Raw genomic sequence first — 65,359 nt, forward strand, 5'->3', positions numbered from 1 at the left:
CGACATACAATGTGTGTTTCTCAGTGATACCATCAAAGAGCAAAAAACTCTGCAGCTATGCAGTGCCCTGAAGGCACTGCAAACCCACATCAACTCGCTTAGAGGAAGCACCAGGCTGTCAGAGGCAGTGTATGTGACGTCCAATAGAAAGTCACAACAAAAGCTCAGAAATGAAGAGAGGTGAGGAGAAGGAAGATGAAGACGAGTGTCGGAAATTTTTAATAAGTGAGTGGGACAAAGCTTAGTGGGCTGGAGATGCTTTAGAGGACATTGATAGAAAAGTAGCAATAGAGATTAATAATAATCATATCTGGAAGGGAGAGACAGATAGAGTGTGTGCCTTCCAGAGATACTGTAGCTGCAGATAGAAAAATGATAAAGAGGGAGGGAAAGACGTGTTTGTGTGTTTATGTGTGTGTGAAAATGAAAACAACCCTGCAAAGTGGAAAGAGATGCAGTGTGTGCGAATTAAGAGATATGGAGATATGACAGGAGAGGCCTTGTAGAAATCAATACAGCTATGACTGGAGAGTGATAAAGTGGATTTAGGAGAATTGGGGCAGAGGGGGAGGGAGAGCGGGGACAATAAAGCTGAAAAAAGGGCAAAGGAGGGAAGGGTTGAGAGAGGGAATGAGAGTGAGAAGGAGGGAGAAAGAGAGAGGGTGTGATGGATATAAGAGAGAGCAAGATGATATGAGAGGAGCTGTTGTTTGTCCTCAGGCTGCTCTCTTCGAGGAAGGACAAGAATGTGGGGGTGGTTAGCAACATTTACTGACACAAACTGAGTGTGTGTGTGTGTGTGTGTGTGTGTGTGTGTGTGTGTGTGTGTGTGTGTGTGTGTGTGTTCATTTTTCACAGCAACCAGTCACCGATAACATTACATAAGAATGATCAAAACAGAAGAAACCATGGCAACTATAATCCACTAGTAACAGCCACTTGCTCCACACACATAAAAAGAAGACACAATATCAGGTGTGGCAGTGCAATTACAGATGCTAAAAATCCTTTCAAAATGCCAAAAATTCAGGGTTTAGTAATCTACGCCTGATGTTATTTTTTTACCCTGAGAGGAGAGAAGAGCTCGCAGCCTAACGGGGAAGAGATGTTTTTGTTATCGTGCCACTGCAGAGCGCAGGGCTCTTAGTCAGAAAATTCCTGACGGGAGCCCAGACAGTGACGGGCATAGCTTCTGGGAGATGAGCGTATTTCAGGCATGAAACAGAGGCTTGATGGACAGAAGATCAGGGGCATCTGGGTCACCGTCCCAAATGACTCTCTCGCTTCCATAAACTCAGGCACGAGCCTCCAACGGCTGTCTGGATCCCCGGCTTAGGCGAGGATAAGGGGGATAAATGAGGGAGCTCCAGAGAATGCCGTTTCACTAGCTTGCGCTTAAAAGCTCATTTACATCTGTTTCACCCTCACATAGGGATAAACTGGGCCTTGAGTGGCCTAAATACCAGTTACCCCACCTGTCTTTGCTCTTCGACCTACTGGCCCTTACATTACTGAGCAGAATCTGCATTGAGGCCGACACGTATAGATACACATGACGTTTCTGTGTGCTTTAAAGCTGTTGATGGGCCTTGTCTGTGGCCAGCTACATGACTAGATGCTGATTTTACTAAATGCGATGGATGTGCAGATTCTGTATGTAAATTTAAGTGCTTTATTCTATGTTTTCAAGTTGTATCAAATTCGGCACGAGCCACTTGGACTCAAAGATAAGATGATTAGAATTAAGTGGTAGAAGGTCAAAGGTCACTGTGACTTTACAAAACATGTTTGTGGCCATATCTCGAGAATTCAAAATTTACACAATAATAGATAGGATAGGATAAAATGATGAAGGGATGACATTTTATATCAAACATTTCAAAGGTCAACTTCATTGTGACATCATAATGCTCTGCAAAAACAATTTTCTAAACATTATTTATGGCTATAATTCAAGAACAGAAGAGGAGATTATGACCATATTTCACATTTGGTCTGATACTGACATGGTGACACTAATCTAGGTTGTCTCCCTTCAAACCGCAGGGATTGTTTAGATCCTCTGTGCTGTCAGGTTTAAGACGTATGTGAAACATCCACGTTTTAGAATTTGTAGCTTCTTTGCAGCAACATACATATTTGAAGTATAGTCTTTGTGTCATGGCTACAACTATATTTTCTATCAGAATTATCTTTAATAGTCAAATTCCTTGAGAGTCATTACCGCATATATCTGGACAGGATGTAAAAATGGTTTGCAGGCATACAATCGCGAGGTGGTAATTCTGGTAAGGAATATTACACTTTGGTCATTTAGTCATTTCACTGCCACCATGTATAAATAGTTTCCACTTGTTGGATATCTTATGTGTATGGTTTATGGAATTTTGGTGCTTTGTGTAAATAACAAGGCTAAAACAAGAACAAAGATAGTACATTTAAATGTAACTAGATGTACATTAAATGTGAAATCTCTTGCAGAATGTGTTAACAGCTCTGTCCCTAAAATGACATCATAGATGTATAGTTTAGAACAAATCCAAAACCTTTAGACTCAGGACTGTGTTTGATCTACTTCCGTCTCACTTTCCTGTTGGTTTGGTTGAACTTGCTCAGCAATGATGACATATAGATCACAGAAGAACTCCATCAGCTACAATTGAAAACAAGTGTTCATTGAATTATGGTTTCATTACTGTCAAGCTGTTAAATTTTATATTCTGCTTATAAAGTTCAGTGCATACCTGTATTTGATGTCAAATGATGTCCTGAAAAACATCTTGTATGAATATTGTCTGAAATTGCCAACAGTCTGCCACAAATTATTGTCACATCACACAGTAATATACTGGGATATTTCATGTGTCTCTGGCTTGTTCTCTAATTTATATGCTGGTGTGAGATTACTCTGCGATTCAACAAGGTCATGTTGCCTCTAACACAGCAAGTAATGTGGAAGCTATGTTAGTTTCAGAATGAAGTAGAAAAGCCTGGCTGCTTTTTGATTTTAATGTCGACACTAATGGTTGGGACTCCTGCAGGACCCTGAGGGCCCTTTCACTGAAATAAGGAAACAGCAGCGCAAAAATGGAGACAGCTAGTAGGCCCACTGAGGTCTTTTATGCAATAATTAAAACTTTACTATCGGATCAAAAAATCTCTTGAGGCCACTGCAGAGAGGAGTGCTATCTGATGTGTGTTTAGATTTCATTAGCAGGAGACATGTGGAGCCCAAGGACAGTGAATGTAGAGTGTGCACCACCTTTCACATCTTCTCCAGCTTGAAATATGTAATACCCCACTGACTCCAAAAAATGTTGGCGTACATGGAGGTGGGTGAGTGTCGGCAGGTCAGGGGTGGGGTTGTGGCTGACTGCCCCACATCACCTGCTGGTGTAATAGAGTTATAAAAAAAATGTGTGAGAAATAAACAGAAGGCATCCTCCCCGTGAATCAAGACTTTCCATTCAGAGCCAATAACGGGGCATCTGTTACAGTTGGTCATGCAATAATCCATCACATAGTTGCTCCAGACCATATGGGTTTTCGGCAAATTATGGGTGTCTTACCAAGCATTTCATTAGAATGTGTTGTGTTTGGATAGCAACAGAGGTAATGTTGCTGTGGATCTGCCACATCACTTCTCTGTGTTAAACCTTTATTTTTCAGTGAGGCGTAAATTATAAATATGCAGAGTTAATTCACACGTAAATTATACATTACCTGTTTGTCCTGTGCGGGGACACCGAGGGCTGGAGCCTATCCCAGCTCGTAGTGAGTGAGAAGCAGGGTACAACCTCAACAGGTTGCTGTCTGTCACAAAGCATAAACAGTCATTAATGCACAAATCCACACTTACTGGCAAATATTATGATTTTTAGCCATCCAGCAGCTTGTCTCTCTGGGCAGACTGTGTCAGTCAACCTTATTGGTCTAAACTGAAATATATCTCAACAGCTATTGGATGGACTGCCCTGACATTTGGTGCAGACATTTATCATTGCCGGAGGAGGAATCCTACTGATCTGGGTGATGTCCTGACTTTTCCATTACAGCACCACCATGAGGTTCACCTTTATGGTTTTGAAAGAAATGTCCCATCAACTTCTACCAGACACTAAAGTCCTCATCAGGATGAACCGAAATCACAGTCATGGTCACCTGGCTTCTATTTTGCACCATCATTGAGTAAGATTTTTATTTTGTCCATTACTTTAAGGACTAAGTACCTACAAATGGAATGACATTCCCATCTGACTGAGCTATACTTTGAGTTTAGTGGTAATTAGCAAATGTTAGCGTGCATATTTTATGTGCATAAAATTAGCTTAAAGCACTGCTATACACAAGTACAGCCCCACAGCGCTGCAAGCATGGCTGAAGACTTGTTAATAAGAATGTATTCAAATAATCCTGGGGGCCGTAAAATGCAGAGTTAATCATTGGTTCACAGAGAGATTAATGATACAGGTGGTCCTTATAAATCTGTTCATTCATACAAACAAAGAATAATGAAAGAGAGACCCACGACCACGACAATAACGTAGATGAAAGAAAGCAACTGCATAATGAATATGCAAAAATGTAATGTGAGAAGAACTTTTCTGCGATTCTTTCTGTTTGCAAGGTGAAGTGAAGAAGTTTAAGTCCCATGTCATCACACTCTACCATTACTCCTTCTACAATAGGTCTGATTGTGCTCTGTGAGACTGATTGTGTGTCTATTGTTTCTGGTGCTGAATTGTATTTATGAATATCATCATACTGGGAAGACAACGTAGTGATTGTTGAACAGTCGCCCTCTCTCCTCTCTTATAAGGGCCATTCTCATATTTAATAATAATGTGCCACCTTCACTGAATTATAAGCTGCTGGCACACAGAGATAGTCTTAGCTTTTTCTCCAACACACATTAAACTTTCTATTAATTAAAAGATGCACATAAAGAACAATAATTTATGCAAAAAAAAAAATTCTCCATTACCTTCTTTTTTCTGTTCCTCATAATGTCCCCAATAGATGGGAGCGGAGCCTGGAGATGAGTCCTTGTACACGCTGGCTGGAGATGAAATGAAAGAAAGATGAGTCAATTAATGGGAAGCAACAAGAATAATGTCTTTTGACATGTGGAATGAAGTGTGAGGATCACATATTGTCACTGCAGATGCGCAAAAGCAAAAACACAATTACTATGGTCGTGCGTCTCTCGCAGTTTGTTACACACTGAGTGTGTGTGTGTGTGTGTGTGTGTGTGTGTGTGTGTGTGTGTGTGTGTGTGTTTGCGGCTTGCATCTGATGATCTTTGAAAAGGGTTTGTGACATGTGGAAGGCCAGAGGACACAACACCCAATCATATTGGTTGCTCCTCATATTAGGTTCTCTTGTCTTCCTTTTTTCACGTGACAAGACACATATTGTACCTGAGGCTGCTCCCCCCTTCCTGTTATTTTAGAGTTTCATTTTCTCTCAGTATCGATCTGATTTGGACTGCAGATGAGAAGGAGAGAAGGAGAGGAAGAGAGAGTGAGGGAGGCAGAGTCGTTCATTTTCTCTGAGCCTGTGAGTGTCGAAACATTATCTCCTTTTTAGAGCGTGTTGTTGTTCAGAAGCAGCCGGCTGGAGAGCCCTGCCTGCTGTACCTAATCGGAACCGAGAGCGTGACGCCCTGATTAAAAACCCAATGAAAGCACTCACACTCACACTCACTCACACACACACACACACACACACACACACACACACACACACACACACACACACACACACACACACACACACACACACACACACCAACCATCCATGTCTGTGTTGAAAACACCAACTCTTTCAAATTCTGTATCATTTCTGTGCTTCATTATCACACCTAAAAAAAGGCACATTATAAAGGAAGTTGTTCAGAAAAAGATACAACAATATTGCAAATAGTAGCAATATATGACATTTTTATCAAAAGTGTATATTTGACAGGTGTATACAATAAAGAATATGGTACAATCTGTTGCTTTGAAGGGTAACGCAGACACATATTAGCACATGCTGTAGCTGTAAGCCTGACATTTGCTGGTATGAATCCCACAGCTGCTGGGCTATAACTACATAGCCTGTTGGCCAAGGACAAGGTGGTTATTAATCTTTCACCTTCATCACGCTGCTACCTCTCCACCTCTCTCTCTGTTTCAGTAATCTCCCAATCTAACCTTTCATTCTCTGCCCTCCTCCTAGTTTTGTGGCTCTCAATCCTGTGGTCATGAGCAGCGAGTGGTTATGTATGCATAAAAAGAGAAAAGGAAGAGAGGGAGAATTTTAATTAATTTTTGTGCCTATATCTTCCTCCTTCCACCTGCTCTATAGTCCTTGCAGGCAGACTGTAACCTGGAGTCAAGTCCAAACCTCCATGATGGGAGAATTGCAATTATTTCTTCAACACCCTTATGACACCACATAAGCACATCCATCCAACCAGGTTCTCTCTTTTAAAGTCTTCATCCAGAAATGGGACGGTGAGCACACATACTCATTCTTTGTCAACGCCTCAGCTTCAACTTCCATTAGTAAATGTGCAGTATTCACACACCTCATCATTATCCTGTGTCACAAAATTCACCATTTCCTCCTAGCACATTTGTTAACTCAACAACAAACTCAAGCTGTGCTACATAAAATCTATTTATATATACATAAAATCTATTTATGTAGCCTACTATGAATCATTTGGCCGTGTCATAGACTGTATATGAAAACATACATAGCTTCTAGGTCTAAAAAGTGAAGCCAGTGTGGAGGCGCCATAAAGTGCATAGCCTGCTATCAAAGCCTGTAATACACACCCTAATCCACTAAAAGGAAAGCATGTATTTGATTTTAGAACACGTATGTAAATAGAGGCAGGTAACGTGACGGAGTTAAAAAGACAAAGTACAGAAGCTGCTGAAGTTCAAGTAAGGATGTACGAGGGGTGGCTTGATGGTGGAAGTCACAGACACTGATACATCTCAGAAGGCAAAGACGTGACACTGATTTGTTTGCCATGAAACCAGGTTGAAGTGCAGTAACACTGAGGGCCACTGGGGGTTGGTTTCAGAAAGCCTCTGTCTCCATTGACTCTCATTTGACTTCTCACATGAAATAAAGTCATGACATTTTTTCCACAAGTCGTTATGGTGTCATCTGCTAAATTCGCTCCTGTTGATTATTTTTCTGTTGAACAATCTAAAAAATAATCCCCTAATTATTTAGATAATCGTCCTCAAAGAGAGGTGTGTTTGGGGGCATGTCTTGTTTGATTGACAGGCCTATGGTGCAATCAGGTTTCTATAGGTGGGTGGACGGTAATGTCCTAGGTTCACAGTCAGATGGAGTCCGCTCGGTCACGATATGTGTTGTGAGCGGACCCAAATGCAGCACGGGCAACAGCAGGATTTTCAGGGAAGAATATTTCTTTCCAAAACAACAAGATATCCGGCAGGATGGGTGTATGGTTCCCTTGGACCGATACAACACGTCAGGAAGGATCAACTGTGTGGCACCCGTGGTCCGGCACAGGAGAGCAACAGGATCGACTGCGTGGCAACCGTGGTGCGACACAGGATAGCAGGGAGGATCACAGGATTACAGACAGGCAGGCACGCTGGTAGGAACTGCGGCAGGCAGGAGACAGACAGGAGGGTCAGAACTTGAATTGCAAACATATGCAAACTGACTTACAGAACCACAGCGTAGTAGTGAGGGTATTGTACGGACTGACGCAGATGGAGTGCAGGACCGGGGTTCATATACTGCCGGGTGATGATTACTGGAACGTGAGACAGCTGTGTCCACCTGATAAGGAGTGAAGAGTGGGAGGTGTCTGGAGGTGAGCAATGAAAGAGTCCACGCCCCCCCCCCCAGACACAGACCAAAACAAAAACACATGACAGACAAAACAGAGACAGACAGGAAATCTTAACACAATGTTTTTCGCATAACCTTTCCCTAACCAATCTTTTTTGAAATTTAATTATACTGCCATGTGCAGATATTGTGGAAAGCGAGGATAATGTAATCTGCGATTCTGCAGGGTGGTCCGATATTGACAATCTAAAACTGATGGATTAAAATGGTGTTAAGTAAATGGCATTTAATTTACCACTAAGACTTGTGGCTTTGTGAAAAATGCCTCCCCAGCCTCTAGTCGTTCCCTGCAGTGTCACTCACACATTATGATCCCGTCTCTTCTCCACAGCCGTGCATAGAGTTCAGTGTTGGTTTCAGTTCATCTCGGTCAACAAATAGATGCAAAAGTTAACCAAAATGCATCAGCAATGAGGGCTATCGTTCATTGTCTGTCTTAATATCAACAAAACGTAGCACTCTCTACAATAGGCTTCCTCCTCCCTTCTTCTGCAACTCTTGCTCTCTCACTTCTTTGGTGTCTCTAGCAGGCTTATATCAGATAAGATTAGCCCTCTCGGAGCAAATCTCTCTTTTCTGCAAATTCAGCACATAGTAACAATGTTTTGTAAAGGTTTGGAAAGAGACTGGGGAGTAATCTTTTTTTTAAGGTGGGGTTAGGCAGAAAACACCCAACCAATAACTACTGTAACATCCATGTCATGATTTTACTCACTTCCAACATGCACTTGATTTTGAGGAATAATGTTGTTAGCTGAGTGGAAACTGACTATTCTGATGGAGAGGAAATCCGGTCTTGATAACTGATCATCGGTAATTTCACAGTACATTACATTGAGTTTTAGAGTACTGACCTGTACCCGAGCTGCTGTCTCGGTGTCTGTCAGCTCACAAGATCTCAGACTCATTCCATGATGTTTCAGGAATCCTTGTTCTTCTTGTTACTAAAGATACATCTTTATGACTTTTTACAGGATACATTTGGGCTTGTTGTCATGCTGCACAACAAATTTGGGACCATTCAGATGCTTCTCTGATTGTTTTGTGTGATGAATAAGAATTTGAAGTGCTTGAAATGCTTGCACAATACTGTATCAGCATATTTTCACTCTAAAATAAGTTTAAAAATATTCTTTCATTAGCTGACTTCCTTTTTCAGCTGCCCCACTTCCTGTCCTTGTGCTGCCTTTCTCCCCCCAGGATGTCCGATCTGCATGGGGGGAGAAAGAACAGCATATTAATCACGACTAGTACTACTCACCCCCCGACAGTCTCTGAAACACACACACATACAACAACAAAAATTCAGATACTAAACCTGACACACCCTTGAGCTCTAACAGCCGTCTGAAAAGTGGTGCAGTCCCATGCTGTTTAAGCATAGGGGGCAATTCACAGGGTTTAGTGAAGGAAGGCAGGTTCGACGAGGTCAGGGAGAAGGGCGCGGAGGGATGAAGGAGAGAATGAGGAAAAGCTCCTTGAAAGGAGGAAAGTAAAAGGTGTGGACTGGAGCAGCAGAGGCAGAGATTAACCGGCTTGAAAGAGGGAGGTCTAAATGAGAATATATAAAGCGTGAAGTAGAGTAGGATTGACAAGTGAGTGGGTAGAAGTGAAGGGAAAATGGGGGCTTTGGCAGAAATACAGTATGAAATTGGTTGCAGAATTATAGTGCATTTGGAGACACGATGTTGGAGAGGCCAGAAAATGAAAGGATTGTGCAAAGAGGATAAGGGAGAGGGAAGGTGGAAGACTGTTCAGGCTTTTGGTGGTTACCTCCCTTCACCTCAGACTGAAAAATATATCCTTGGCTATAGGAAAACCAATACACCCACAAACATGTTCTCTCTTTCTCTCTTGCTCTTTCACACACACTTAGTCACACACATACACACACGAGGTAGGATGCTGATCCCTGGACCCTTTGACTCCAGCATGAAGATGGAGCCCGTGTCACCACACTTTCCTTTTGACTATATGTCCTCCCTCTGTAGCTGTGGTGAAATCAAGCCTGAAACATACAGAGATTATTCCAGCACACTGCAGTTTATTACACCAGAGCCATGCTCTGCTGCAGATACATCCTGTGAAAAACTCAGCCAATACACCGCGCAGGCCCTCACCGCTTGTCTCATTGTTTAGTAATGATTTTATATAAACATTTTGGACTAGAAGACAAATCTTAGATGGCTTTGGCCCTCGGCCAAGGGAATTGCCAGTAAGCCTATGGGCAGCATATTTTTCCATAAACAGACAGGTAGTAACAGCTGGCACATTGTACATTTGACTGCACTGTGAACTCACTGACATGATATAATGTGGCAATATAGTTTCTATGTACTTTAAATAGCCTGCTGCAGCAATGCAGGATACAGTAATGCCATGTATAATGTTCCATAAGAACATGTGCTGAACCATAAAGTGGCACTTAGACGATTTAGTACTGCACTTCCATAATGTCTGAGGAGACAGCTAAATTAAAGTTATAATAAAACTCAAGCAACAGATGCCAACATATCCTGACTTTTACTCCCAGCTACACAACAAGCGACAAAAACATCCTTGTGACAACACTTTTGGGTGGTGTTCAAATGTGATGCCCCAAGTTTGTAATTTGCAGATTTTTAGTTACAAATGTGAAACAAAAAATTGCTGAGATAACCCTGTTAACATCATCACGGTTATTTTTTCACTTTTAGAAAACTTCTACCACAGCTGCAAACAACGTTATATGACTGCCCAGAGGGTGATTAGTGCAAACAATGCCATGTAATATTAGTGGATTGCCCCATTCACATGATTTTCTGTCAAGGTCAATCTAACTATGACAATAGTTAGAGTAGTTCTAAGTTCTTCAATAGTTCTTGCTATAGCATCAGTACAGGTATAGTTACCTTCAGTGTGTGTGAGATTCTCATGCTTTCTCCAGTATGTGTGCATCAGCATGTATTCACATTCAAGTGTGTCCCGTCAGGCTCTTACAACTGACAGATACAAAAAAAAAGGTGTTATCCTTTTAGGCTCCTTGATGTTTGTGTAGCCAGTGTGAGGGATTCACAAGTCTTTGTGGAGGCAGCAATATGTGCATTGATGCATGGCTCATTCTTCCCCTGTGCAGGACATCTGATAATAAGCCAATCACTGGGGCTGATGGAGAGTAGTGAGTGATGAGAGCTCTATCTCTCGGCGGAGAACGTGGCTGAGAGGGGTAGATGATGTGTGTTGATGCAGACTGGGCTGCTTTCTGCCCAGCATGACCGCCTAACACCTGAGACCGGGGCCAAGGCAGCACAGTCACAACTGATTCAAGCCTCATTGTTATAGAGAGCACATATACAGTGAATTATTGCCTCAGCCCAGGTCTGGGCAAAGTAATGGCGGAAAAATGCACAGTTTGATTTTGTTTTGTAATGCATTGCAGAGAGATTGATAGTTCTGGCACGAGGTGTGCTAAATTCAGGGCTCCGTTTCACATTGGGCACCAATTATCTTATGATATATTTACAAATTAGCAAATGCTTGTCAAGCTTCATGGCATTTTATGCATACAGAAAATAAACATTGATAAATGAGGCTCAGATTCGCATTTGTTACTGCACTCTAACTGCACTCAGAAAATAAATGGTATATCTTATTTTATTTTGGTACTTGGCATGGGACTCCTACCCTCCGCTGAAATGGAAACAGTCTTGGACTGTTATTGCGACGCATGCATTGATCACCCTCTTATCACCGGCTGCAGGTTCACAGACATGCACACAGAAATATATAAACAAGCAGACAGCCCATTATACATACTGTATGCAGGCAGCTTTGCACATATGTCCACTAGTATTGATCTCCTATTAATAGTTATTTTTCACTGCTGTTATATATTAAACTGAGCTGTATGTCTGGTTCTCTGGAATACTGTAAATGTCAGATAAGCATAATTGCTCCACAGCCGCAAAGCAAAAAAAGACATGAATAATCACCAAAATTTCTAGATAATCTGTGATGGCATTACAGAGTCACAATCATGCAGATAGCCCGGGGGGGAATTAATCAAAGGAGGCGGCAGCAAATCCTGCTCATCTGCGCAACCATTCACACATGCAAAAGATATAGGGCATAAAATTTGGCTTAAAGTATCTTTGTTGCCTGTACGTTCAAAAATCCCTGCTGGCTGCTGTGTTTTCAGTGCTTGCGGTGGTTACATACACTCGACATCCAGGCAATATGAAATCTGTTGTCAGGTGCCAGCAACCACTCAGTGGGCATAACAATTACATAGGCAAGCCTGCATGTGAAATCAGAGGGGTTTGTCTGAGTGCCTGCAGTGTCGAGATAAACAAAAACCAAAAAACAAGGCTTGCACATTTGTCAGTGTGTGCGATTATGTGTGTGTGTGTGTGTGTGTGTGTGTGTGTGTGTGTGTGTGTGTGTGTGTGTGTGCGCATCTGAACCTCCAGCTTCCAGGACAATACAAGCCTAAAGGAAACCAGGGCCATATTTCAGTTCAATAATCATAAACTTAGCACCTTCCTTCTGTCTGCAGTTCTTCTATCCTCTGCTTTTCCTCTGGTTGCCTCATTTCACAGCCCTTAAATACAAACTGAGCCCAGTGACAGAGGAGCAAGAGGGGAAAAAAAAACATCTTATCAGGGTACAACAAAAGCATCTATTTTGTATTCCTGTTAGCCTGTCATAACATGAACACTGTTGCTTAACAACTAAATATCTGACAGGGTGGTAGTGCAGCGCCAGCGTGCAGCTGTTTTTTTTTTGCTTACTTACATCTTATTGATTTTCATAAGGATAATACTAAAGGAACCATATTATTGTGTCAGTGAAAGAGAAATACTGTGGATTTAATCAAGCCCGTCTTAAAAAAGCTATTTTCACACACTATACATGTCCAAAACATTGGTGGCTGCTCTAATTATTTGTTCTTTTCACACTGGCCAGAAGAGATCGATGGAATTTGTCCCACATTAGATACTTTGGAGTGGGATTAGGAAATAATGTCTTCACTGCCAGAATGGACAAGATGACAGATTACAGCAATAAATCTTTAAATATAGGCATGAGAGAATCACATTAAGATAGACAAATAAAAATGTAAACGTAGTGGAGCATCTAGCAGCTAAGGAGCCAAATATTTCCGTCAGAAGATGGCAGAGAACAAAAACAGAGCAAAGAACAAGTGAATATTGGCCATAATCGAGCAGACAGAAGCATGACTCCAGATGAAAGACAACGCTGCTCTGTAGCTGCTGGATGTGCAAATAATCTGTTTGCAAACATGTTCAGCATATCCAATTTAAAAAGTAATGCCCCAAGTGCCAAAGAAGTTTCTCAAATCTTCTTTTTGTGAACACAAGACTCCAGTGCAACCGCTGCCCTCTTCTTTCTCCGGTATTGCTGTACTGCTGCTGCTCAAATAAAGGTTCTGACGAACCTGAGACAAAATTGTTGTTATGAGACTACACTAAAGCAACAATGTTTGTGGTGAGTTTTAAACCAATCCTTTTACATTTTTCTTCAGACTGTTAAATTCACAGAGGAGTTTGGAGTCCCTCTTTTTCTTCTCTGCATCTGCTTTCATCACCAGGACAATGTCTGACAGCTTAATAAATTATACATTGAATAAAATCAAAAACACAAAAAAACCTGCAGGTTTTTGCTTTGTACTTTTGGTTCCACTTTGAAAATAATGTACCTCATGTGTGTCAAGTCAGAGAGAAGGAGTGTATGTGGGAGAGAGATAGAAAGCTGGAGAAAGTGCATGTGTCTGTTATCTTTATCAGCTTTGATCTCTCCTGCTATTATCTACTTTTGCCCGCGGTCAAGTGTGCAGCTGTCATGGCTCCCCCTGAAACAAGGAGGCAGACAGAAGGGGTGTTCCTGTTGAGTGAGGACTGTGATGAGTTCTCAAGTCTCCGCTGTCACTGCTTTCAATGCAGCTTATGTAAGCAGGAGAAGAAGAAGGAGGGAGGGAGGGGGGGAGGATGCAGAAGACAACGAGCAGAGACGAAAAAGAACGGGAGGAAAAAAAAAGTGTCAGGCGGTGCAGTGAGAGAAAGAGAGGGAGAAAGAGCATGACGGGGAGAGTTGTCATCATAAAGAGTCTGACTCATTCCTACTGTGCTGGATATAGCACTGAGCTGAGAGGCATGTAGCTAATGTACGACAGCTCGAGAACAATTACATTCCTTCAAACCAGGATTAGGTTCATAATGTGGGAGAGAACGGGACTAAGAAGGAACTCAATTTGTCCTCAAACTATGAAAGATACTTTACTCCTCAATATTGAAAAATATTCATTTTAAGTATGAATTATTTAACTAATTTTAAATGCTTTAAACAGGCATTTTATGTCATTTCTGTGTAAAATATGCTTGAAACTTGAAAGAGGGGAATGATTTTAGAATTTGTTACTGTACTGAGTTACATCACTTAATATTGCCTTTTCAATGTAAACCTTTGTTGTTTAAATACTGAGGTTTTCACTAGCTCAGTCAGTTATAGGATGGCTTTATGTGTGAATACCTGATAGCATAAGCATCGGTCAGATGTATGGTTTTTATTGTCATATTCACTGTGCCATTGTGTGCGTAGTTATCTCCAGAGGCAGTTAAGGGCCTCTGCTTGGCATGTTCTCCTTCTCTAAGTGCCTCCAGAAAGGACTGGCTGTGAAAGCTGCAGTCAAATAGCCGTAATTATCCGCAATCAGTTGACAACCAGGGGCCGGCTGAAAGGCTGCTCACGCACAAACATAGTGGAGGGAAAGAGGCATCAAGGGGTGAAATATCTCAAAAAAAGGAAAAGAAAAACTGGAGCAATGTTGGTTTCGAAATCAAGCGGCGAGGTTATGAAAAACACGTTATAATTGAGATCACAAATGAAGTTGCAGCAGATGTGAATACAAATCAAGCAGGGAAAAGACAACAAGGAGACTTGTCTCTGAAGACTTCTGTCTCCTACACGAGCTCATGTTTACCTCCAAAAGGGATTATTTTATTTTCCAGAAGTTGCTGTTTAAAGGAGTAGCAAGTTACATAGCTGCACACATCATTGTTTCTGTCTCAGCGTGTTCGCTTTTCTGGTAGCAAGTACATTTTCTGTACATGGCACCTCTCTGGATTAGATGTCATGAGGACTTCACAATAAAAGACAAAAGAAAGACATAAGATAAAGACACAAAGTATAAAGTTATGTAGGAATACTAATAAAGAGATAAAACTAAGTTACGTGGGTTTAGGTCAAAATGCTTTTAGATATGGTTGGTTTTTCAATACTGGTTTTATAATGTGGACAAAAAGAATGTGATTATTGTTACAACTAAAGAAACACAACTTGATTATGAACTGAGGCTTTATAAATTTATTTCAGCACTCTAATGATTGTGACTTATTTGACTGAAGCTCTATGCTTTGTTGCAATCCAAATGTTTACATAATTATGAATATAAAAACAGTAAGCCCCTGTATTAGTTCATACTTTAATGTACATTGTATCTGCAGAAATCCTGCTAAACAGCAATACAGTAACGTCAATGTAACTTTAATATTACACGTCTATCTGTAATGTCTGTCTTTACAAGGCTTGAAACAAAAAGTCAGTTAAAAACAGTCAATTCTCCCCAAAGAGAAACAAGTCCATAAATGGCTGCTCTGAGCCTCCAATCACATCCCATGATCTTCATCAGGAGGTGGAGTTTGCCCACTTGTCATGGAATCATAGATGCTCAAACTCCCATTTTATTCTGATCTGAAACTGACAACTGAGCAAGCGCCACGTCAATTGAAGAACATGCGATATCGCTGAAAACTCCAGAACAGTTACTAATTGGACCTTGGCATGAAATTGTTTTCTCAGCAGCTATTTGAATCTCATGTTTATATCATGAAAAGTCATGTGCCTTTTCGGATTTGTCGAGAATCAAATTTATTAACCTGTTTTTCACATTTACTTGAGCGAGTTTCTAAACTGCATTTTACTTTTGCTTTATTAAAACATTTAAGTAGAGCAACAAGCTTGCTACTTCTGCAAGATGTATTGCCACACTCGCCAACCCTGCAACTTAACAAAATCTTGTCCAAAAAGCCTGAGAAGATTAGATTTCTAATAGCGCAGGCTGAACACCGCTACTAATTGCTAAGACGGGCAGACAGAAACTAAGTAGATGTGTTGGCTCTTTGATTAGGCTGAGAAGAAGGTTGATGGATGAGTAAGAGGAGGGCTGAGGATGTCGTCAGGCAGTACTCATGTCAGCTGTAATACAAGATTTAAATTGCAATGGAGGATTTCAGGCAACATTTTTGTAAGACGGAACCTGCGATGAACCTTGAGCTAGTCTTTTTTATGAAATATACACACTTAACAGCTCCTGCCAGCAAACAGTAGACAGACAGGTGGTGGTATTGGACTGAAATTCAGAGTGCAAATGCTTCTCTTTTAGCATTAACATAAAATAGTCTAACTGATAACAGAATTATCATCAATCAGTCCAGATCTCCCCCCCCCCCCACACACACACATTCTCTCATGTATTTTTTTTTTGCAAAAACAAAAATACTCCCTCCAATCATTTTCTCTCTCACTGTGAAATGAAAGCTGTACTTGGAATTGATTAGCAATTTCACACATTTCTGATGAGTTTAAGACAATGAAATGAGTTATTGATTAAAAGCATGCATGCACAGCAACAAATATGCACAGGGAACGACACAAAATACTGCGTAATTCACTTATTTGATCAAAAATCCAAAATCTTGCAGCTCCAGATTTGTGTTTGTGCTGCATCTCTTCTAGACGTCAACTACGTGGTCATCGCTGAGCTGTGGTAATAAATCACACGCTTCCTCAGTGCATGAGGTTTCGCATTACTCGTCTCCCACAGGCACACACACTTCTGCCAGAGCATTAGGGCTGTGACAGAAGCTGTGAAGCACTGGCCTGGAACTACTGCTTTAGAGCATGCTGAAAGGCTAAACAGCCTCAGATGAATAGATGGTAATTAATACACACAGCACCCGCGAGACACAGCACAATCTCAGGGCAAATTACTCCATCAATAAAATAGCCTACAGACACAATGAGAAACGGAGAGGAGGATGGGAGGGCTGTACATATTAGGGCCAAATAACTTTCAGGTGTTTGACTGAATAGGGGCCCATCACTCAGGCATGCCTCCCCAGAGAAACATAGTGAAAAGAGTAAGTGCCAAACCAATTTTAAAAGGTAAAACTGAGAGAAACGTCAGACAAAAGCAGACTAAAACAAAAGGTGTCAGTTATTATAACACCTCAGTATCAAAGCTACACAACAAGGACTTCTGTAGCAGGGAGATGATAACGCTGAACTTTCATGATCACACACTGCAAATTACATTTCCATTTCCTTTAAAGAAATCCAATAACTAGTTTCTCTTTTCTCATCTTCTCTCGATCTCCTGTGTTCATCCCATAACGATGAAACGGCTTCAAGATATATATATTTTTTTTTTTGGGGGGGGGGGGGATGTCAATGGGAGGAAACCCATAGCCTGCGCATGATGAAAATCTTTCAACTTGTCTTCTACTCAAATCACCCTATTCCCTGAGCCGGGCTCCTCCACCAATAAATCCCAGCATTCCTCTTGGTCGTTCCAGCTCCTTCCTCAGAATTATCTCTGTGGATCTTCCACCTTTGCTTCCCTACTCCCGCAAGGGGAAAGTGATCGGCAGATTATTACATTGTTTGGACATTCAAACATTTATCTGCCTGAGGGCACGGTCCGGATTACAGAACAGCGCGCCCGTGTGAGCCCAGCAGGACTCGCACTCATGATCCGGGCAGTTACATGTTGGGGTCTCTGACAGATCAAAGGCTGAGCGAGCTGCCTGAAGAGATACAGAGTGGCAGAGAAACACACAGAGTCCCATAGTCGCTCCAGGAGAACATGAAGGCTTTGGTTTGAGATTCAAAGTGAAAGGCGAGCAGCACTGAGACATATGACTGAATCCTTGTGGATCCAGTGTCATTCCTCTTCAGATGCAAGTTTTACACTGTCAGCGAATCTGAGGAGGAGGTTGTTTAACACGCAGGCCGATATCTGTGCTGGAAGGCAGGCAGGTCGTCCTGTGAGGCTGTCTGGTAAATGAGGGTTGCTGGTGCAGTCCTGTTGCTTTGCTCTCCAGATGGCAGCTGCTGGTTTTGTGTTTAATAATAACTTTAAAAAAAAATAATTAACTGTTGTATATAAAACCACACACAGAGACAAAGGTAATGACTCAATAAAAAGGCCAGATTAAATGCAAATTTTGAGTTTCATAAGAGAATACATCATGGATTAATTATTTTCTACTCATACATCATAAAGTCTCTAAAGGTGAAGTTGCAGTACTGCCTCAGCAACATAACAAGTACAGAAGTTATTGTTAGTGCAAGTAAACACAATATGATTTAGCCTCATAATACTTACAGACAAAGCAACATCAGTTATGCAACAAACCTTTTTACCAATATATATTGTGCATACATACTGTATATTTGAACATGCAACCATGAAGAGTTGAATGGAACAGCTTGGTTATGCAATCGATCACAAGATTTCTGGGAAACACAGAAAGATCCAGACAGGATCAATCATTCTCTACTTCTGTGAGGTAGCCTTGCAGTCCCGTCTGTAGCTCTACTATTACCTCTTTATTCAATAAACAGTCCCAATGCCTTTATTTCTTGCACAGCGTTTATCTCCTGTGTGAAACAGCTTTTGAACCACGAGTCCAAGTCTAGCCTCAGGGCCAAATTGCAAGTCATATTTAATTTTTTTCAGGACAAGTCAATTCACAAGTCAAATTTCAAGTCACAAGACACAAGTCTTTTAAGTCTGAATGCCTGCCATAAAAAAAAGTTTTTACGTTTTTCTGTGTTAACAAAAATCTGAATTACTACTACTACTAGCTTTTTCTGGAGGCTACGTGTTTTTCAAGCAAAATGTCCAATACTCAAACGATTCTGAGACATGTTTTAAGAAAAAAAAGAAAAGATAAAGAAAATATTTTTGATTGGAGGAGTTCTTTGCCGATATCATTTTCCCACACAAATCCTCTTTAACAACCCCACAAGAGGTTAAAAGCCTGGGGCTCACCACCAGTCAGTCAAGACTGAGGAAGGTTTTTGGATCAGAGATGAAATGTGTTTAAGAATTCAAGTAAATCCAGTTGCTTTCAGGTAAAAAAAATGGGTAAAAACCAGGCAAAAACTTAAGACTTGAGTGTGTTTATGTTGTTATGTTTCAAGTCAGGTCTTTGTAGTGTCAAGACTGGATTATATTGAGTTTCAGAACAGCTAAGTGCAAGTCACGAATTCTCTTTCACAAATTAAGCCAAAATCTTCAGCTCTGTAAAGGTATCTTTTTAAAGACACGTCAGTGCTTCTTTCTCGACTACAAACCAAACCAAAATACTTAACATCAATAAAACACAACATTTAACTCCACTATTTAAATTCCCGACCCTGTAAGCCAGTAAGTTCCAGAGAGAATACAGCTGATGTCACTTCATACTCCACCATACTATTCAGAGAGGGAGGTCATAGAGCAGCTCCCACTGGGTGTTGGACAGTCAGTTTGTCCGCTGAGCACAGTCCCCGTTATGTAAGGACAAAAAGGGACAGGAAGCTTCACCCAGCTCGGATCTCTCTGGTGCCTGAATCTAGAACGTATGTGTCCGCAAGCAATGTTTGCTCACTTTATTGGGCACGATGTGTCCACAGGGGACTTAAGTTGCCCTTGAAACATTTTTTAAAGACTTTGGCCCCAAACCTGTTACAGATTCACTTTTTTAACTCGACCTGAGAACGAGATACAAAGAGGAGCCGAGATTACCGAACGATAAGGAGGAAATCTGCAGGTTCACTTTGGTACTTGGAAGAATTAATTTATCCAAATCAAAAGCACTTTTCAATCAGTGATAATTGAAAGAAGTGCTCACACAGATGATGCACTCTAACTAGCGAAGAAGCAGTATCCTTGGGACTAATAAGCCCTGACAAATCAACGGGGTGAGAGTGTGCATTTGGTCAATTAAGTCTGCAGACAAACTCATTACAAGTGAGAATAAAGCTAAAACAGCACACAAAGCCACTGAATGTGTTCTTAGTACCGGACTATGAGTTCCCGCAACACATCCACACATTATATACTGGACACTTTGTGCCATAAAAGAACACAATGAGCAGCTAAAGCCTGGTTCGTGTCCTCCAGACTAAACTGATATTTTTGGAGAACAATATGAACATCAGTTAAAGGAGGGACTTCTTGAGGTCGACTGCAGTCTGACTTAGAAATTAGTTGAGGTATTCATGAATATTACAGTATTATAGGGAAGAAATATGAATAGCCTACATTGTTTGGGAAATGACCTTGACCAGACTCGCCGTTTTGTATTGAAAATGGAAAAATGGAGATTCAACCTCTTCAACTGACGGGTTGTGATGCAAATATTTTCTGTATTAGGTATTTTGAAAAAGCTGTTTGTGATACTGTTTTGCATTTAATTATTTTATTTAGGCCTATATACAATTATTTATCAATGAAGAGTAAACATTTTGTAATAATACTAAGAATGAGTCTGGGCTTTGAGCTAAATACTAACATTAGCATGCTGACATATACACAGCGACAATGATAATAGAAAGCTGGTAACTCGCGTTAACTGTAGCTGAAACCGTTTCTTGGAACAACTTACTTTTGGGCTTGGGGGTTAAGAGAAGCACAGGAATGTCTACCTCTTCCGCTTCCTTTAATCTCCGTCCTTACAACGGACAACTGAACTCTTATTCAACCGAAGTAATGCAAGACCTCATCACCTTACACCATATCACTCCGCCCAATGCCAATCAATATCAACACTCCAGGTAAGGTGCACCCCATCATGTAGTTCCCAATTATGAGAAACAGAACAATCGCAATAAAAATCCCCACAAAAACAAATCTAATCTTACACTGCCATGTTGCTCATTAGCAGGTATAATGTTAACCATTGTTTGCCAAATAACATTAAACATAAATTAGAGCTTATTCTAGTGCTATTTGGTCAAAAGTATTGAACAAATTTAAATTTTGCCCTAACGCTAAAAGGAAATTGCCACTGCAGACACAAATTGGTTGTGTCGGGTTCTTTTGATCAGTCTACTCTTTTATATGCAGTCTATGGTTTACTCACATCAAAGGTTACAGAGTCAATGTCCAATTCTGATTTCTGATGGGTATTACAATGTGTGATTCAGCTGCAAATGTGCAGTGCCACCAAAGGTGTGAGTCATCAACACTTTCTCTTATCTACCACAGAAAGGTGGCCTGCAAACATAAAACCCTGATATAACCAAACGATTTTTACATCTGTTTCTGTTGCCTCTTGTTTAGCAGCCTCCATATCACGTAAAGAGGTGAGTTTGCCTCAGAGCCACACAAATCACAGTATGACAGCCCACTTCAACTAATGAAAAAAAGGAGGGAAGATGCACCAAAGCATCTACAGACATATAATCTGATGAGACAAAATGGCCATATGTGTGTAAAGTGCTTGATATAGCATCTGTGGGTGAGCTCATGGAGGAAACATGTCTGCCCCTCTGTTAATCTGTGACAGTTATTCTGTCTGACAGCCTACAGACTTCATCTGTAGAGCAGAGTACAAGTACGGCAGCGCTCTCTACTGGTAAATTATCCACATGATGTCCAAATCACTTCCCTGACAAACGGTGACAAAGCATCCAAAGAATTGTTATTATATCACTATTTTTAAAGAAAAGTTTCATCTTTCGTTTGAGGCATTTTTGGCCATTTGTTTAATAAATGTAAAAACTACATTTTAGTTTATAGGGGTATTGTCAAAGTTGCTTAAATTCCTTCAGGATAGGTGCATTCTAACTCCGTTGATAGTAAATAAGATAAATCAGTTTAAACTTATATTTTTTTTACCCGCTCAGCACTCTGGGATCAGACAGTATTATCAGACATGGTAATGTCAACTCTGCCACAGTCATTGCCTCTCACTGACACTCAAAGGCTTTTTGTTTTTTTTTATTCTCCAGCACCTGTGCTTGGCTGTCAGACAGTTCAGAGCCGGACACTGTTGCCATCTGATCAGAGGAACAACGGCTGTGTGACAAAGGTTCCCACGACACTGCCCAGGGGACCCCAAATGTCGAGGCAGGTAGGTCCTTATTCCGATCAGGGTCAAAGGTTAGTCATCACTGAAGAAGACAGTCATATGTACAATAGTATCAACATGTCTTTTCTTTTTCTGTATTTGTATAACATGTATCTGTCTCCCCAGAAGCATTGCTTTTTCTATTTATAGGGCTACAAGGACATTAGGTCAATGTCCGTTTAGAAATGTCATCGAAGACATGAGGGCCTCACAGAATTCATCTGTAAATGTAAAGGTCAGGAAACTGATATAATATCATTCATAAACTGCAGAAGCTGACCTTTTACTTGTATAATTTCGTGCAGCCAAAACTGAATGCTGATGAGACATTGGAACATTGTTTTTTAATGGCACAAAGTGAAAAGAATATTGATACAGTAGGAACAACTGTAATGACATTTGCAGCCAGTGAATCATTTGTTTTCAGAAGTTAACATCCGGCAAGAATAAAACTGTTTCCAAAAAATGCCAACAAGCCACAGGCTGAACTGGCCTCTGACTCGTTTTGTACAATACGAACATGTCTGAATCTACCAAAAATATTTGAAAAGAGTCCTAGTTTTGAGCTAATTCCATCTTCCTCCTTCTTTCTCTCTCAGGGAAGGAATGGAAGAAAGCTATGAGACATTTGAGGAAGAGTTCGGGCCACCAAGAGCAGATCCTCCTCCACAGAAGCCTGTTCGACAGATTCGCAGACCAGGTGGGGACACACACAGACACACTCCCACTGAACTGTAACGGCTGAGCATGAATACTTTCACCCATTGTAAATATACCGTATATATATTTTGTCAAAGTCTATAAATACTTGGGAGCAGCAACACAGGAAGCCACTGAAATATGACTCCTGGTCAAAGGCAGCACAGTGATAATGAAGCTCAGCCATGCTGGATGGATCATTTCACTACGAAAAAGGCCATGTGGGAAAAGTGGTTTTATTTGCCACCAGATTGAAATATTTTATACAGTCCTGTTTTGTGGTCCTCAGAGGGTAAAGATAAAGATTGTGGTGATCCCTGACTTTTCATCTCATTTATTACGTATAATGACCATAATGACATTAGTAGGTGGATTGCTTTAAAATATTGTACATTCAAGATGTATTTAGGTTGAATTGCAGTAATTTAGGGGACCCACTGACTTTTCCTCTAGCACCACCATCAGGGCGACACTTTTATTTGTCCAATATTTTGGTTAATGTGTGACCAAACACTTGTCATTAGCTTCAAGCTGTGCTTTGTGTTAAGTGTTATTTTGCAAATATAGCATGCAAACAAGCTTAAATAAGGTGGAAAACATGGTAAACATTAATAAACTACCTGCTAAACATCAGGATGTTGTCTTCTTGCTCGTATAAGCACATAGCTCAAAGCTGTAGCCTTACTGGAACTGAACGTTGTTCAGACATTTGTATTTCTTCAGTATAAATTTTGTCATAGCAGACTTTTATTTTGTGTCAATAGGGGATAATGAAATAAAACATACATACAACCGACATTTATTCATGAATTTTACATGAATATATGTGGGTGCGTGAATTCCAGATTGAAGGCATGGTTGTTTGGTTTTTCGTTATTAATGATTATTGTTATCGCTCTTCAGTAAACCTCCATCCATCTGTTCCAGAAACATTCACTACCAGGAAAATCAGAGAGGTTAGTCAGAATACAACCAACATGAACACATTTTCACTGCACTCACATCCCTAACATCGTTTTCTATTAAGCTACATGTTGTCCCCAAACAGGAAATGGCGCCAGCGCCACAACAACCAAGAGCAGAACCCAAGCCGTTACCCAGAGATCCCAGCTTCCCCAGAGCAAGTGAGACATCTTTCTCCTCAACCCTGGTCAGCTTTGAACACTTAAGTACGATACCTGATTGTCACAAGTGTCCCCTTCAATTCTTGCCTTTCCTTCAGCATCTTTGCACAAAGCCATGTCCATGCAGAACCTGACTGAGATGGAAAGACCGTGGGAGAATGTCACTCTAAACCGCTGCCTGTTTGTGGCCATTACCATCCTGGTGCTCACCTCTGGCTTTCAGAGACTTCATGGCAAGTAAACTAGAAAACAAACATAAGATCTCAGGTACAGAAATAACATGCCTGCTGTGACTGAGTGATCTCTTCTTAAAAAAAAAAAACAACTAAAAACAACAACAACACAGAAACCTTACGTGGTCGGGGGGCAGTAGAGGACGAGGAAGAAGCGGCTGGACTGACAATGAGACGTTCAGGAACATTACAACACAGACGGCAAACACCAGAGGTAATTTGGTTTCGGTTACTAGTTTTGTCTGAACACTTATGACTGGTTTATTTAAAGATTAAGTTATTATTTGAATCATCCTATTATGAGATAAACAGCTGGAAACGTTCTACGACTGTTCTGCTCCCTTTAGCCTGAGACGTCTTTGTGGGAGGTCCTGCTTTGGTGGCTGCCTGACCTTGATGATGAAGACGACGAAGAGGAAGAGGATGAAGGTGATGGTGACGGAAAGGTCAAAAGAGGAAAATCAAAGAGTGGCGTATCAGCACGGGCATCCCGAGGTCTCAGAAACAAGCGACTGCCAGACAAAAAACTCGTGAAGCAGAGAGACGGGAAATCAAAGGACAGGAGAGCCAAGAAAGTCACTGATGATGAAATCAAAGACAAGACAGAGAGAGCTAAAAAGGAAGACCCTGAAGAAGTGGCAGATGAAGAAGATGAGAATGAAGGAGACGAGGAGACAGTTGTCAAGAAAAATAAGAAGTTGGAGGAAAAGAAGGAAAAGCAAAAGAAGCAAAAAGGATGAGTTGAGAATTCTCATCTAAATTGATTTGGTAACATCTATTAAAAGTTGGTCATTTTGACTCTAAAATAACAACAACAAAAAGTCCAACACTGAGTCTCAACAAGGTGTGCTTAAAATTAAATGGCAGGCATGGTCATCAACATTGTGTTCCAGCATTTTGATGCTTTCCTGAACAGATGTGACTTTTGTGTGTTAAAGCTTTTGGTTACCCGTGAAGACAACTGCAGTTTTGTGGATGTTTATGCCTTATTTGAAATGCCAATGTGATCACTTGGTTACTTTGATTCTTTTTGGTGTTGAAAGATGTGATGATGTCTAATAAATCATGCCCAATCAAGCTCTACTAAATGTTAACAGAAAAACTGAACATGACAAACTTAAGATCAAGATTGAGTGTTACCAACAATTTGCCCAATTTAGCCTGTTTTGTTGCCCGATACTTGCCTCAGAGAGCCGAATTTACAACGTGGTGAATTGAAGCGTTTATCCTGATCAGCAAACTAGAGTTGACGTAGTTCAGGAGCTGTAAATAAATGTTTTAGTGTGTTGTTTTTGAAGAAGTAGACTCCGAGAAGCAAATGTCTTCTTTTTCTCTACAGTGTTTAATTACAAAAACAAAATCACAAAAGTGGAGTTACCAATCATAGCGCCATATCTGGAATCTAAATATTAATAGAAAAAAAATTTGTGGTCATATTCATACTGCTGCAATAACAGATGGCCCTGCACATTTACATAAATCCAACAAATGTTTAAAAAATCTCAAAAATGTGAACTTTAGACATTTGTGAAGATAATAAAACTGAATATACCTGCAGTATCTAAGGGAGAAGGGCACTGCAGACAGGCAGGGCGTTGTGACTGCACATCATGACAGTACACATTTATAAATCACTGGTAGGGGGTCAATTATTAGATATTGTCAGGCCGTCTGGAGGGGGTGGTCTCATTGGCATGGGGGGCATGGGCATCTGAGGGGGCATGTGGGGGGCACCTGGAGCACCAGGTGGAAGAGGAGGGACCGGCATCCCTCCCGGTGGGGGCGGGGGCATAGTCTCATTTGGTGGGCGAGGCCCAACGCCACTCATGAGGGGAGGGGGGCGCTTCACACTGGCAGGTGGTGGTGGACCGCTGGGCTGGGGAACAGCTTTCTCCATTTTGAAGTGGAACTGCAGGAAGAACTGGAAGGAAAAATAACAAAGAAAAACGTAGTAAAACACATTTCCTTTGTTGTAAAATACGCATATTGGCTTTGTGATAAACTACGACGTGACAGCTGATAACTACCTGTTTAGTTTCTCTATTCCAGTGGGTCCAGAAGCGGTTTTCTGCTTTATCAATTTCTCTACTGGGGACCTGGAAGAGCAAACATCTTGATGTTATATTACACCAAGACAAATCCATTATAAGGGCAAGAGACAAGAGCAGGTCCTACTCACCTTGAAGGCAATAGTCTCATATGGTTCAGCAGCCAACAGCAGGTACTGCCAGCGACGATCAGGGGGCTCGATGCGCTGTTCATAAGCAGACATGAAACGATGCCGGGGTCCAATTCCTTCAGCGATTTCTGGATAGTCAATCTGATGGACAGAGAAAATAAAACAACAAGTTAACAGTGATTTTCTTTGTCAGTCACATGCCAATGGCTACAAATAACATTTAGTCATTACTGCTGCAGGAAGGAACTTTATAGGTTGGAGCATGAGATGATGGTTTGTGTCTGTGACCCAATTTCAGTCTACATCTGTTTCTTCATTTGACTAACAAGATCAAATCTGTCCCATTAATGCAAGGGGGGGGGGGGAAATCACAGGACTGTAACTGAAATAAAAGTGGCATCTGTAGGTTTTGTTTGATACCAACTGTGTAGCATAGAAAGCCAAACTTATCAACAACATCTGCTCTGCTGTAATTAACAACCTTGGCAGCTCCTCCATAAAGAATAGATGCCCATAATTAAACAATGAGTACTGGATTTAGCATGCAGCGTTGTATCAGGCAGCAGTTTAAGAACCTGTTAGAAGTATATTACCGGGCTTGGCTCAGTGGGGATGGAGACAATGGAGAAACTACACAGCAACTATACACTGAACATACTAACCTGGAAAAGTAAAGACTGTTGTCCGGTCTCTGGGTCCCTCTGTTTGGTTACTATAAAGAAGAGAAAGACATGGACCATCCAAATTAAATGAAAAAGATTTGTCATGAAACTACTATCATCATAAGGTAAATAATGACTGCACTGATATATAACCAAACAGCTTGCCTACCTTTGTATCCTGGACGACCAATTTTGACAAACTTCTTGACCTCAACTTTCACTTTCGCTGGAGCTGGTTGAGCAGGAGCTTCTTTTGCCTCTTTAGCTGCTCTCCGCGCTCTGCGCCACACAAACACAATATTGTTTTTACTGGTAATAAACACATTGGACAACATGGGTTGATGGTTGCATACTTGAGTGGGAAACCCTCTGCTGTTACTGGGGCAAACAAAACTAAAACTCCTAAAACGACATTTTCAGTACTAGCTAAAGAAAACCATTTGCATTGCATTACAGACATTTGGTAAAACACAGTCCTGTATAGAGAGCAGGCGAGACCCCCCACCCAGAATAAAAATCTCGCATGTCCCACTTTTCATTCAAAATGACAAGTGTCCCTGAAAGGCATTATATGAAGGCACATGACAGCAAACCGGACTGCAGTTATGTTAAAACACCAGTTTAATGGAGCCAAAACAGTCAAACATATTGGAGTAAGGTACGAACTTACAGGTTGGTCTGATGTTTCTTTCCTTGTGTGTGAGCCAAGTAGCTGCCCTGTAATGCAAAAGAGGGTAGTTTGTACATTTGATCTTTTTCAAACAAGACAGCAAATTCGCAAGAAATAACACCAAGGTCAGATCACAAAATCTAGGGAAATTTTCATCATGTGCGTCCTCACCTCATTGTTGTGAAGTGTCAGACAAAGTTTGCACTCGTATGATCCTAAATGATTCTTCATAAAGTAGGGGTCTTTATTGATGTCAATGGTCTCCAGGGCAAGCTGACGTAGCCGTTCTCGCCTGTCACGGTTGCTCTCGGAGGCCGACGCCACCCCACCGCTCCCCGTCTTCCCTCCAGCTCGATGCTGGAAATCCATCTTTGCAAGGTGGTGGATTCAACCACGCAGACAAACCTAAACACGAGCAGCCAGTCAAGACCAAAGTTTCTCCAAATAGTTCCCTCCCAATTATCTGGGACAAAATAAAACACAATCTGTGTTTTTAAATTCAAATATAGAATAACAATTACTAATATTATTGCAGGGGTTTTCCTACCCTTATAAAGGATTACATGCAGCACCCAAGCCATTTCTATAGTAAAAACTTTTTTCACAAAAGTTGTGGTTAAGATAATATTATAAAGTTAAGCTATTGAATTGTTACTTATTTAGTAGTAGTCAAATTTTGGGAAACTTTTACACCGACGGAGCCAAAAATACTGATCAAAACCTGTAAAAATGCACTCATAATCAAACCTAATGTAATATTTTGTTGGTGGAAGACTACCAGAGCCCCCCAACACCAAATACATGAACACAAGTCGTCCACAACCTTGAGGAAAACACTGTACAATGTACTCCTGGATTCATATACACAGTACCACTTGTGTGTATACAACCCTTCTTACTTCAGTCAGTACTTGCTGAATTCATTTACTTGTTCAGATAACACAGTCCGTGTTTTGCACGTCTCGTATACCCTGAGGATATAAGAATTCATTGTAACCAGTCTGGGTCGCATTTCACGAGCTTTAAAGTCAATGCATCCTCAAACTCTTGTTCAACTATGATCATTTACTTTAACTTCTCTCGCAAAGGATGTTTGTAAAAGAAATGATAAGTCGAGATTAAATGTAACAGCACAGTTATTTCGTCAAAGTAATTGGGAATTACTTGAGATACGTCACGTAGGCAAAGTGGGCAATTTGATCGCTTTATAATACAAATGCAATATGTTGAATGATCCCGAAAACGTCCGGTTAGCTGCAGTATGTGAGCGCACCGTGACGCCAGCTACTGAGTGCATTGTGACAATGCTAATGCCAAGCTAGTTGTGTTACCGGCTAGTAGTGAATGGCTTTTAACGAATACTAGTGCTAAACGTAGCTATTCAGTGTATGTAATAACTAGTTGGTTAGTTACACGACAAAACACAAACTATATATGACAAGACACTACTATCAGCTTTACTTTGTCCAAAAACACTCACCAACTCCACAACGACGGGAACGACAGGCTCACGCTTACGTAGGTTTGTGGTGCGCATGCGTTCTTTGCATCTTTTTTTTTTTTTTTTCCTTTTGGCGGTTGACAAACAGCTTCAGGCGCGTTACCGCCACCTGTCGGACTGGAGCAGAGGGGGCGGACTGGCTTTCTCGGTGCATTTTACTCAAATAAACTCCACGTTTTTATTATTATTTTTCTTTCTTTCTTCGGAATAATTCTTTAAAAAAACATTTTTTTATTACATGACGCACATGTGGTGGACTAGCTTTGGCAGTACTGCTCGCCTTGTTTGACCCTCACCGATTACCGTACAAGTGAGGCGTACCAACAACTCCGGAGTAGTGTTTGTTTTTGTGTGCGTGTGTGTGTGTGTATGTGTGCGTGTGTCCAAGTCCGGTCTGTAGCATTAAGTCCAACACCGCTGAATCTACCCGACCGTAGAAATGACCAAACACACTCGGTCACATTTGGAGGACATCAGATAACGAATCAGCGACGTGAACGTGACGGTATATAAACACAACACTTCTCGTACCGCTGTTCGCTCAAGTCCATTATAATGTTTCCGGTTGGGGAAACGGGTGAGCAGTAACCACACAGTCTCTGCGCCTGGTGTGTCTTAACCTGAGTTTATCTGCGTCAGTAACCGTGATGCGTTTCAACGAGAAGGAGCTGATGTCTCTGAGCCGCCAGCCCTCAGAGATGGCAGCTGAACTGGGGATGCGAGGTCCCAAGAAAGGAGATGGTAATAATTTCACATTGATGCAGCTCTTATCACACACACACACACACACACACACACACACACACACACACACACACACACACTTCCGTTTAATGTCAAGATCAGCAAAAAAGAGATAGATCATGTTAATGTCACTCATCAACTGTGGCAACTGTGTTGTAGACATCAGCTTGATCTCAGTTCCCTTTTGTTATGATACAGTTGTAAAGAAGAGGCTGGTGAAACTTGTCGTCAACTTCCTCTTTTATTTCCGGACTGATGAAGAGGAGGTCAGTTGATTTGAACACCTGTCCATACTGCATTTATTGACTAACATCATTGTTTTGTTTTTATTTTTTATTTATTCCATCGTCTTTCCTGTGTGTTATAATAAAGTGAAATAATTTCTTGCCAAATGCAACAAAATGCAGAATCCAAATTAAGCTGGTATTTATTTTTCAGCCAATTGGCGCCTTACTGTTGGAGCAGTGCCGGGTGGAGAGAGAGGACAGCCAGACCTTCTCCATTGGTAAGCCACAGCATCCTCACTGTTACCTTCCCCATTTCGCAGTGACTAAAACCCACTTCTTCTCCAATTGTCTGGTTTCAAGTTCTGTCAGTCAGTGAAGATGAGTTAGTTTGCATGTTTGTGTTCATACTATTTTAACTGCATTGTTAATATGTCACTGAACAACAGGACTTGATATTACAGTTTATTGTTGTGTATTAGTAGGCATTACCGCCATGTGTTTCTTTTTATAGCATTTCTGGATGAAGCAGAGAGGAAGTATCTGTTTGAGTGCGACACTGAGGGCCAGTGTGGGGAGTGGGTAGACTCCATTATCAAAGCCAGGTAGGACCGACTCTTTTCCTTCTAGCATCCGACGCAAAGGGTCACATTTGCATGGAGATCTGTTTAGAAAAATGTATTTGTTTACATTTTGAATTAGATTTGACTTTTTTTCTCGTTTTGTAGAGAGAAGGAAAATCCAATGAAATGCAGTTAGCATCTAACAATCGCAAAAGAATAATAATACCTACAGAAAAGTGCAGGTATAAGTAAATACACATGTCCAAGGATGCATTATTAAGAAATTAAAATGATCTTTCTTTGCAAACAAAAACGTAATTTTTTTTTCATACATTGTGAAAAATGTGAACAAATATGCTTTGGGTCTCGTGTTTGCCGTGAGTACTGCATCTGGTTATTAAGTCTAAAAGAGACATGATATCAGTTTTGTTCAATGGCTGCTGGAAGAACTGTGTTCTCTAAAGCTGAATATGATCACATATCTGCAGCGTTTGGTTTTGTTTGTGCCTCCGCTGTGAGATGCTATTTGAACACTGTGTGTAGGACAACCAGCACCTCAGGTTGTATTTTAGCCACCAATAACAGACTCACGAGTGAAACCATCACAAATGAATGATTCTGCTGTTTCCAGCTGCGCAGAGTCAGCAATGTGACTCCTGTTGAATGACTTTTAACTGATCCATCACTACTCTCTCCCTTGTCTTGTGTTCAAGTTGACTGGGAAATCATAATGCTCCCAAACATTAGACAAAATGGGCGGATCTTTAGAGCATGGTACAGCTTACAGTCAAAACCCAAAACTTCCTTTGTTGGTTATTGGGTGGAACTGACACTTATAGTTTCTACATATGTTAAAATATTCTGCATTAAGACAGTATTCAACAAATAAAGCTGCAGTGATTCGGTTTGTAGGACGTCTACTGAAGTACAAAAATGGTTCATCATGAATATGTTTACCGTTACACGCCTTAGTGCAGCCCTAATCTTTACTGTGTTTGCTGGAAAATTACTTATCCCTCAAATGTCAAATTAATTTGTTGTCTCATCTCTTGCAGTTATGAGTTCATGAGGAAGAACCTTATATTCTATCGAACTGAAATCCACAGGCTCACTGGGAAGGTGAGCCCCCTCGCAGCAGCATGTCTGCACTAAATGCCACACAGATGGTGCTTCTAATCAGCAGTGCTGTAGGATGGGAAGGGTTACAGTGTGGATTACGGTTTTATGGGCATAAAATCATTATCAGGAGAGGATAGATGGGCAGATCAGTGAAGGCTGATAGTTTGGGTTTTATGCTGTGGGATCTCCGCTGATGAGATTCATGCAATCTCCACAGTTAAATTAGATTTGTGACTCAAAGCACAGGACAAAGTTTGCAAGAACATGTTTAAATAGTGCAGTGTCCTATTTAAACAATTTTTCTGGTTAATCGGGATGATCCGAAGGTTTTTAAACAAACAGCCTTTTTTTTTTTTACATTTCTGAACTAAATTCTGTCTTAAGACCTTGAAAAAGGTGACGCTAGATGTAATTGTTTACTGCAATTAGAATGAAAAATGAATCCCCATTCACATCTGTTGCGTTGGAGTGATGAGATCTAAAACCTCACTGAGTAAAAGCCCAGATTTTCTGCATGACTCCACCGAGGTTAAGACACAAACTACTTTTGGTGTTTGTTTCTGTCTTTGTGTGTGATTTTGGTAAACAAACCATTTCATATAAAGTTTGATTCTGCTTCAATAACGGGGAATTTACTCAAGTTTATTGTTTACTTTCAGTCTGTACTCACCGCCTGCTTTACCCACAGGACCCCTTGGAGCAATATGGTATATCAGATGAAACCCGCTTCCAGGTCAGCAATGGTCTGCAACTCATCCCCAGAGACACCTCCTCCCTGTAGACCAGTGGCCTGTGTCCAGATATACTTTACTTTCATTTGTACTTCACTCTGCCATTCCAACTTTCACTTCATACCGGTTCACCATCTACACTCTTGCTTTTTAGATCTTTACTGCTCCACATGAAATGTATTCAGTGTTGCCGAGACGTATGTAGATGTTATTGAAAAATTACAACTCAGACTATTCCTGCTATGTCGTTATGAGTGATTACAGATAATGCAGGGCTTTGGAAAAGTCAACGTTTTATTTTTGATTGAGGCGATGCCATTGTCATTATTTAGATCTCTGCCTTAGTTACGTAATCAAATGTCTGTATGTTTCATGGTATGTTTTCTGATATACAATGCTGTACATGCAGACAATGTGACTTTTAGAGCCTCTGATTGTATTTAAGCTGGAGTTGTGACTGTCATACAGGACTATCTGCAATGTGAGCATGACTGCGTTTAACAAGAGTCAATCCAGGACAGATGAACATTTGGTGTAAACCATTGTTCATCTAGTAAATGCACCATGTTAAGAAGCTTACCATTAATAACCTGCCTAATTTAGAAAACATTTGGCAGTATTACTGTCCTGATTTTATTTGTGTTCCTTTGATCTGCTGAGTTGAGCCACTTATTTTGCTCAATATTTGTGAAAAAACAAAAACATTTTCAGCTGTATGGATATGTATTTACCATGTAGCCCTTTAAAACTGTTTAGCTATACATTTGCACATATTTCTTGGTGTTGAGGGTCTTTTTCTTTATTAGAATTTCAGTCATTTACTTGAACCTACTGTACCTTTTCTTTGGCACTTTGAATCAGATTCCTTAAGGTAAGCTCTTGGACCATGTTGGGAAACCAGGTTCTTGACATGACTCTGAAAGTATCACACCAACACCTGCAGAGTTTCAGCAAATCATGAGATCAAATCTCGCTGTCGACAGCCTTTCACTGTAAGGCTGTGTTGTGTCCTGCATATTGGTGAAATATTTGTTTCATTAGTCAAGAGTCTATCCACAGAGAGCACATGTCATTGAATGTGTCTTCATGTTATAACCATTGCACATAGTATGTGTTTAGTCTGTCTTTAGTTATATTACACTTGTCCCACTGTCATTTATTTTTATACTAATAAAGCCATTTGACGGATACTGTAAATCAATGCAGTGTCATCTGTAAACCAAAACATTTAAAAACACTGAAACGTTACTTCATTCTACAAACATGGTCAGGTCAGCGATACTGTTCAAAGTATTTCAATATTAATGCTTAAAGGGGGAACGAGCAAACAATAAATCACTTTTACCTTTTTAACGTATCAGTTGCATTTTCGTACCTTTTGAGATGTGACGTGTCACTCATTTTTTTTTTTTTTAGGATTTTTTTTTTTTTTTTTTTTTTTTTTTTTTTTTTTTTTTTTTTTTTTTTTTTTTTTTTTTTGGTGCCACTTCGGTTTAGTTCGCTTGTTGACCATCGTGCTCACAATGCAGCGCATCGTCGGTAAACGCATTTAGCATCAATTCACAGGCCTGTGCGAACAGCGGGGATCCGAAGAGCAGCTGTGTGACACGTTTCCGTAGCAACGCAAAATGTGTGATTCAAAAACAGCGACGTCACAGCCTTCCCGTGGTGCTTTGCGAACCCAAACTGAACCTCTGGTGAAGGAAAAACATTTGTGTTTTATGTTTTGTTTTTAAGCCTTTTCAAAACGTAAAACAATAAATTCCCACTGGAATCGTCATCGCAAAAGAAGAAGAATTTAACAGCGCTTAAAAGGGGGGAGGGGGAAGCGTTTATTGGGGAACGGTAGGTGTTAACACAAGGGTACAAAAAAAATAAAAAATTATGTTGCTAAGGCTTTAGCCGGACAGCTAGCCTGTCTTACGATAGGTCAGCGTTAGCATTAGCATAGCGCTGTGTGCTGAGTGTTTGGATCATTTGTGGGTTTTTATTCCTTTCAGTGCAACGATAAACATCTGTGGTAACAATAAATGTTGTTGTTTTTTCTTTCGTATATCGTACAATCAAATGCATGCTGTTTGAATCATTTTCAAAGTTGTACGCTACTAGTTTTGAGAAAGACAATTTAAGTGCTGTTGCCATATTAAACAGCCCACCCGCAGCTGGTCACTGTAACTAATGTTATTTTAATTTACTAACACATTTACCTTTAGTTAACTAGTGGGAACCAACCTAAAGCTCTAGAGTTGAACTCTTGATCGGTTTGTCTTTGTGTCCTTGTGATGCTTTTTTGTTTTATGCTGTTAGTTGTGTTACGACCTATCACTCTTAAAATTATCTGATTTCTCTGTGTGACTATTCAGCTTGTCTGTTCATAAATCAAATTAATAAATAGGATCCTCGACCTAATCAAATGCATAAAACAACGTCATTGCCTGTCGGTTTGCCATCGATAGTTAACAGGATCACTTGTTTATTTTGCCAGGTCAATAAATCTACACAGCCAATATCGCTAAAACACTGTATAAATCAATGATCTTCAGAAAACTAATTAATGTATTGTTTAAGTAACTGTGGTGTGATTTTATCGTTGTGTTTTCTAATCCAGTTTCAAGCATCATGGATCAAGATTATGAGTGCAGGCTGCTCAGACAAATCAATATACAAAATGAGAACGCAAGCCCCGTAGTAAGTAAACAACATACACACTTGATTTTTCTTCTTTTATCTATTAGGTCCTTGTTCATAAAGGATCTGTGTTTAGTCTTGAACCAATAGCTCCTGAAAAATGAACATAAATTGCCTAGCCAAGGCTGTTCAATACTAAAGACTGACGTTTTGACTAGTAAAGCTAGTATGCTTATGTCATTATCTGAATTAGTATGATGATCACCCCTCCCAAAGAGGATTGTTAACTTGTTAAACTATAGTGAAAGGCTTCGGCGGGATGGGTGGAGAGGGTGTTACTCTCTATGTATTGGAAGAGAAAATGGTTTAGCGGGCCAGTCATTTGACGGTGTCACTACTGTTGAGCGAAAACAAGACCTTACAAGCCAAATGACACGCTTTTGTGAATGTCACCTCCTGTTGTTAACACCTCAAACAAATGCACCATCTGCCACCAAAATTATCTTCCTGTTTTGTGATCAAGTTTTCATATCACTGTCCAAAGCCTATTTGGCCTCCAGTCAGAAAATGCTCTCTCTTCTCTTCCCTTGTGTAGAAAGCTGTAGGAGCGGTGCGATCTCTGACACCCACCAGCTCCCCCTTGTCCTCCCCCAGCAAGCATGGTGATCGCTTCATTCCTTCCCGGGCTGGAGCCAACTGGAGTGTCAACTTCCACCGCATTAATGTGAGTGTGCTGCAATACACACAGGACTCCAGTGTCCGTCCTACCAAAAGAGCAGTGTTCACAAGATCAAAGTATTGAGTGTGACCTATTAGGAAGCATCAGCTGTTTGTGTTCTCCTTGTAGTTTCTTGTCTGTAATAGTTTTACCCGTGTTTACAGATTTGGTTGACGATGATCATTTAGTGATTACATTTTTCTGACACAGGAAATTGAAAAGTCGCACAATCAAAACAGGAAAACCAAAGATGGCACTACCGACAGCAACAAAGGTAATCCATCCCTGTACCACCAGCCCAGGTTAGCCTGCTTTAGCCATGTCATGCTGCACCAAATCGTGATGACAAACATTTCCCACTGCAGACTAAAAGCAGCGACAGTTGCGCCGAGCTTCGTTGCTTTGGCCGTTGTCACAGAGCAAGAGAAATCTTTGTTTATAAAGTTTCTCAGTGTTCAGCTGTCTATACTTGTGTAACTACTAAAAAAAACTACTATTAAACTATAACTATTTAACTATTAAAAAAAATTTCCCCTTGGGGATTAATAAAGTAAATACCTACCTACCTACCTACCTACTACTTGCATGTCTGGTTTCACTCCTGTTGTCCTTGATTGTACTTTCAGATATCAGCCTTTATTTTTACTGTTTACTGTGTCAGAGTTACTGCTGATGTAAACTGAACCTTTCATTTTTGCTGTGGCTGAAAAGTAAAAGCTCTCCAATGGTAAATAGGTAGGATTGCTTTAATTGTGAAGAAGTTACAGAAGATATGATGTGCGCAGAGTTAGTGGAACTTAAATAGCAGTTCAGACACATTACTTAACCTTTCTCCTGGGAAGCGTGGGAAAACATTGACTGTTCATGGCATGGATTGAAGCGATTAACCCATCTCTACATACGTGCATACACTTGTTGCTTTATTAATAAATGCCACACAGATGGTGCTTCTCTTAATGAAGCTGTAATTCAATCAAAATATGGTTGATTTCTGTTTAAGAAAGCCTATTTCACCATTTTAAGTGTATTTTTTTTTTACAAATTTTCATAGCTACTACTGTGACGTATTGAGGATAAAATGACAGATTGGCTTTTAGTATATTGTGTATTACAGCAATATGACATCTGTAACATGACAGCTTAGTTATCATAGAAGATTTAACATGACAGTGATACATCGGGAGTTGATGTTGTGATTCTCAGTCAGTCACAGATATTTTCTTCTGTGTTGCAGCTGTACTCTGTTGGTTTTATCCATTTTTCAGCTTGTTTTCACACGTATATCTGTCTGCTCCAGTCAAACTTGATTATTTGACCTTCTCTTGTTTGCTAAGCCTGGGCAGGCTCATGGAAACTGCAGATAAGGACTAAACAAAGCTTAGCAAAAAAAAAAAAAATTCTCCCTGATCTTTAGAGATGCAAGTGAGAGGAAAGAGATTGCAGAGGTAGCACAGCGGTTGAGCGTAATCATTTCGACAGCCTAGTTTGATTTCCCTTCTGTCTTTCCTTCTGCCTTCAGCGGATGGTCTGGCTTACTCGGCTCTGCTGAAGAACGAGCTACTAGGAGCGGGCATCGAGAAAGTCCAGGACCCCCAGTCAGAAGACCGTCGTTTGCAGCCGTCTACTCCTGCGAAGAGGAGCCTCTTTAGTGTAAAAACAGAAAACATAGCTGTATTTTTTATTTTTTTATTTTTTTTTATTTCTAATGGGGTAGTGGGGTTCCCCGCATTAATGATCGTCTGCTTGTGTTTCGTAGTATTCTGTAAGTACTAAGAGGGCTCTGCCAGAAGAGGATGGAAATACTGTCTCTCCATATTCTCTATCACCTGTCAGTAGTAATAGGTAATACATTTTTCCTTTCATTTATCAAATGCTGTTTCTTTTGTTACACAGAAGTCTGACTGTATTCCTTTCGAATTGTGCTGTGCATTGCAGCCAGAAGCTGCTACGGTCGCCAAGAAAACCTACACGTAAGATTTCCAAAATTCCTTTCAAAGTTCTGGATGCTCCAGAGCTTCAAGATGACTTCTACCTCAACCTCGTGGACTGGTCCTCTCTGAATGTGCTCAGTGTTGGACTGGGGACCTGCGTCTACCTGTGGAGTGCCTGCACCAGCCAGGTTTGTGTAATGTGCTAATTAAGGAAACCCTCAATTACATTTTTCACTGCTTTACAACTAAAAGAATCGCAGGCTGTAACTGCACTGCCACCTGAACGTCCATGTTGATCCGTCTCTGTTTTTTTGTCCCGTCTCTTTAGGTGACACGTCTCTGTGACCTTTCTGTAGAAGGAGATTCTGTGACATCAGTGGGCTGGTCAGAGAGGGTTGGTTTTTCTGTCATCTATCATCCTCTTTACAAACCTAATCTGTTCTTAAACTTCCACCTTGCAGCTCAGAGAACTATTACACTTTACTGTAACATCGTAAATCTGTGTTGCAGGTTTCAGCTTAAGAAAATTAGTTTTTGTAAATGCTCTTCTCAAGTTTGTGTGCTGTTATGCGATTACAGACTAATGCATAAGTAAGTGATCTTCAAAGTGTGCTGTCTATTTTCAGGGTAACCTGGTAGCGGTTGGTACTCATAAAGGCTACGTACAGATCTGGGATGCAGCAGCAGGGAAGAAACTCTCTGTGCTAGAAGGACACACAGCCAGAGTGGGTGAGTTGTGAGTCGAGGGAGATGGAGGCGGAGCCAGATGTAGGAGTTAAAGAATCGCAACCGTCATTCATTTTCACACAGTTCTTTGGCAACATCTCTAATTTATGGTCTTTCAATCTACCTTCCGTACACCGCTGCCAGGTGCTTTGGCGTGGAACGCGGACCAGCTGTCGTCTGGGAGCCGTGATCGGGTGATCCTGCAGCGGGACATCAGAGCCCCGCCTCTCCAGTCAGAGCGCCGTCTCCAAGGACACAGACAGGAAGTCTGTGGGCTAAAGTGGAGCACAGACCACCAGCTGCTCGCCTCAGGTGGAAATGATAACAAGGTATGTAGACAGAGAATTTTACCTGTATTTCTGTCAGCTACACATCGGGATCACTTATTGTTAAAAAAAAAAATCACGATCTTATTTCTGTGCTTTCTGTCCTCTTTTTGCTCCAACCTCATGTTTGAAGTTACTTGTGTGGAACCACTCGAGCGTCCTCCCCGTGCAGCAGTACACGGAGCACTTGGCTGCAGTAAAGGCCATCGCCTGGTCTCCTCACCAGCATGGCCTGTTGGCCTCTGGAGGCGGGACCGCCGACCGCTGCATCCGCTTCTGGAACACTCTGACCGGTCAGCCCCTGCAGTGCACCGACACCGGCTCTCAGGTCTGCAACCTGGCCTGGTCCAAGCACACCAACGAACTGGTGAGTTGACTGAAAGTCTTTGATTTGACAGTGATGATATGAAATGGAATCAACTTTTGTGTTTTTATTGCAGGCAAAAACTGAGGTTAGCCTTAGATTTGTTGTCGATCCTGTGTTATCTAACAAGAAGCAAAAAATATAGTTGTGTTGAATGGAAGGTTTTTGGCTGTCCAGATCTTTGAACTTTGTGAGGTTACACACCTCTGTCTGTAGTGGAATTGATGATACAGAATCATTATTATTTTTATTGGACAGTAAACACGCATGTCTCAAACCAACAGTGCTGCTTTGAGCCTTGTGTGGAACACCACTTTGTTTTCTGCAGGTCAGCACACATGGTTATTCCCAGAACCAGATCCTGGTGTGGAAGTATCCCTCTCTAACTCAAGTGGCCAAACTTACAGGACATTCCTACAGAGTACTCTACCTGGTCAGTATATACAGTATATATACCGTGTGTGTTTATATGCGAGTATGTCTGTTGGATATTGTCACAATAGATTCAAACTTTCAAAAAGAACTGAAGAAGAATACTGAAAGCATCACTGGAAAATAAAACACTCCAAAAAAAGAAAAGTTGTCATCATTTTAATTTGTGCAGGTCAAGAAAATATAGTAAACATTTAAGGAGTCTAAAATTTCTCTGTATTTTGAATCATTAAGCATCCGTGTGCATCTTGTGTTTTCTGATCAAGAGGCAAAAAGCCACCACGCTTTTAAGAGAACTAAAATGAAAAAAATCCTACCCCTGATGATTCTATCATGTATTATTACAATACTGTATATTCAGTGTATGATGATGAGTTGTGTGCAGGCCATGTCACCTGACGGAGAGGCCATTGTGACGGGGGCCGGAGATGAAACACTTCGGTTCTGGAACGTATTTAGCAAAATGAGATCCACGAAGGTAATGATACACCTTACTTATTGTTTTCTGTTTGTTACATTCTCTTGAATACACACGATTGATCAGTTTTATCATCTGTCTGATATTATGTTTATATCAGTCTTTGTCTTACCTCCTTCTTTTAGGAATCTGTCTCAGTGCTGAACCTCTTCACCAGGATCCGGTAGTCTGCATTCTGGGGGGAATAAAGACGGGAAGGGAATATATCTTTGCATGTGTCAAGTTGTAAATGGCCCCTTCAAATATTCACCTCGGTAGTCTTCAGAGGGACGCCTCGATCGCCCTTAGTTTGTTTAGCCGAGTTGTAGCGGGTGGGAGGAGCTGGAGAGATGAACAGCCTGACAGTCGAGGGCCGAGGTGATACACACAGGATTCCACTTCCTCCTGAATGAGCCACCGCCCCCTCCAACAGACCAGCGGTCCCTGATGACCAGGAGTGTGATTATATTTTGTTTACAAACTGACGTTGTGCATACCTGCCAAATATTGAGTTTGTCCTTTTGATTGTCTATTTATTTTTTTTTTATTTTTTATTTTTTAACTTTTTTTTTAACTTGTATTCTTAGTGTGTTTGTTTTCATGGCTGGTAGATTTACTTTTATGTGTGTAACTGCAGTTTTTGGTCTGATCTGTGGAGTCAGTGTGGCTTTGTTCAGCTTTGCAGAAAAATCCAAGTTTGTTTCTTTTTTTATGTTCCTGAGAGGTGATAATGTTTCATGTACACTGATAACAGATTACATAATCCTGTGTTGTTTTCAAAACTGTTATTGATTGAACAAAGATTGAATCGAAGGGCCTGATCTCCTTTTTAAAATCTGACTTAAGTTAATTTTAGTCCATTGATATTAAGCAGGATCGACAGAAATAAAACATCCTGTAAGCACATCTTTGAAGAAAATAGCTATTTGGTAACGCTGTACATTAGAATAATTTGTTACTTTAGTAATCAGTGAAAAAATATAACATTTGACTTGGTTAAAAGTCTTTCACTTTTTATGTTTCCTTATTTATTAATTGGAAAATCAGGCAAGGAAAATTAAAAGGAAACAGCTTAGTTTGTAACTAAAGGGCACAGTAAAAAACTTTTGTGATTGCTTCTCTGCACAGAACCACTGCTTTGTGCTGCCTGCTGAGATATTCAAGCTCGACGCACTTCTCTTTTGCTACTTCAGATCATTTTTGTGTTGAGCGTCATGCTGTTGTATTTCTGTTTTTATCTGGAAAAAAGATTTCATATCATCTGCTATATTTTCTCTTCTTTTCTTTGTTTGAATGGTTAACTTAGTGTGCCACATCTAAACGAATGCTATTTATTTGTCATGTGAGAGTTTATAGTACAGAGATAGCATGTTTGTTTACTAATGTTATCTGAGGGAAGCTGATGGGCAGTTTCACTGCTAAACTCTGGACATTTCTTTTCATGCCACTTCAAGACAATGCTGCCAACTTTAATTACAGAAAGAATGTTAAAAAGGAAAATATTTCTGTACTCGGAGATAATCAACAATTAAATGACCATATCTTGTAACTTATGTCATCTCTTTTTTTTTTTTCATTGTCCAGTGATTAGTCTTTACTTTAAAAAGAGGTTGTATGAGTGTTACCTTCTGGTAGTATTCTATATTTTTCTCTCAATGTCAACAAATCCCATGAAAAGACCAAAATGAAGTGGTAGTCAGTCTCTCAATGCTTTCATTCCTGCCCCGACTTTGACACTCAAGTCCAATTACAGTCAAATCTAACAAAAGATTTTAAAAATGCTTCAAATATGCTCTATTGTAAAGTTAGCGATTCCTTTGTTGGGGACTGTTTTCAGCTGTGGTTTAATACTCTAATATTTGAAATAAATTACAGTACTAATGTTCATCTAGAGTTTGGATCCAGAGACAATACTTGCTAATATGATCACATCCTTGTTGGTTTTGGTCTTTTTAAGCAATACGTTGAAAGAAAAATATTAGATAGCTCCAGACTCTATGCTTCTAATGGATTAATCAGAAAACTTTCATTTCATTTTTAGATGCCAAAAGATCTTAATGATCTAATAATGGCACACTTTATTTCTTTTTTTTCTTTTCTTTGAGAGCATTGACAAATGATTGATTGAGTAAAATATCCCACATTTGGGTCACATAAAGAGAAGGCATTGCTCCAAAATCAACAATAAGTTTCCAGTTGGGTTGATTGTGAAAGTTGTAGCATGTAATTCACATCATTTACATATTGTACAGAATAACATGTATTAATTAGGTTTTCTTCACTCATTTGTTCAGGTTTGTCCTTTAATTTGTCACCTGTCTCAAGGTTTTCCAGCAGATGTGTCCCTTTGTTGTCCAAATCTAAAGTGAACACCAGAGGGAGCCATTCTATGTCCAGATCCAAATTCAGTGATTCAGTGCTGCTACCACACCCAGACAATCGACCACATCCTACCTTAAAGGTGAGGATCTGATCTGATCTGACACTCACAGGAGGAATATCCTGCTAATAATGTTGACTATTTTTAAAATCATGTCAGCAGACAACTAACATTCTCACTAGCAATCTGTTTCATTTTAACCTCCTATTAGAGTCACATTGATTAAAACGATAGCGTTTAAATGTTCTACCCTGTGGCTCCACCTCGTTCCCTGGATGTTTGCAACTTTTCATCACGTTACCAGTGCAGCCCACACAAGCGCAGCTATGACCCAGAGCATGAAAAATAATGACTGTTTACAGCCTCCAAAAACTCCCACACCTCTGCTCGTGCCCTGTAGCTAATCCAAACTCCCTCTTAAACATTGAAACAGCAAATGGATTTGTTGAGTGTAAACAACAGGTGAAGGGTCTAAATACTTGAAGAAAAAAAATGGATGACGTTGAATAATTATGCTTCTCTTGTTTTAATTTATAAATCAGAAATAATTGCAGCTACATTGTTGGAATTTGACTATTAGTAAGCTTGACTTGAAAAGAAAAGACAAAAAAAGTCAAAAAAATCACTGAAAATTAAGTGACTTCACAAAATTAAAGGTCTCCTTTGTGAATTGGTTGTTTTTCTGCATGATGAAAATCCAGTGTAGGCCTATGTGACTCAGCTTCTATCAACACCAAAGAGCCCAAGCTTTTCTACCCTTCAGACTCCATTATAATGTCATCAAAATAACATGCATAGTCCATTATAGTGATCAGATAAATCATATGAATGGAAGACTTTCAGCACAGACTTGCAGCTCATCTGAGGCTCTCGGTGGGCAGATGTTAACATTAAGCCCTGAAAGTAGAGGGGAGAACAGAGGGAGATCACTAATAAGCATAATCCTACCTCCTGATGTTTCTATCAAGAGGCACAGAGTGCGATGTTCGTTATACAACTAAAGCCTCACAACACAGTGAACAGGATCTTCCCCCAGGTTCCTCCCTAAGCCCGACTCTTGAGTTTCATTGATAACAGGGAAATCAAAGGAGCAAGGCTTTTGTGATAATAATGGCTGCAGCCACCCAGATTTCTTCTCAGCCATTTTCTCAGAGGGAATAGAACATGGAGAGGGTCACTCATGGGCACTATTTATGAGTAGAGACTCACCTCACATTGTCATAATGCGGGGGATGGGTAGGGTGTTTTTCAACGGCCTGTATACTGTGACGAGCTGTCAGTTAGCTGGTGTCAGAGAAGATGCCGTGATTTAAATAGCCCATGAGCTGAATGGACCAACATAAAACCTCTGATAAAGTGTTGCATGAGGCAATCAGAAATCTTCTTTTTAATGGTGTCATAACATCCTGCTTGGGTGGAAACTGAAAGTGGGACTGTTGTCAAATTAAGCCATGATGATGAAATAACTGGTCAATTAATTGATAGGTTAACTGTTATTAAGAAAAGTGGGCTCTGGTCTTGAACATCTTTTGTCTGAACAAGTTAAACTGCGTCTTATAGTTCTGCAAATAAGAAGAGATTCTTTCTTTTTCAGCAAGTCACTATAAATTGAACACTTTGGTTTTTGGGCAACAAACTTACAACATAATTTCTCTAAAGTCACTGTGGGCTTTAGAAACCTGGAGAGACAATGTGTCATTATTTTTTACATATTAGTCAAAGTGAAAATAGTTGGTAGATGGAGCTCTAAAATGTAAACTTGTCGACATTACAGTGTAAGAGCAACATGAAAGATATGTGCAGAAATGGTTGTGGTTTTTCCATTTCCTGTAACAGTGTACATGTTGCTCAGATCGCAGTGTGGGTTGCCCACTTATAATAAGGTTGGTGGTTCAATCACTGGTTCCTCCTGCCCACATGCTGAAGTGTTCTTAGACAATTTACTGAACCCCAAGTTGCTCCTGATGGTAGGTGAGAACCTTGAATGGCAGCTCTGTTAGCACTGGTGTGTGTGAGTGTGTGTGTGTCAGTGGTAGGCAAAAATTTGTAAAGCACTTTGCACTCTGCTAAGATAAAGAGGTGCTACATAAGTGCAGACAATTTACCAGGTTTCCAGGTCCCTTTTACTTTCTTAAGGCAGATGCCACGAGGTGTCCAATTGCTGACATTAATAATATTAATAGCCTCTCATTCTGAGGTTTACTATAAAAGCTATTATAATTGTGAATTACATAATTCAGACGGGGTATAATCCGATTCATACATGGACCCAAATATAAATGTTCAAATTGAATTCTTTAATTCTGTATAAGGACAGTTTCTGTTTTCTGTGGTGCAGAGTGAGCAGCAGGCAGAGTCATGAGGCGAAACAGGATCAGTGACACCTCTGCTGACTGTGAATGCTGCTCAGTTTTAATGTCATTACTGTACTGGAGCAAAACCCAGCAATGTTTAATCTAGACTTAAGGGTTTTAAACCTAAATTTAAATCATATTCTTGCACCCTTACAAGCCTACACTTAAGCTAAACTGCCAGAGGCAAACAAAAATGCAATTAATGATATATAAACTGAGATTTAAGTCATTTGAAGACAGCTCAAACGTTAAAATGCCTAATAGAGTATTATCTCCTGACCCACTGGACAAATGGGCTCTGATGTAATGTATTTATATGCTGTTGATCCTGTAATTGGGCCACAACTGACAGTTGACTTTAAATTGAGAACACAGGCCATCCTCAAAAAAGGAATAGAAGACTCCTTAAGACTGCTCTCACCCTGCTAACCCTCTCTTCCTTTAAAAGATTGAAAAGTATTAAGACACAGGTTGCATCAACATTTACGAGATGTGTATCTTTTTTTTACTGTAATCATATTCTTTTTGGCACAAAGGTTTTATTGTTGGTTGTGTTCATTATAATTTTTTTCCACTTGTTTTATATCTATCTCAAACTGGTTTTGTTTTTTATGAGCTAAAATTCTATCCGCTATGTTGCAAATTAAAATTATATTCATCCCTGTTGTTCTACTTTATGTTGCCATTGTTGCCAAGCAATTTCCACAGTCCCTATTGTTTGATATTTTACTCTTCTTTCCATTGAAAATCAAGTAAATGTCCAATCTGGATCTCACAGTTTTGGTTCAATTCAATTACATCTTCTCCAAAGCCAGGCAGAGGTGCCCAGGTGAAGTTATTTACACTCTTGGGGTCCATGATTTCAATTTAGTTTTTTTTTTTTCGTGAAGTGTTTCCTCTGTCAGATTAAAATTACGGAGTGACATGAGGTCAAAATTACATTGCCTTTACCCTACAGTAAAAAATTTTTTAATAATATTAATGATAATAAAAACAAAAAGAAAACCTTTCCGTAACTAGAAATAGTAATGACATCGACATGATACATTCTCAGTCTCCATATGTTTAATTCATATGTTTTTTTAACCTTCATATAATGTAATTTGGCTGCTGGTTTGTGCCGCACCCTTTACAAGCTCTGAAAAAAGAAAAAAAAAAACGCACGTCAATTGGTCGTCTCTCTCAGTCGTCACTCCACATGGTCCCACCTCCTCCTTGTCTTCTCCGGGCAGCAGACGTATATAAACACTCTGATCCTTCTTCCTCCAGCCTACCCAGTAACATCATGATAACCATTACGTGGAGCTCAGATGGGAGGGCGCATAGGCTCCGATTGTGGCTCATTTCAATAGAAAACCCAACACTGAAAGAGGCGCAGCCTTGACTACCCATCACCTGTTGTTCCCGTCGATTCACGGTGAGTCCATCACTTACAGCCTTTACTGACTGATTTCTTAAATCAATGCCATGTTAGGTTGTTTCATTTATGCCGGATATTAACGATTGTACTGTTTTTCCTCGGTCCACACAAGCTGCCCTTCTCTCTTTTTTTTTTTTAAATTATTATTGAAAATCAAATATGATAACGCAAAAAGCCTTCAAGTCATAAAAGAGAAACACGAATAGCTGTTCGTATCCCGACTGCGTCTATATGGAAAATTAAATGACAACCCCTTCCTCCTCTTCCTGCCTCGCCTGAGAGAAAATGTTTATCATGTCGTCATGTTGCCGTGATTTGAGGAAAGAAAAAGACAACTGACCTCACTACAGTACTAGACCGGGGTCGCGGCACATTATACATGTCAGATATCAGAGGTCTTTCGGCTTTATAACCTCCTGAGAGAAAACTTCTGTGCAGCAACAGGTGGCGTGTTTTTCCCGGGCCGGAATAACAGGCGAGAAGCTGAGGAGGAGAAGGACGTGGAGGGAAAAAAAAAAGAAGTAGGGCGTCATTCAGCACCAAAGACACTGGACAGCTCCCACGTCGAGGGCTAATCGTTCCCATTTATCTGCGATCTGGAAGGAATAACAGGTTGATTTGTGGCTTTTATAGCTTATTTATTTTGAATCACGGTAACACATGCTCTGCATATTAACACAACCTTGTGTTCAGCATTCAATTCAGCTGCTGTTTGGAAACTAAATTTACCATTTGTGAGTGTTTTTGAATATCAGGGTCCAACAGCAACATGAAATAATTTGTTATAAATCGATAAGGCATTCAAATTAGTTGAGGGAGCATCTGATCATCTCTTCTCAGATCTCCTCTTGGTATAAATAGAGTGTTGTCTCTGCTCAGCACTCCTCTTTTCTCTAGTTTGCAGTTAAAGACCCCCCTCTTTCCCTCCTTCTCAGCTTCCTTCCTCTGACTAAACTGTCCCCATCTTCCCATCCCCCTCTTCCACTGACTCCCAGTCTTGTTGCATAGCTACCAGCTCAAAAACATACTGGAGATGCAGGACAATCTGTATGTCTCTGTTCTCTCTCTCTCCCTCTCCCTCTCTTTCAGTCCAAATGTGAATAAAAAATGATAGAAGAATTATAGAATGAAAAACACAGATCAGCGTTCTTTAGGATTCTCAGTTGTGCACGGCCGAGGCTTTCTGTTCACTGCATATGGTGAACAGCGTTTATTCCAAGTGCTGTGCTGTGATCCTCTCTCTCTCTCTCTCTCTCTCTCTCTCTCTCTGTGCCCCCCCCCTCCTCCTGTCTCCCTCTTTTGAGAGGAGCTGAAAGGTTGGCATTACAACAACAAAGGAAGGATGGAATGTCAACAGGCTTCAGAGAGAAATGGGTTGAGAGAAAGCCAGAGATGGGAAATGCATGTAGTGTTTCCATCGCTGACATCTAAAGTTCGCAACCTATCAACACGCCGCTGGCCGAGGCTCTGCAACACCTGTGACACATGAATATCCTGAAAAAATAACTTTCAAGTCCATGCTGGTGATGCTACAAAATCAATACATCATGTTTAACACCAGCACGGTAAAAGGAAGGTCCAGACTCGAGTATGTGAAGGCCCTGTGGTGTTACAAGCCTGTTTCTTTTTCTTTTACAGGTTGAAGCAGAGAATGAACATGCGACAGAAAGGAGGGGAAAGTGTTGGTAGTGCTGAGTGGAAGACTAGTGATTTTGTTGTGACGCTGATCAAAGAACAACAAGTCCCAGTCTACCTCTCAGCACAATCAGTGCCCTTCAGTTCACGTCAGCTTTAACCTGCACGGCTCTTCAGTTCACTATCTGTTCACATTTTAGTGTTGGCACTGTTGATGGGATTTGATGTTTTTCCAGCTGCTACAATATGAAACCTACCCTTTAAAAAGCACTTAAAATGTTCTGATTTGGTCAACAAATGTCACCCAACTGTTCAGTAATGTTAATTACTGGCAAAGTTGCAATCAAATTTAAGCAACAGTATTCATGGACCTCAACCTCGTACACTGAAAGCTGCTCAGGGAAATACTGTCATAAACACACTCAAATAATCCTGTAGTTTCCAGACTTGCTCTAATCTTTGCATCTTTCCATGTTTGTTACATACTGTCAATCAAAATGTTTATCACTCAATAATTAATCTGCATTGGAATGATGCCTTTTATATTTTGAAATAAAACCTGAATGTAAACCTCTTACGTGCATTTCCTCATTTTCTCACATCAGCACCAACATCCACCTGACGGGATCGAATCTGAACCCATCACATGCAACATATTCAAAAATCAAAGGAGATCCAGGAGAAAACAAATCCTGCTCCTAACTCACAACACTCTGCTCTGCATTAAGACGTATTATGGGATGGCCTGCTGCCAGAAAGCCTTACTCAAAGCTTTACTACGTATCACAATTACAAGACTAAAGACAAGTCACCAATCAATAAGGGGGCTCTGAATCATTCTGTGAGCTGAGCGGGCTGCCTCAGTCGCTGTAATGGACTGTGTGTAGAGCACTTCTTACTTTCTTCAGTGTGTGTGAGAATTGTGAGTGACCAGGTGAATGAAAAGGGAGCCAGCCCCTCAGGTTTGGTGAGCAGAGGTGCAACTGCCGGGGAACGCTGTCATAAAGCTTGCAGCTGAAGTCTAATGCACAAAAACTGACAATCAGGCAATCATACATCAAGTGTGAAAGGAGGTATTGGGGGGCTGACCTAAACTATCCAGTGTGAACTTACTGGCAGTGCAAGGGGCCCACTGGGATCAGAAATAATAATAAGAGTCCTGTGCACTCTGTATCCAGCCTTTTTATGCCCTGTATCGCACTTCACTGGCAGTATTTGGTCTGCGTATGAGGTGGATGCAAAGCTGGGCCGTCTCTGAGCTTTGATTAATATCAGTAAACAGACCTGAGCAAATATAAGATATCCACTGTTACTAAGAAGACTGAGAGGCGTGCTCACCCAGCAGAGAAAGCAAGAGTCCCGCTCTCTCCACTGTATTTGTGTCTTTTTCAGTCTTTATGTCGTATTCGATTGAGGAAATTTATTTGATATGGAGGGAAAAATATCAGACACAGACATACAATTGGAAGACGTTAAATCACTCCATATTGCCAGAATACATTTTGTGAAATTCTACCATACAGCTTGCTGAATAAAAGCAGAGGAAGGAAAGCACATGAGTCCAGACTTAAGGAATTATTAGAAGGAAATTATTAAAAAAAAGATAACTTGATAACACACCACAGACAGTATAGCTGCATGATTGACCTTACAGAATCTCCATCTTTGTTATGTATGGCAAAGATGGTCCTCAAACTAGAAAAGTAAAACCCATTTCAAATTGAAAAAAAAGTCACTTTATTTACATCAGATCAGATCACTACAAAGTAAGGATCGTTTGATTGAAATCCAGAGCTGACATGAAACCAGCATGCAGGTTAAATTTGAATGATGAATTGTCTTCATCACTGATTTTACAGGATTAATCAATCATGTCACCATTCCCTGATAATCATGACCCTACACAGTGATTTTATCCCTTTCCTCTCATTAAAGCTTGCAATGTTTTAATTAAAAATGCATCGTGGCTGGTCTCCCTCACGTTGTACCCTGTAAGTCTCCAGATTGGCGGCATCCTGGTTTTTCATATATAAAAACCAGGGACTGGCTTGCGTTGCTAAGCAACACAAAAGAGTCAAGTGCATTTGTTTATTGGCCAATAAGAATGCAGACAAAGTTTCAAGGTTTTTCAGGAGGGTCCTGTAATAATGATAACAGAAGAACATTGAGTTGAGAATTCTCTCGAAACAACCTTTCATCGAATTCAGTGAATGTGTAAATAGGGTTTTACAGAAAGACATTTCCCTCTTGCACATTCATACAGCTCATAAAACAGCTTTCAGTCTGTTTGGTAAAGAAGTAAAATAGCTGTAATTTACTGTTGGCTTTAGCTTCCCACAGAGCATCCAAACTATTGCTTAATCCCTTCTCTCTTGTGGCACTGGTCAGCAGCAAATCTAATTACTTTACAATACTTTCTGGTTGTAATTCTGGTATAATCTGTTATATTTGTATCAATTGTGAGAGGCAATGAATAGCACAATAAGTCAAATTTGCTGTAGAGGTAGAAGGAATATGACACATCACTTTATCTGTGGTCTTTTTCAGGTCTTGAGCCCTTAGGAATCCAAAACATATCTGTTACCTATAAAACATCAGCCAGAACCATGAAAATATGGTTCTACATTTGACCTGTTCTGCGTGATATGAGACTCAAAGCTCTCATTGCTACGAGACAGAAATAGAATCACGCTCAAAGATACGCAAGGGTGTAATTATTATGTCTGAACAATAAAAGCTATTGCCAGGAGCCCAGGCAGATGGTTTCACGAAGAAAGAAAATGGTAGAAAATAGTGGTGGATGTGTAAAAGGAAGTGCACAACAGGTGACAAATTGCATCAGACACATTCTCAAGAGCGCAGACCTTGTGTAATGCATGTACTCCATCCTCGTTGTTATTACTATCTGGGCACTCAGCCTGGCGTGATGGCATGCCAACTGTTCCCCGATGTCTGTACTGGCACCCATCACCACAGCCCTGGCACCTCGGAGAGAGTCTGGGGGAGGGAGACGCAGTCAGCAATCAGCATGTGGCTACATGTGTGGTCAGGAGGAGCAGGAATCAGGAGAGAACATGTCTCCTCGTCATCAAAGCAGGGCTGACATTTGATCAGCAGACAGAACAACACTGGTATCAGACGTGAGCTCCACTTCATGGCAGACTGTGCTTGGCATCAAATAATTACAAATATCTGAGCAGGGTCATCTCTAATATTAATTTGTAGGTGATAAATTATTTACAAACATAATGTGCATTTTTAAAATCAAATGAAAAGCAGTTAAAACTTACTATGCGATCTTCTAACCATGTAATCTTATTGTTCCCACATAGATTTCCCTGTCGATGAAGGGTTGGGTGTCACATCGACGGAAGCCTTTTACGATAAGTACTGTAAGCAGCATCTAAATTAATAATAAGTAAGGACTACAATAATATTTGATTGTAGCCTATGGTGTCTGCAGCTGTATGGTAGATATCTAAATGATTCTGATCCTGAATTATCTAGTGTGTAAGTTAATAGCTTCTGTTCCTTGATTTCAGTGGCCTTTAAATACTGAAGCTAATCAGGAATTTGATTAAAATGAGAAACAAAAAAGGTGTAGCTGCCGAACTGGAGGGAAATTTTACCCTACACTTTACTTTTTAAAGTGTGACACACGAGTGCACTTTTCATTTAGTGAAGCTTTCATTTATTGTCTCACTCTTGTGCTATTGGTTGACTCTGTATATGAAATCTCAACTCTCTTTTGGGTAGATTGGCATGAAATGTTGTGCAGACATTCAGGGTACCCAGAGGGGGAATTCTAGGCTGTACACTGACTTTTCCACTGCAGATAGTTACGTCTTAAAATAAGAATTTCCACTTCTATCAGATTGTCGCACTCTTGGTTCCCAGAGGATGAATCCAAATGACAGGCAATCCTCTGAGCAACCATGAGGCTCTCATTTAGGAGTTTTAGTGAAATGTCACATATCAAGTGTGGTGACTGGAATTTGATACATGGTTAAGTACATTCATGTTCCCCTTTGGACGAACTATAATTTCTCTGATGGTTCTTTGACTTCTCATCTGGTGCCATGAGCAAGTCAAAATTTGGTTTAGGGCAAACTAATAACTGTCAATAAAATGTGAGCATGCAAACATATTAAGCATAACCCAACATGTTAGCCTTGTCTAAAGGCGCTTATGTCTCGGTGGACCATTATTCTTTTGATCTTTTGCTGTTGAGCGTCCTTAAAAGATGTAACAGTCTCACTGTAAACATGCCAGTGTCACAATTATCAGTTTAAAAGCTAAAGTTAAATAAGCTAGGCAGGCCACAGCGGTCCACCCATCAGCATTGCTGCAAAATTAAAAGCCAGAAATGAAAACAGATCTGACACAATAAACATCTATAATTTCCAATATTTTCTCCATACCGTACACACTTTCCTTTTGTTTACAACAACCAGCATTTGTATGCCATAATCCTGCATATGTCAGGCTCTGCTCCCCTCGTGTGCACACCAACTTAGCGAACACCTACTTTACATTTATTAGTACAGGGACAGCCACTCAACTGCATCACAGCAACTACCTCAAAAACACAGTTGCACCTGAAGTGCAATGACCTTAGGCTACATGTTCCGTGTGTCTCTGAAAGCAACCGTAACAGATAAAAAAAAAAAGTAATAAAATGTTTTCTCAAAATGACTTGTTTACAACTCATACTCTGCTACGAGTTTTTTTTTTTTTTTTTTTTTGGATGCAGCATCGAGCCGACTGATTTATATCTCACTAAAATTAATGTGGCAGTTATTAAAACACTGCAGTGGTAAAATGAATATGGGTGTTTCTGAATAAATACATAACTCTGAACTGAAGCAACATTTCTGATAAAACATGTAGCGAGTTCATTCACTGCTCTGAAGTATTGAGTGAATTCAAACAGGTCAAGAAGAGATGTCTTTCAGCTCATTTAACTATGTAAAGAGAAGTGTTTCACATTCAGTTAGTTAATATTGGGTCTGCAAATATTCATACTCTGATGTGATCAGTCGTGCCACTATAAAAGCTTTCTGATTTAACGCTAAATAATTATTCTTAGTTTTAGTGGATAAACAGGAGTTAACTTATTATAGCTTCATTGATCTCTATTAGTGTTTTACAGGATGTGCATAATTTGATAATAATGTGTTTACTACTTGGCTAAATTAATGTGTCCTTCTTACAACCATAACGCAAGACATTCGCATGACTGAACAAAACATCCACTGTGAGACAAAAAGCATTGAACAATAACAAGATGAGAAAATAATTTTCAAGCAGCTTTGTTTTACGTTCATAAAAATGTCTCATTATATTTACAGAAAAAAAACATAGTCAAGGTCACAATGAACAATAATTGATAAATTTTTGGCAAATAATGAAGACTTCAGTCCAAAATAGTATACAATGTTGGCAGCCAATTTCAACTACATAAATAGTGCTGAGCACAAACACTGTTTGAAACAACTTGACATCAACATCAGTACTTCTGAGATATTATTATAATGTAGAAAACTTACAGTTTGCATCATGAAACAGAACTGAAATATGACTTTTTTTTTTTTTATTAATCTGTGTTTTATACTCATGATTTGAGACACGGTCAAGTCTCATCCATGCCTATACACTTCAACTGAAATCAGAGTTCACTGCGATGGGAAAGTCAGCACACTGGTCAAATGAATGTTACTTCTATATTCAACACTGAGGCCTACCCAGTGACACACAAAGCACAGCAGACACGTTTTTTTTTTTTTTGTTACCAGCAGCACAGCCAGAGATTCCTGATGAAATAAATAACACAGGCATATAAAAGTGAAGTAAAATGAGAGTAAAACACAGAGGTATAGGTAAGAAAGCTGAATTCTCTTAGTTTGATGTGTTGCTTACAAAAAGTATGACTTTGGAGTTTGAGAGTTGCACTATACAAGTGTGATTTAACCAAAACAAATGTCGAGCTCCATTTCATCTGCTGGGCTATACAACCGGTCTCAGACCTGCTTTATTTACACTGAAGAGGATCTAATAGTCGCACATTAAGTTCATATTAAAATTTAGAATCAAAAACCGAAACGTCTTGTAATGTGAGAATGAAAGAAGCTCCTGGAGGCCAAAACAATAACAAAAAATAAAATTAAAAAAATAAATGGGGCCTATGATCTTCAGCACGTCGCCTTCCACTGGAGGGAAATTGAAATCTTTAACACTTTAACAGGTAACGGCTGGTCGTGACGAATATGAACCATCAGCTGAAGATGAACGCAGACAGTCAGTACTAGGTGGTCTTCACCAGATCGTAGACGTGGATGTGGACATCATCGTCATATTTTATGTAGTATACAGTGGGCTTCGCTGGGACCTGGTAGATGACCAAGCCTGTCCTCTTCAGACCGTTATCTGTGACATACTCCACCTGTTTACCCACAAGGCTCTCTGGCTCCTCACCTGGCTTCCTGTCTGCTGGTAGCAGGTGTTTGTTCTCTGAACACACAGAAAAAACACATGGGTAATTAAAATCAGTGTAGCAGGAGCAGACAGGATTTAAACAGCTAAAGTAACAAAATTGAAACAAACTTAAAAGTTTAAGATAATAAATTAGCTGCATCATGTTTGCTTCTTTATTAATGTGCCGTGCCTGATCCCCTCCAATTCTTTGGAGACACCATTGTCTCTTCATGGCAAGACACCAGTGCCACAACAAAACACACTCTCTTACCACTGAACAAAATAGAAATTCTGCACAAAATGTTCAGGAGAAAAAGAACACGGCAGAGACTCTAGAGTGTTTTCTAATGCTCACTATGTAAATTTGTCCTGTTCTCTTCCTCCCACTTTGCCAGCAGCATCTGAAACATATAAAGTATTGACAATTTTATGCAGCTCTCATTTCTGTACCTGACTCTGGCAGGACACGTAGGTCACCATCCTTGTAGTCGTCCCACAGCTGGTACATATACAGCACCGGGTCCTTCTCGTAGGTGATGTAATACCAGTGGGTCATGATGGGGGCTCGGGACAGCACCATGCCTCGCCACTCGTTTTTCTCACCGTCCTCCTTCTCGAACAGATGCTCCACTGCTCGGCCCACCAGCTCCTCCGCCCCCGGAGGCACCTTGATCTTATTGTTCACTGCGGGAAGGAGACGACACTTTGACCAGACCTTAAATCTCAAAACTTTATAGATTCTACATGATACAGTAAATTAGGAAATTAAAATGTTATTATATTAACAAATAATTCGGACAATTTACCATTAAAATCTACCGTGATGTGTTTTGTGTATCTGTCAGCACCAAAAGCAGTGCGTTTGCAACAAACAGTAGAAAAACTGGGTAGTTGGTGTTAGAAACAATAGTCACCACACCAGAAGTGATTAAGAAAAAAAAACACCCACTCGAGCTTCAACAGGAAATCCTACAGCAAAATGCAACGTGGTGTTGCTTCATTTCAATCTAAAGTGGAGGGCATCTGTCCAAAAAAAAACACAATACCCAAGCAAATCTATAAAAATGTCCAAGATAAAAGTTGCCACACTCACCGACTTTCTCTGACAAGACCTGTAGGCTGGACACCCGGTTGTCTTTGAAGAGCTCGATGCCGTAGACACAGTCAAAGCCGTCATATTTGACCATGTAGAGGGAGCTGTTCACAGTCAGGCGCTCCAGAACGGTGCCTTTCCATTTGGTCAAGCTACCTTTCTCCCTCCAGTTGTGCTGAATCCTGCGGCCCAGGAGGTTGTCGGGGTCCGGACTCAAGGTCGCTGCTGAGCTTTCACTCAGCTCTCCACTGCTACGCTTCCTGTAAATATGCACGTGATCAGTTCCATATTACTATTTACATATTCGTACAAGTGCAATGAACTTTTGAAAAGGAGCGGCGTGTTCGATTTAGTGGCATCTAGCGGTAAGGATGCAGATTGAAACCAACTGAATGCCCCTCGCCTCACCCTCCCCTTTGAACTGGGAAAGATCATCTATGTAAAACACCCTCTGTAGAGTCTGTGTTTGGTTTGTCCCTACTGGGCTACTGGAGAAACACGACGGTGCAACATGGTGGGGCCTGTGGAAGAGGCCCCGCTTCCTATGGAGATATGAAGGGCTAACCTATGCTAACAAAAACAATTCCTAGTTTCAGGAGATTATACACTAATGAATAGTGTATTTCATTTCTACCTATGGATCCCCCCCTAAATCCTACACAATAAACCTTCAAGGTACTTTTCAAGCGATTCAATAAGTAGCCTATGTTCTTTGGGTTACTAGTGTGACTGACAAGGTCTTTAAGATGTGGGTAATGTTACACAAGGGCGTAAAACATTTTAACAAAACATTAAGGAAATACTATCAGGGGAAAGGCGCTTGCACTTCGAAGCCCAACAGGTAGTAAACAATCACTGTGAAGCTTTCTTTACTCTTGCAGTGCAGTAAATGACAGCAAGAATAGTTTATGTAAATCACATTGGGCCTAATTTTGCCTATGAAAATAATCTGTTTTGCTTGTCATACACCAGTACCTTCAACCCCACAGATGCTTGGCAAACTCATATTTACAGACTCGTGTGTTGACAGACAAGACGACAGTGGAAACTACGACATTTATACAGATCAAAAGGGGATTGTTAAGTTAGCAGATGACCATATGTTACCGCCATGTCATTCAAGGTGGGGAAGCACAGTGAAGTATTAAAAAAGGTAAAACACTGATAAAGGGTCAAAAAGAGTGAAATCAGACTTTGATGTTTAAGCCTACCTGCCCCGTTTCTTTGACATGTTTCCATAAATTCACACAACCCTGTGAGACACAAGAGAAGTCAAGTTAATAAGTACAGCAGGAGCAGCTGACATTTTCTCTCACACACACACACACACACACACACACACACACACACACACACACACCAAGACACCTGATTTCACATTAACTCAAATATTCCTGGAAGTCAAGAGTACAGTCGGTTCCTCAGCAGGTCTGCAGCCCTCTCCGCTCAGTCCAACGCGTCCCATGCAAAACGTGCCAATAAACCCACTTTACCGGTTGTAAACAACGTAACCGCGACGAGCCCATCGCTGATGCTACCCGACCTAGCTGAGTGCTAACGCGACGGCCAGGTTTACGCACTGTATTTACGCAGCTAACTAAAAAGGCTAATAAATGTGTAACTTCGCCGAGGGCTCGCTGAACAACAGTCGACGTGTCGAGTGTCATCGGAAACGTGAAGCCGCAGTATGTCTAAAGTTGGACCAGCCGGGGTGGCTGGCGTCGAGAAAAACAATTTCTGTCACCGTTTATTTGTAAGGAGTAAAAATCCTGAGAATTTGGCTTCTGCATTTCTCCACATAAGCTAGCCGAACAAAAGGAAAATGCATCGCCATGTAAGCACGGATTTTTTTTTTTTTTTTTTTTTTTTTTTTTTTTACACCCTGACTGTTTGCTTACTGGATTAAACGGAGACATAAGGACGAGCCGTGGTAAATATATTAACATTTTTTTTTATGTGGTCGACAAGTTCAATTTGCGGGAGCCATCAGGGAAAAAAAACAAAACCTGTTTGCCCTACCTGATCAATAATTTCACATGTGTTTGTCTTTGCAGAGCAGATTCCTCCACCTAACGTAGGCTAGATACACGGAAACGAACCGGATAGAAGAACTACATCTACCGCCGGGAACTCACAACTCGCAAAGCACTCTGGGACTCGTCGTCACTTTTAGGAACTTCCTTTAGATTCGTGCAGCCGCTGATGATTAGGTTAGGTTAGGTTAGGTTAGGTTAGGTTAGGTTAGGTTAGGTTAGGTTAGGTTAGGTAGTTACTTAATTAACCCCCGAGGGGAACTTTTTTTTCCGCTACAGCAGCATACAGGAAGCAATAAGATAATAATAATAATAGAAAAGCAATAAAATAGCAGTAAAAAAATATAAAATACAAAATGCACAGTATGTACAGTACAGTATATATCTATATATATATATTATATACAATTAATAATTATTATTATTATTGAGCCAGATATATGCATGTTTGTTCTTTTATGTATTTGGATCTCAGTGGTTCAGGTGTAGTGAAGCAGGGTAAGTTTAAACTACATTCCCCATCATTCATCTTCTAAGAAGTCCGTATTTGTGTTGCGTCTGCTGCACATTTATGAACGCCAAATAATTAAAGCTACAGACAGTTCAAGTTTACCAGATTTAAAATGATCGAAAGTAATTAAAAGCACTATTATCCAGAGTTTCTAGATGAGCAAAGTGTATGCTAATAATTTACTGTTTACATACACGCATTAGTTTCCTCAGTTGAAATTTAATCTGGCATTTTAGTGAGTAAAATTAAAATGCAATTAAAACATACTGGTTTTTTTTTTGTTTTTTTTTAAAAAGTTAAATCTATGAATAGATTAAACTAAACTGTTAAACCTTATGAGTGAAATTTACTATACATGTTTTATTATTTCTTAATCTTCATTTATTTAAAAAAAAAAAATGCTATATGTATTAAAGCCCTGGATTGTGTTTTGAGTCCAAATATAAAAAAATATTTGATGAAATGTGTTCATTACATTCATAAAAAAAATAAAAAAAATCTGTATGTATTGTTTGATTATGTGGTAATAAATCAAAAGGACTTGGTACATGTTGTAAAAGGCATCAATAACTATGTCCAGACAATGTTTCATCAGTTTAACCATGAAGCATTTGGCAGTCGGTGGGTTTTTTGGTATTTGAAATGCTTAATTCAACCACAAGGTGTCATACTAAACACAAACTCTCTGCCACCGGCTCTTTTAACAGACTTAATGATGGACTGACTATTGTGGAGTGAATGATGCAGTACTGTCTGACTGCTTTTTCAGGGTGAAAGCTCCTGGTTTTATCTTGTGCCAAACCACCTGTATGTGCATGACTCATATGTGATGTGGAGATGAATAAAAACAGTGCAGAAACCTTCACCTGCCGTTAATTTAATCACAAAGCAAGCAGGTGTGACACAAAAAAAATGAGCTGTGGCTCAATTCCTTTAAAAAAAACTCAGTCAGTTTTGATTTACCCTTTATTTGTTTCATATGGCCCATTATTCATTCATTTATTCACCTGTCTATGTTGAGTCTGCAAGAGCATTGTAGATTTTGTGGTTGGGGAATAAAATGTATTTAATTGAATAAATAAAACATAATGACACAAAATTATTAAAAGAAACATAAATTTTATTATGAGGTCCAAATTTTCTGATGAGGATAGAAGAGAAGTTGGGGGATCTAATTGTCATGACATCAATACTGCAGGCTGCAGCCCTGATCATGATTTACATACTGTCTGTCTGCCTTGATAGTGGGGTAAACGTCCCTGCAATGACAGCGATATAGATATTGGCTCAGTTTAACCCCTCCTAAATTCTTTGAACGTATCTTCAATCAGCCAACCATTTGTGGTGTTTCAGAAACTAACTCTCGAGAAGATCTATTAATTAGAAGATTTTGCCCTCAGACATTCTTTCTGTCTGCCATTAGCAGCTTTGGTGGTCTGCATGGTTACAGTCTGAGCTCAGTTATTGCCTTCCCCAAGGAGCCTATGTTTTCAGTGTTGTTTGTTAGTCAGCAAAATTACAGAAAAACTGTAGCCGCAGTTTTAATAAAATATGGTGGAAGGGTGTAGCATGGGCCAAGAAAGAACCCATAACATCTTTGAGTGGATTTGCAGAATTATTTTTCACTTTCATTAACATTGGGAGATTGGGGGATTTGGCCAATTGGATGCCATGCCTGTTAATTCTGGATCCCGTGTCTGATGTTGTGGTGGGCGCGTTGTGTCACTGCCTGTTGCTACTACACTGTGCAGTGCTGCGTTTCAGGGATTTATCTAAGCCCACAAATCTTAACACTAAATCTCTGTGCACAGCAGCTAATATTGATTTGTAACGCATACTTTTTCTACTCAAAAACACTTGTTACAAATTTCCTTTCCGATTCCATACTTATCTCAGATCGGCTTGCTTAGCGGTTAGCAATGTCTTCTGTCTCTCCCTCTGCTTTTCCTCCTCTCTGTTTTTCCTCTGCCTCCTTTAGTAATCATGGTTTTTATAATAAATCCTGTCTTTTTAGATCATTGGAAGCTAGGTTTATGGAATTGAAAGCGCAGCTCTGCACCATAGAAACCAACCCATTAGCTGCAGTAGCTAATAAGGTCCCAGTAGCCAGTGTGGACTGACTGCTATATACATAAAATGGGATTTGAGTTAATTAAATTAAATTTAAAAAAAAAATCCACTAGATGGTAGTAAAGTTAAATAGTGACAAAACACAGGCTAGTCAAGAAATACAATGACTCCATATCACAATTCACCTTCAGAGGTACAAGTCATCCTCTGGGATACACATGTACTTGCTCAAACCTAATACAGCAAACAGTCATTACAGCGCTCTCAGGGAGAACTAGAAACGGTACAACAGCTGCAGTGTGATGCGTCCGATAGGCACAAGCACATTTTGACATCACCTTAATAGTAATGGCAGTATATCCAGATATATATAGTGCTTGCAGGTGAAGTTTTATTCATATCATAGAAGAATGGATTATTGGTTTTGGCTCTCTACGAGTGCCCATCTAGTTCGAATAATGAAACTGTTATTGTGGATGAATGCAGTTTGACATATATTTTAGATCAATTTGTGACAGTCAAAACTGCTATGAGGTGTGTGTAAGTGTTGTTGCACCGTAAAGCTGTTGTATCGTCACCAAGCTGTCCGGCCGCCCAGGTTGCCTTCTCCTGTCCTTGTCCGCAGCAACAGAAAAGGCCTGAATGTTGAGGAAATCGGCCCAGTTTTTTTTTTCTTTTTTTCTATCCAGTCCCAACAAGGTGTTAAGTTAAACAATGGAGGTCATTCAGTTTTAAGGGCAAAATGAAGTATGGAGTGAGACTGCAACTCAGCACATTACTAAAACGAGTTGCTACATCTGTGCCATTTGAATCTGTTTATCCATACTGACTGTTTTCCACTTGCAAGGCCCTAAAATATGAAACCTTATGTTTATTCGTCTGCCTGACTGACATCTTGTGCTGCCTGCAGGTTTCTCCAGTGCTGCCATCGGAGGAGGGGAGGCCTTAGCGGCCCTTTCCCCTGGGACCCCATGAGAATACCAACTCCAAAAATAGAGGTATCCTCCTCTCCTTCCAACTCCTCTGCTCCTTCAGGTACGGTGTCTACGTGTTGCTCCTATTTTCAATACTAGATTTCTGATGATCCAGACACTAATGCACAGAAATTACCTGCGCCCTGCTGAGAAATGCTGTTGATGGTTTTTGCCATGTATTGCAGGGAGATTGCATAATAGTCGTAAAGTCAATCCAAGGTTACCGTGTGTGTGTGTGTGTGTGTGTGTGTGTGTGTGTGTGTGTGTGTGTGTGTGTGTGTGTGTGTCCATTGATTAGATACCTCTATTATTATTATCATCCCTATGCAACCTGAACTATGGTAGCTTTAAAAGGATGGTGCATCATGGCTGTATCATGCATGTCTGGAACTGAATCTGCTTGACACTGTGATGTATATGTCAGGCAGGGTGTTGGGGCACCAACACCCTGCTGCTGCTGCTGCTGCTTCTAGCTACTTAAATTAGCCGGGTCCTGCCTCTATCTGGATCACACTTCACCTTTTGTCTCTGTGGGTGAAATTGGCAAATATGAACATGTTTGGCAAAACACTGTGAGCCAAATCAAGACCAAACACGATGATACAGTTCGGGAGTATTATAGACTGTATTATAAAGAGTTTGGAGAGACTGCAGGCTCACTAGAGGCTGAACTACAAATTAACACATGTGGATGCAGCTGGCTGCCGACTGTTCCTGTGCTTTCTTTCATCTTCAGATGAAAGCTAATTCCCCTTCAGAGCTGAGACTGTTTTTCATGTTTTGACACAGTTTTCACACAGTATCTTTGGTCCCATTTATCCCAGGAGAAATGTCATCCATGGAGAAGCGTGGAAAGATATTTTCTTTTTGACACATTCACAGTGCAGAATGAGGTTCATGAAGGGCCACACCTGCCTTTGGCGTCCAGTAGACCGATTTCATATGTTCAGGCTAATAAATGGAAATCCCAAAAAGTCAGAATTCACTGTTCCTACTGGGAGAATAAATCACCTTTGAATCCCTTGTGCATAATTTAATCTTTTGGTGTATGTGATGATGAAGTGCTGCATCCTCAGGTTGACAGTTTGGGTATCCCGCGGGGGTTTTCCTCATCTTTTCTTCAACTTATCCACTGTTAATGTGTGAACTTGCGAGCCTACAAGATTTATTAAGCGCTGTATATGTACTCCAGACAGAGTAAAGATTTCTCTCTCTCTTCTATACAACCCTTTGATTACACACTGTTGATTTATCTGGTCTGATTCTCAGTTTAAGACCCTTATCAGCAGTTCTGTGTTTCCTGTAAGCTTTTGATATCTGTAAGAAGATATTTTTATCTTACGAGTATTTCAGAAACAAAAACAGGTAGGCTATTTTAAGTCATGATTGATGCCACGAAGTGTGATAAAAGTGCCACAGAAATAATTACATGATTGTGACAGTAGTGGCATCTGCCATCCAGCAGTTAACCATAACACTAAATGTTTCAGTGTAATTATATCCAGTCGGTGTGATAATAAGTAAATCCTCTCATTAATTGGGTCTTAGGATTGTGTAGCTCTTGCTGTCACAGCTAATTGACCCCATGAATGAGGTGGCGTACATCTGCCTTCACTCATGCACAACTCTAATTAACACCACCACCATAACCAGAAAGAGAAGTGTAAGTGTGTGTGTGTGTGTGTGTGTGTGTGTGACATAAGATCTCTTGACCCCAATCAAGCGACCTAGGCCATATGGCTCAGGAAGCATTAATGTACAATTTAGTCAAATATTGTATATGAACACACACCTAACGGGTTTTTAAGTATTTCCATTGTGTCCTGTGATGTAAAAGGTTTACAGCTGATTCAGGTGGATGGGAAACTTAAGTCTGTCATGTGCAGGCAGTGGTGAACTTGCAATAAGTGAACGATTTGATGGCAAGCGTGTTTCAGTCAGGCAAACTTACGACGTATTTATGCATTTACCGGATACAGAGACAGATTATAGTTCATTAGGAGTCATGTTTCCTTTTACTCAAGTGTTTGGTTCCTGAGTAGTATATCTCTCTGTAGCTTATAAATGTTCCATTATGCTCAAGAGCTAGTTGCTGACTTGGCTTGTCTGCCATTTGGTGCTGAGCAGGTAGTGCGCAGTGGCTTTTAAAGCTTTTTCCTTTTCTTTTCTTTTCTTTTTTTTTTTTTTGTGAAAACAGCAAACAGTAATGTTGTGGGTGGCCACTCCACTATCTTTCCAGATTCCCATCTGTAAATTGTGGAGTATAAGTATGCCTGGTTGGGAATAACAGCTTCCTGTGACATACAAAATTATAATGGTAATGTTTCAAATTCATCAGCTGGTCCGATTAGAATTTACTTGCCATAAATGGAAGGGGGTTTAGTGTCTTGCTAGAGGACACTTTGACACGGCTCTGTTATTGATGGACAGTGTAGCGGTGCAGATGCAATCTGACACTGTCTGCTTACGGGACAGCTTCATTCACCGTGTGGCAGCCACCTCGGAGGATACAGGCATCTATCCTCTTACTCTTCACATGCTAAGCAATGATTTTATATTCTCCCACTGAGATAATAAACAGTGCTGAATATATTGATCAACCCACCTCAAGGTACTATTGCATCAAAGTAGACTACAGTTTATTTTGAAGAGCAACTGTTCTGTGTTACTCTCCGTAGTCTCTCCAGACTCCTGGACTCTTACGGACTCTCTGTCTGCCTGCCCACGCTTTCTCTCCCTTGTTCTTCAATCCTTTAATCTCTGCATAAACCCACTCTGACTTCATAGCCCTGAGTCATACTGTATCACATCTGATGAGTTCTTCCTGTCACTGTGACACAGACAGCAGGGGGTGCTGCTCTGTCAATCGCTTCCTGATGTTGCTTGCTGATATGAGCTCAGCTGATTGCCTACCCCTTGTCTGTGTGCTTTAGGATATATATACAGTGAGTGTTTGTGTGTGTGTGTGTGTGTGTGTGTGTGTGTGTGTGTGTGTGTGTGTGTGTGTGTGTGTGTGTGTGTGAAATTAGCACTTGATTGGAGAATTCATTCATATCATCAGCTAATTATTTCTAATTTAATGCAAATAAGTCTATGTACAAAATATAAATCTGTCATGATGATCATGCACATCGATAAGAAGGACATTGAAGCTGCAGGAGTTGAAAGATGTATTTTGATGTTTTACTTATGTAGCTACAGTGTCGCAGTCAATCACAAGTTTCTTAAAATTAAAGTTAATTGTAGTACAACCCCATTTCTGAAATAGTTGGGATGCTGTGTAAAATGTAAATAAAAACAAAATGCAATGATTTGCAAATCTCAAACCCATATGTGGTTACAAATAGACCATAGACAACATATCAACTGTTGAAACTGAGAAATGTTTGTGTTTTATGTAAAATATGTGCTTTTAAAAAATGTGATGCCAGCAACACGTCTCAAAAACATTGGGACATGGACATGTTCACCACTGTTTTGCATCAGTTCTTCTTTTTACAACTCTGTAAACATTTGGGAACTGAGGAAATGAGTTTCTGGAGTTTTTCAGTTGAAATGTTGTCCTATTCTTGCTATTCTTATATACGATTCAAGCTGCTCAACAGTTCAGGGTCTTGTTTGTCTTATTTTTCATCATATGATGAGCCAAATTCATAAAATTGGAGACAGGTCTGGACTGCAGGCAGGCCAATTTAGCACCTGGACTCTTCTACGACGGAGCCATGCTGTTGAAATACGTTCAGAATGTGGTTTGGCATTGTTTTGCTGAAATAAGTAAGGCCTTCTCTGAAAGAGATGTTGTCTGGATGGCAGCATATGTTGCTCCAGAACCTGTATACAGTGCATCCGGAAAGTATTCACAACGCTTCACTTTTTCCACATTTTGTTATGTTACAGCCTTATTCCAAAATGGATTAAATACATTTTACATACGTACACACAATATCCTATAATGACAAGGTGAAAAAAGTTTGTTTAAAATTTTTGCAAATCTATTCAAAATAAAGAAAGAAAATATAACACATACATAAGTATTCAAAGCCTTTGCTCAATACTTTGTTGAAGCACCTTTGGCAGCAATTACAGCCTCAAGTCTTTTTGACTATGATGCCACAAGCTTGGCACACCTATTTTTGGACAGTTTCTCCCATTCTTCTTTGCGGGAACTCTCAAGCTCCATCAGGTTGGATGGGGAGCGTCGGTGCACAGCCATTTTCAGATCTCTCCAGAGATGTTCAATCGGGTTCAAGTCTGGGCTCTGGCTGGGCCTCTCAAAGACATTCACAGAGTTGTCCCGAAGCCACTCCTTTGTTA

At 40.3% G+C, this 65,359-nt stretch overlaps 5 protein-coding genes across 12 annotated transcripts; 3 read left to right on the forward strand and 2 right to left on the reverse strand.

The window, feature by feature from the left end:
- The first annotated feature begins 21,976 nt into the window (after positions 1–21,976).
- On the forward strand, positions 21,977–25,199 carry LOC138202837 (translation initiation factor IF-2). 6 transcript variants are annotated; one of them, XM_069157132.1, is made up of 8 exons: positions 21,977–22,073; positions 22,197–22,305; positions 22,670–22,770; positions 23,673–23,725; positions 23,818–23,893; positions 23,992–24,126; positions 24,240–24,340; positions 24,474–25,199. In XM_069157132.1, exons 3-8 carry the CDS (start codon positions 22,677–22,679, stop codon positions 24,864–24,866), a joined length of 852 nt encoding a protein of 283 aa, XP_069013233.1. In that variant the 5' UTR covers positions 21,977–22,073; positions 22,197–22,305; positions 22,670–22,676; the 3' UTR covers positions 24,867–25,199. The 6 variants fall into 6 exon arrangements, with proteins under 6 accessions (XP_069013233.1, XP_069013234.1, XP_069013232.1 ...); XM_069157133.1 differs by having other exon boundaries at positions 22,221–22,305; XM_069157134.1 differs by having other exon boundaries at positions 21,980–22,073; positions 22,200–22,305.
- A 248-nt stretch (positions 25,200–25,447) lies between these two features.
- sf3a2 (splicing factor 3a, subunit 2) lies at positions 25,448–29,173 on the reverse strand. Its single transcript, XM_069157129.1, has 8 exons — positions 29,118–29,173; positions 27,809–28,042; positions 27,638–27,684; positions 27,137–27,246; positions 26,968–27,017; positions 26,306–26,446; positions 26,154–26,222; positions 25,448–26,047 (listed from the first exon to the last, which is right to left on the reverse strand). Exons 2-8 carry the CDS (start codon positions 28,004–28,006, stop codon positions 25,772–25,774), a joined length of 891 nt encoding a protein of 296 aa, XP_069013230.1. The 5' UTR covers positions 28,007–28,042; positions 29,118–29,173; the 3' UTR covers positions 25,448–25,771.
- Positions 29,174–29,337: 164 nt separating this feature from the next.
- Positions 29,338–33,707, forward strand: plekhj1 (pleckstrin homology domain containing, family J member 1). Its single transcript, XM_069157136.1, has 6 exons — positions 29,338–29,879; positions 30,081–30,148; positions 30,321–30,387; positions 30,621–30,711; positions 31,725–31,788; positions 32,477–33,707. Exons 1-6 carry the CDS (start codon positions 29,786–29,788, stop codon positions 32,567–32,569), a joined length of 477 nt encoding a protein of 158 aa, XP_069013237.1. The 5' UTR covers positions 29,338–29,785; the 3' UTR covers positions 32,570–33,707.
- Positions 33,708–34,101: 394 nt separating this feature from the next.
- On the forward strand, positions 34,102–41,650 carry LOC138202840 (fizzy-related protein homolog). Its single transcript, XM_069157137.1, has 14 exons — positions 34,102–34,364; positions 35,128–35,207; positions 35,743–35,871; positions 36,076–36,139; positions 37,385–37,515; positions 37,622–37,707; positions 37,801–37,984; positions 38,125–38,190; positions 38,423–38,525; positions 38,667–38,851; positions 38,982–39,215; positions 39,541–39,645; positions 40,030–40,122; positions 40,248–41,650. The coding sequence occupies exons 2-14, from the start codon at positions 35,139–35,141 to the stop codon at positions 40,287–40,289; spliced, it is 1,491 nt and encodes a 496-aa protein (XP_069013238.1). The 5' UTR covers positions 34,102–34,364; positions 35,128–35,138; the 3' UTR covers positions 40,290–41,650.
- A 7,960-nt stretch (positions 41,651–49,610) lies between these two features.
- Positions 49,611–57,580, reverse strand: LOC138202841 (spindlin-W-like). 3 transcript variants are annotated; one of them, XM_069157139.1, is made up of 5 exons: positions 57,477–57,580; positions 56,669–56,710; positions 55,458–55,717; positions 54,815–55,048; positions 49,611–54,400 (listed from the first exon to the last, which is right to left on the reverse strand). In XM_069157139.1, the coding sequence occupies exons 2-5, from the start codon at positions 56,686–56,688 to the stop codon at positions 54,195–54,197; spliced, it is 720 nt and encodes a 239-aa protein (XP_069013240.1). In that variant the 5' UTR covers positions 56,689–56,710; positions 57,477–57,580; the 3' UTR covers positions 49,611–54,194. The 3 variants fall into 3 exon arrangements, with proteins under 3 accessions (XP_069013240.1, XP_069013242.1, XP_069013241.1); XM_069157141.1 differs by lacking the exon at positions 57,477–57,580 and adding an exon at positions 56,842–57,194; XM_069157140.1 differs by lacking the exon at positions 57,477–57,580 and adding an exon at positions 56,826–57,194.
- Between the last annotated feature and the right edge of the window lie 7,779 nt (positions 57,581–65,359).

Source organism: Embiotoca jacksoni, unplaced genomic scaffold (assembly GCF_022577435.1).
Source record: "Embiotoca jacksoni isolate LCO1_2020_lvr unplaced genomic scaffold, fEmbJac1.0.p SCAF_22, whole genome shotgun sequence".
Lineage (NCBI taxonomy): Eukaryota > Metazoa > Chordata > Actinopteri > Embiotocidae > Embiotoca > Embiotoca jacksoni.

Excerpts from the sequence above, each read along its gene's own strand:
- plekhj1 (XM_069157136.1), top strand. The coding sequence starts at position 29,786 with ATGCGTTTCAACGAGAAGGAGCTGATGTCTCTGAGCCGCCAGCCCTCA. Across the intron at positions 29,880-30,080 it reads AGGTCCCAAGAAAGGAGATG|TTGTAAAGAAGAGGCTGGTG; the intron begins GTAATAATTTCA and ends GTTATGATACAG. Across the intron at positions 30,149-30,320 it reads TCCGGACTGATGAAGAGGAG|CCAATTGGCGCCTTACTGTT; the intron begins GTCAGTTGATTT and ends TTTATTTTTCAG.
- sf3a2 (XM_069157129.1), bottom strand. The coding sequence starts at position 28,006 with ATGGATTTCCAGCATCGAGCTGGAGGGAAGACGGGGAGCGGTGGGGTG. Across the intron at positions 27,247-27,637 it reads AAGAAACATCAGACCAACCT|AGCGCGGAGAGCAGCTAAAG; the intron begins GTAAGTTCGTAC and ends TGTGTGGCGCAG. Across the intron at positions 26,447-26,967 it reads AACAGTCTTTACTTTTCCAG|ATTGACTATCCAGAAATCGC; the intron begins GTTAGTATGTTC and ends TCTGTCCATCAG.
- LOC138202840 (XM_069157137.1), top strand. The coding sequence starts at position 35,139 with ATGGATCAAGATTATGAGTGCAGGCTGCTCAGACAAATCAATATACAA. Across the intron at positions 37,708-37,800 it reads TCACCTGTCAGTAGTAATAG|CCAGAAGCTGCTACGGTCGC; the intron begins GTAATACATTTT and ends TGTGCATTGCAG. Across the intron at positions 40,123-40,247 it reads GCAAAATGAGATCCACGAAG|GAATCTGTCTCAGTGCTGAA; the intron begins GTAATGATACAC and ends TCCTTCTTTTAG.
- LOC138202841 (XM_069157139.1), bottom strand. The coding sequence starts at position 56,688 with ATGTCAAAGAAACGGGGCAG. Across the intron at positions 55,718-56,668 it reads ATGTCAAAGAAACGGGGCAG|GAAGCGTAGCAGTGGAGAGC; the intron begins GTAGGCTTAAAC and ends GCATATTTACAG. Across the intron at positions 54,401-54,814 it reads ACGTGTCCTGCCAGAGTCAG|AGAACAAACACCTGCTACCA; the intron begins GTACAGAAATGA and ends CTGTGTGTTCAG.
- LOC138202837 (XM_069157130.1), top strand. Across the intron at positions 22,771-23,672 it reads TCGACAGATTCGCAGACCAG|TAAACCTCCATCCATCTGTT; the intron begins GTGGGGACACAC and ends ATCGCTCTTCAG. Across the intron at positions 23,726-23,817 it reads CTACCAGGAAAATCAGAGAG|GAAATGGCGCCAGCGCCACA; the intron begins GTTAGTCAGAAT and ends GTCCCCAAACAG.